Source organism: Clarias gariepinus, chromosome 14, assembly GCF_024256425.1.
Source record: "Clarias gariepinus isolate MV-2021 ecotype Netherlands chromosome 14, CGAR_prim_01v2, whole genome shotgun sequence".
NCBI lineage: Eukaryota > Metazoa > Chordata > Actinopteri > Siluriformes > Clariidae > Clarias > Clarias gariepinus.
The window spans coordinates 30,635,046-30,707,134 of record NC_071113.1 but is presented as its reverse complement, the minus strand read 5'-3'; the positions used below and the strand labels follow the sequence as shown (position 1 = coordinate 30,707,134).

The 72,089-nt window shown below is 40.1% G+C and overlaps 4 protein-coding genes across 4 annotated transcripts in view; 3 read left to right on the top strand and 1 right to left on the bottom strand.

The window, feature by feature from the left end:
• Positions 1 to 1,682, bottom strand: part of lrit1b (leucine-rich repeat, immunoglobulin-like and transmembrane domains 1b) — a 4,993-nt gene extending 3,311 nt beyond the window's left edge. Inside the window, exon 1 of the mRNA XM_053511740.1 lies at positions 1,320 to 1,682. Coding sequence (XP_053367715.1) covers positions 1,320 to 1,444 — 125 coding nt within the window. The 5' untranslated portion in view covers positions 1,445 to 1,682. The remainder of the gene's footprint in view (positions 1 to 1,319) is intronic.
• A 10,638-nt stretch (positions 1,683 to 12,320) lies between these two features.
• On the top strand, positions 12,321 to 16,755 carry rgrb (retinal G protein coupled receptor b). The gene is made up of 7 exons (XM_053511741.1): positions 12,321 to 12,472; positions 12,684 to 12,840; positions 13,519 to 13,640; positions 13,795 to 13,954; positions 15,015 to 15,132; positions 15,437 to 15,550; positions 16,443 to 16,755. Exons 1-7 carry the CDS (start codon positions 12,397 to 12,399, stop codon positions 16,569 to 16,571), a joined length of 876 nt encoding a protein of 291 aa, XP_053367716.1. The 5' UTR covers positions 12,321 to 12,396; the 3' UTR covers positions 16,572 to 16,755.
• A 7,939-nt stretch (positions 16,756 to 24,694) lies between these two features.
• Positions 24,695 to 27,274, top strand: LOC128541545 (probable vesicular acetylcholine transporter-B). The gene has a single exon (XM_053512017.1). The coding sequence runs from the start codon at positions 24,740 to 24,742 to the stop codon at positions 26,270 to 26,272; it is 1,533 nt and encodes a 510-aa protein (XP_053367992.1). The 5' UTR covers positions 24,695 to 24,739; the 3' UTR covers positions 26,273 to 27,274.
• A 725-nt stretch (positions 27,275 to 27,999) lies between these two features.
• Positions 28,000 to 47,780, top strand: LOC128540867 (choline O-acetyltransferase-like). The gene is made up of 15 exons (XM_053510852.1): positions 28,000 to 28,072; positions 29,144 to 29,216; positions 36,072 to 36,263; positions 39,848 to 39,966; positions 41,205 to 41,258; positions 41,570 to 41,759; positions 43,220 to 43,397; positions 44,767 to 44,936; positions 45,114 to 45,214; positions 45,648 to 45,776; positions 45,891 to 46,013; positions 46,153 to 46,294; positions 46,797 to 46,859; positions 47,208 to 47,345; positions 47,529 to 47,780. The coding sequence occupies exons 2-15, from the start codon at positions 29,178 to 29,180 to the stop codon at positions 47,778 to 47,780; spliced, it is 1,890 nt and encodes a 629-aa protein (XP_053366827.1). The 5' UTR covers positions 28,000 to 28,072; positions 29,144 to 29,177.
• The last annotated feature ends 24,309 nt before the right edge of the window (positions 47,781 to 72,089 follow it).

The window sequence follows — 72,089 nt, the reverse complement described above, 5'->3', positions numbered from 1 at the left end:
ACAATTATTAGAGTATGATCAAGACCCATATAGCACACATCCATTTCACCATGATTGGCCTCAGAGTGGCACTAGTCTGGTCTAGTTACTTATAATGTTTTCCATTATTTTCCAGCTTATCAAATGTCTCAGCTAAGTCAGCTTTGGGTTGGGCCACTACTGCAAGCAGCTACTGCCGTATCTGTTCAGGTGGCGGCCAGTTAATTTCTTGCAACATGAGGAAGAAGACGGGAAAAGTAAATGAGCTTGGCTTGAATAAATTACAGTAGTGATTTTATGCCAAGATGGCACCCTGGTGGTGCAGCGGTTATCACTGTGGCCTCGCACCTCCAGGGTCAAGGGTTCGATGGAGATGCAGGGCATCCTCCGTGCCAGTCCCAAAGTCCTGTGGAATGGTTGGGTTGGGACATCCTCTGTAGAACCTGAACCAATCACTTGCGGATTGAATGTTCTAATATCTGTTAAACAGTCACAAGTTTTTATTTTTTTTATTTTATGCCACTTAGTCTGACTTTAATTTTGGATATCAATGTTGTTTTTCATGTTGAATAGTAAAGTATTTGCAGTCTGAAAGGTCTAACGTAACTAACTAACGTTGATAGTTAACAAAGCCGATCTACAGAAGAACCAAGCGCTACCACTTTGATTCATCACCCAAACATGATCAGGAGGGAATTTTGGGTTAAAGCCTGACGTCTTTGTAATATATTCCCAATTAGCAAACATTGTCCATGCTAGTACATATTTCTGACTTTATATATTTGGGAGACAGCAGCCAGACATATGTGTGCTGTTGCGCATTTAAAAAAAATTATTAAACAATTTATTATAACAATAATTTACAAATGAGGTTAGGTTTTGTACCTCAGAGACGTTTAGTTTGAGCAAGATTTCTGGAAGGAGTCTCCAGTGTCAGTTCTCTGTATTGTTTAGCAGTACGACATTGGTCTTTAAAAAATGAAAAAAAAAAAAAAAACAACAACAACTTGTTGGCAATTCGAAGTCGTAAAAAAAGAAATAAACATTTCAGGGACTCAAACACTTAGGTTTTTCTCTGCTTCATTACACCACCCCACTTTTAGGACATTTGGACCAAAAATTCCAGCTGTTTATCATTCTGTCCATATTTTAGCTTTACATGATTGTTTTTTCTACCATTATACTTAGTGCACTGTTTAAATGTTCAGGAATTAGACTAGCCTGCACTGTGATGTCCAACGTACAGAAAAGATTAAAGAGCACTCGAGGTACTCTTGTACTTATTTTAGACAAGATTAAAAACCTGCACCGTTGATGTACATTCGAATTGGGTTTCTTACCGGGCCTTGGATCCGTCACTGAGTTTGTGGTAGAAACAGTTACACTGTGCTGGACAGGCGCTGTTCAGGACAGGAAGTCCACTAAAAAAGGCCAGACCAAAACACAAACACAGAGAGATGACCATTTTGGCACTGTCCTAATGACCAGCTCAAGTTAAGAAAGAAGAACAAAAACGTAGGAGAGATGTCTGGTCATGTCCATGTGAGAGGAGCAGCAACATTGTGGTGTCTCTGTCTCAGTCGTCCATGTCCATGCTGCTGCTGCTGCTGCTGCTCTAAATCCCCAGATAACAGGGATAGAGGAGGATTAGGGAAAGGACGTGAGTATTTTCATTTACGTGATTAATTCCTTCCTGGAAGCTCATAGGCTGCATGTTGGTCTTTTGTTTATATACAGGATGAACACATACAGTAACGTCCTGATGATCTGATTGGATGGTTGAATATGAAGCTTGGTTTTTAATGATGATGGAAATATTATTAGTGCATGACTAATAAAACTGAACAAGATGGCGTATGAGGCTAGGGTTAGGGTTAGGGTTAGAGACAAACTTGGTAGTAATCAGTCTCAGGCTGAATTTGCTCCTCTGGTTGGAGAGAACACTGGTCGTGGGTGAGAAGGATTGTTCCAGAATAATTGTATTTTAGACAGAATCCGCTCTCTTCGCTACTACATCCACAGAGTCAAGCTCCATGCCTAGCACAAATCCGGCCCTTTTAATGCCTATTTCCAGTCTATTTCTCTCTGACACTTTCATGTTCATGCCAAGATAAGAAATTTATTGTCGCTAAACGACGCAGAAAAACTAGTTTATGCTTTTATCACCTCTAGGTTGGACTATTGTAATGCCTTACTTTCTGGTTGTTCAACTAGATGCAATAAATAAGCTTCAGCTAGTCCAGAATGCAGCAGCGAGAGTCCTCACTAGAACCAGAAGATATGAGCACATCACCCCTATCTTATCTGCACTCCATTGGCTCCCTGTGAAATTTCGCATTGATTTTAAAATACTACTCTTGACATATAAAGCATTAAATGGTCTCGCGCCGCAGTACCTGAGCAAACTGCTAGTGTCTTACGAACCGCCACGCCTACTTCGATCAAAGGATGCAGGCCGCTTGTCAGTACCGCATACAGTACTATGGAAACTACAACAGGGGCGGAGCTTTTTCTTACAAATGCTTAAAGTTATGGGATAGTTTTACAATTAATGTTCAGGACTCAGACACAGTCTCAGTGTTTAAGTCTAGACTAAGAACCTATTTATTTAGCCAAGCAGTTTTGTAATTAGATTTGCCTTAGGTAAAGGAGCAGATCTGGGGGACTCATGGACGTAGAGTATTATGGTGAACTGGTATGTTTGGATGCTGTCTTCCTCACTCTCATTGATCACTCAGGTTTGCTGACGGTGAGGTGATTGTTTGCTTTACATCTCAGGAAGCCCTCATGTCTGTGTTTCCTTCTGGCTCTCCCTTTTAGTTATGCCGTCATAGTAAGTTCTGCTGGAGTCTCTGCTTGCACTTTACAGTTAATATACATTCACATTATACACTGTGTGACTGTGACCATACCAAACTGCCATCTCTCCTCTTCTTCTCTCCCCCCTCTTTCTCTTTCTTCTCTCCTCCTGTCTCCCCCTTTCACTCTTTCTCTCTCTCTGTCGAGCTACACATGTCGTTCCTGAGCTGCCAGTGATCCAGACTCCCTCTGCCCTCCGGACCTGTCTGACCCATCCTGGTGCCCCGCTTCTGGCTGAAGATCTCGTCACATGGATGCCCCGTGTGTCTCTCTGAGATGCGTCTGGTGTCTGGGAATGTTTCTCTCTACCTAGAAGACGGTTCTGGTCTTGACTGGTGTTGGCAACTGTTTCTCTGGGGACTTGACAGTTCGATAGTTCAGGACTGGAACTTCTTACAAGTCTACCTGGGTCTTCAATAACTACCTGGACTCCATATATCAGCTATTATAGCTGAACTGCCTCCCACCCTACACACTGTATAAATGCAGATCATTTACTGCTTTCTGTTTCACCCAAATGAGGATGGGTTCCCTGTTGAGTCTGGTTCCTCTCAAGGTTTCTTCCTATTACCATCTCAGGGGGTTTTTCCTTGCCACTGTCGCTCTCGGCTTGTTCATCAGGGACAAACTGATTATTTTGATTCATACAAATTCACATTTCATACAAACCTAAATAATTCTTATGATTGTGTAAAGCTGCTTTGCGGCAATGAAAATTGCTAAAAGCGCTATACAAATAAAATTGAATTGAATTGAATTGAATGTTGCAGCCCCAACAGACCACTGCATTAAAAATTACGCTCGCCACAACGGTTTCATAAAACATCCAAAGAATCGTGTTGCAGATGTTAAAAGACCTGAGCCTTCTCACAAAATACAACCAGCTCTGTCCATCCTTATAGAGTGCTGTTGTGCTGAGTGACCATTCGAGTTTACATTTAGGTAATTAAATAGCATAATGTATATTATCTCAGTCTTGCACCAGACACTTTTTGCACTGCTGTCCCTTTCAATTGCTGTATATCAGTTATACATCTCAATTTGCACTAGTCAATCCACCCTCATTTACCTATTTGCACATATTCATCTAATTTTTACATATTTTATATTTCATTTTATTCTATTTTATTTTTAATTTGAATTTTTATTATATTTATTTATTTTTTCCTTTTACAGTGGAAACTCTTATTATGAGTAACGCAGTTTACAAGTGTTCCGCAAGACGAGCAATTTTTTTTTATAAATTTTGACTTGAAAATGAGCATTGGTTTACGAGTATCATGTATTAATTCAATTCAATTCAATTTTATTTGTAAAGCGCTTTTAGCAATTTTCATTGCCGCAAAGCAGCTTTACATAGTCAAAAGAATTATTTAGGTTTGTATGAAATGTGAATTTGTATGAATCAAAATGGTCAGTTTGTCCCTGGTGAGCAAGCCGAGGGCGACAGTGGCAAGGAAAAACTCCCTGAGATGGTAATAGGAAGAAACCTTGAGAGGAACCAGACTCAACAGGGAACCCATCCTCATTTGGGTGAAACAGAAAGCAGTAAATGATCTGCATTTATACAGTGTGTAGGGTGGGAGGCAGTTCAGCTATAATAGGTGATATATGGAGTCCAGGTAGTTATTGAAGACCCAGGTAGACTTGTAAGAAGTTCCAGTCATGAACTATCGAACTGTCAAGTCCCCAGAGAAACAGTTGCCAACACCAGTCAAGGCCAGAACCATTTTCTAGGTAGAGAGAATCATTCCCAGACACCAGACGCATCCCAGAGAGACACACGGGGCATCCATGTGACGAGATCTTCAGCCAGAAGCGGGGCACCAGGATGGGTCAGACAGGTCCGGAGGGCAGAGGGAGTCTGGATCACTGGCAGCTCAGGAACGACATGTGTAGCTCGACAGAGAGAGAGAAAGAGTGAAAGGGGGAGACAGGAGGAGAGAGGAAAGAGAAAGAGGGGGGGAAAGAGAAGAAGAGGAGAGATGGCTGTTAGGTATGGTCACAGTCACACAATGTATAATGTGAATGTATATTAACTGTAGAGTGCAAGCAGAGACTCCGGCAGGACTAACTATGACAGCATAACTAAAAGGGAGAGCCAGAAGGAAACACAAACATGAGGGCTTCCTGACATGTAAAGCAAACAATCACCTCACCGTCAGCAAACCTGAGTGATCAATGAGAGTGAGGAAGACAGCATCCAAACATACCAGTTCACCATAATACTCTACGTCCATGAGTCCCCCAGATCTGCTCCTTTACCTATGGCAAATCTATTTATAAAAATGCTTGGCTAAATAAATAGGTTTTTAGCCTGGACTTAAACACTGAGACTGTGTCTGAGTCCCGAACATTATTTGAAAGACTATTCCATAACTTTGGGGCTTTGTAAGAAAAAGCTCTGCCCCCAGCTGTATTTTTCATAATACGCGGTACTGACAAGCAGCCTGCATCCTTTGATCGAAGTAGGCGTGGCGGATCGTAAGACACTAGCAGTTCGCTCAGGTACTGCGGCGCGAGACCATTTAATGCTTTATATGTCAAGAGTAGTATTTTAAAATCAATGCGAAATTTCACAGGGAGCCAATGGAGTGAAGATAAGATAGGGGTGATGTGCTCATATCTTCTGGTTCTGGTGAGGACTCTCGCTGCTGCATTCTGGACTAGCTGAAGCTTATTTATGCATCTAGCTGAACAACCAGACAGTAAGGCATTACAATAGTCCAACCTAGAGGTGATAAAAGCATGAACTAGTTTTTCTGCGTCGTTTAGCGACAATAAATTTCTTATTCTGGCAATATTTCTGAGGTGAAAGAATGCTATCCTGGTAATATTATCTACATGTGCTTCAAATGAAAGGCTGGAATCAATAATCACACCAAGGTCTTTCACTGTTGCATTTGATGGAACAGAAAGGCCATCTAAAGTTACGGTGTGATCTAAAATTTTACTCCTAGCTGTATGCGGTCCTATGACTAGAACTTCTGTCTTATCCGGATTTAGCAGAAGGAAGTTAATTAGCATCCAATTTCTTATGTCCTGCACACATTGCTCAATTTTAGTAAGCTGTTTTTTCTCATCAGGTTTTGCTGAGACATATAACTGTGTATCGTCAGCATAACAATGAAAACTAATACCATGCTTACGGATTATGTTGCCCAGAGGAAGCATGTAAAGGGAAAAAAGCAGTGGACCTAAAACTGAACCCTGCGGAACGCCGAACTCCACTAGAGAACATGCAGAATAATCACCATTTAAGTCTACATACTGATAACGATGGGTCAGATAGGATCTGAGCCAGGAGAGGGCTGTACCCTTAATTCCCACTACATTTTCTAATCTGTGAAGAAGAATAGCGTGATCAACAGTGTCAAAAGCTGCACTGAGGTCAAGTAATACAAGCATAGTTACACAACCCTGATCAGAGGCCAATAGAATGTCATTTACTACTTTAACGAGCGCTGTCTCTGTACTGTGATGAGGCCTAAATCCTGACTGATACAGTTCATGTATGCCATTTCTATGTATATATGAGCATAGCTGCTCCGCTACTATCTTTTCCAGGATCTTAGAGATAAAGGGGATGTTTGATATTGGTCTGTAACTGGACAGCTGACAGGGGTCGAGGTCAGGTTTCTTAATTATTGGTTTGATAACTGCTAATTTAAAAGATTTTGGAACATATCCAATGCTGAGTGAAGAATTAATTATTCTCAACAGGGGTTCTATTATTGCTGGTACTATCTGTTTAAAAAAATGTGTCGGTACAGGATCTAATATACAGGTTGATGAATTTGAAGAAGAGATGAGTGAAATTAGTTCATTCTCTTCAAGGGGAGTAAAGTATTCTAGGTTCTGATCTGACATGGCTAGATTAACATCTGCATCAATTACATTGTTCGGTTTCAAACCTCAATTTTATGCCTAATATTTACAATTTTATTATTAAAAAAGTTCATGAAGTCCTCACTATTGCATGATGTTGTTGTGGAGATTTCTGCAGTGGTCTTATTTCTGGTTAATTTGGCTACAGCATTAAATAAGAATCTAGGATTATTTTTGTTATTTTCTATAAGAGTGGCGAGATATGTTGATCTAGCTACACTAAGAGCTTTTCTATAGTTCAGGATGCTCTCCTTCCATGCTATTTGAAATACTAGTAATTTAGTTTGACGCCATTTACGTTCTAATTTCCGAGCGGTCTGTTTTAAAGTGCGCGTGTGATCGTTATACCAGGGAGCAAGTTTTTTATCTCTAATAATTTTTCTTTTGACTGGAGCTACATTATCTAGGGTATAGCGAAATGTCGACTCTAAATATTCAGTCGCCTGATCGAGTTCTGTGGGGTCAGACGGTGATCTAATCGAAGTTGGGAACTCTGGGAGATTACTGATAAAACTCTGTTTGGTAGTTGATGTGAATGTACGTTTTATACGGTAGCGCGGCGCTGTGTGTACATTATTACTGTGACACACTTGAATTGAGACAAGATAGTGATCTGAGATAACTTCAGATAGTGGTATTGTGAATAAATTTCTTATACTTAATCCAAATAATATTATTAAATCTAAAGTGTGACCTGCTTTATGAGTGGGTCCTACTACACACTGATTTACTCCTACCGAGTCCAGTATAGACATAAATGCTGTTCTCAGAGGGTCTTCTGGGTTTTCAAAATGAATATTAAAATCTCCAGCAATTAACACTTTGTCTACAGAAACGACTAGGTTTGAGAGGAAATCTGCAAATTCACTATTACGCATGCGCTTCTTGTTTTGACGCCGAGCATCACGTTTTCACACCTGAGCCAACGTTTTTTTTCTCTCTTGCGCTGCGGAATTGTGGGTAATCGTCTCCCCTGCTGGGTCTTAGTGCTTGTCTCTTACTGGTATAATCAACATCCATACAGGCGTGTCTATCTATCTATCTATCTATCTATCTATCTATCTATCTAATAATCACTAAAACTAGAAGCTTTGTTTCTTTGTTTACACTTCAACTTTTTTCCACATACCAGAACACTGTATCATATTTTTGTATATAAAAACAATCAAAACATTTAGAAAAGACATGTAAATGAAGTAAAATATAAAATAAATAGAGATTACACCTCACTTACAGTAATCTTAATTAATGATCCCCCCTGGCACAGGTTGCTTTAAAAACCAAACTGAAAGTGGCTCCCTTTTTCTTCTTGCACCATCTTCAATAAAATTCGAACTGATACTGTGTCTTTACTAAATAAAAATAAAAAAAGCACACAAAACAATATGTAAACTTGCTTTGCTTGGCTTTTCTACTGATACATTTTGAACAGCTCCCAGACATACACACAACATTTAGCCAGTGTTTGGCTCAGTTTGTTCGTATGCTGAAAATGCCGAGGGAAAATTTCAGTTTTTTAGATGAAGATTCTTGAGAGAGACATTTGTACTCAGAGGCTCTTTACGGTACTAAGTGGCTTAGCTCAAAAAGTTATAATTTCTCCCATATATTCATAGTTTCCTTTTATACTGATAAAATAAATTAGTCTCTGTGCTCTCTTACTGTAGGTTATAAACCCACAGAGAAGTAAAAAAAACATTAAGTTACAGCTTTACCTTTGACTGGTACAAAGCACTGACACTGGAGACTCCTTCCTTACATGTTACATAATTAAAGATCTCGCTTTTGCAAGGCGTCCATTGTACACAGCCCTGTGAATCAGTGGTTGCTATAGAAACAATAACAAGTGCAATGATATAAACCTATATTTTGCAGCTGCACTGTCAGTGATTTTTAAATGATAAAGTGTTTACAGTAGGATGGTAAGTAATCCCAGATGTACTTTTAGCCCTTTCCAAGCTCCACTAAGACATCTGCCATTCCCATGACCAGCATTTGTTGTTACCCAAAATCCTCGGTGCTAATCACCACTCTGTAAGTAGCACTGAATCGGGATTACTGCGGCCCCGAGTCGAGTTCTGCTGAAAATGTGCAACATGTACACATGCCAGGCTTAACCTTTATCACCTAAACAGTTTCAGGATTTAAAAATAGCCAGGATTTATCTTTGCTTTAATGGATGTGTATAAATTCTTCCCAAAAGTAAAAATCATATGTTCAGAACACAAAATAATGGCATTGGAATAAAATTATTTTTCCTTAGTTGCATGCCACATACAGTATTTAACAACATGTTCATATTGCTAATGTATATATTATGCAGATGTAATGTCAATGCAAGACTATTTTATAAATAAACAAGAGATTGTTTTAATCAAAGTGTTAACTTATAAGAGGAGAAAAAGAACACACCTTTCTGGCAAATAATTTTTCTCTGGCACACATGCATCACTAAAACTATATTTAAATATTCTTCTTTTGGAATATTTAAACACATCCATAAAGAGCTAAATGCATAATCAAAGAACTAACCTTAGGGACAATAGCAGCTGTTGTGAGTAAACTGATTACATTTTGTGGATTTTTTGTAGAATGTTGAAGCCATGAAAAAGGAGGTTTACTCATTACTTAGCCCATTACTGTTGTTGCACAGTGTAATCATCTCTGAGAATCATTATTCTGTGATGATTTGTACTGTAATTCTTTTTTTTCTCCCTAAAAACCTGAATCACAAAACTACTATTTGTTTTTGCAGTCAAAACCAGTGGCGGCTGGTCAATAAGGGGCGCCGCCCCCTTAAAGTTAGGCAGAGAAGAATGCTACTTTAACATGTAATTATTTAACATAATAATGATTTATTTTAATAAGGAAATGAAGTCATTTAGTCACAATAGTCCGACAATAGTTAAAAATCTGAACTGTATTACGTTCAAGGGAAAAAGGAAACTTTTCGTGTACACGGGGCACTGGACAAACAAGTGTCTATATGTAGGCCCCTATATTTTTAAAAATCAGGTGATTAGAGGCTGAGCTCTAATTGTATTTTTTTTTTTAATCATCCTTGGGGTGCAGCAATGTGCGCCCTAAAACCTCCCACTTTTGTTCTTAGCAAATCAATATTGTTTTTAAATATTTGGGCTCATGTGATTGAACCATTCTCAACAAGTCTTATTAACGGTCAGCGGATTGTTAGTTAATGTAGTGAATAATGATCGATGTGGAAGCAGCTAAATATGAGAGGAGATTCTGTAATTTATTTGCTGAAATACCCTTTCGCAAGGCGATCGGACAAAGAAAAAAAAAGAGTTAAAGAGCTCGGACCAGATCGACTGCTGCTCACTTAGCAGCCAAAGTTTAATTTTAATTTTGTTTGCGCAAAAAAATACAAAACTTGCACCGGCCACCACTGGTCAAAACATTTCATGTATAGCTTACCTATGACCGAAGAGAGCCTTGCCAGCCCAGATGTCAATCAGATTAACAAGGTCTATGCCAGATGTTGGGGAATTAGGACAATCTGATAATAAATGGGCTACTGGAACAAATGATTTACGGGCAAGAGATGGGACTCATCTCACACATTTTATGTGATGCTACTACAATAATAGACTTAATAAGATGGGGGGTATATAAAATTTATATGGAAATATAGTAAAAAGGAAACTGAGATTGACCATTACAAATCACAACCCAGACCCACACAACTAAATATGAAAGCAAGAACTAAAGGTTGACTCTCATTAGCCAATATGAGGCAGAAAACAAACACTAAGCTGGCTTCACTCAACTCTCAAGTCTGATTACCAAGATCTAGTGGGGATGCTCTCTCACATGGTATGCTTGCAGGTGCCAATGAAGCCTTATAAATAAGCTATACTACACAATTTATTGTAGTAGCATTCTTGAAAGAACTGTTTACAACCAAATGTTTCTCCATCTCTCACAAAATAACCTCAATGATCGAAACTAATCTGGATTCAAAGCAGCTCATTCCACAGAGACCGCCCTTTTGTCGTTCACCAAGAGGCTTCATGCTGCTAGATCAGCTGGGTTGTCATTTGTCCTCATCCTCCTGGACCTCTCAGCTGCCTATGACACAGTGAACAGTGGGATTCTCCTGTCTGTTCTTGCAAGCTTTGGAGTCTGTGGCATGGCATGGCAATGGTTTGCTTCAGTTTCAGATTGAAGATAGGTTGTATGAGATGAGACAGAGGAGATTTACTTCTGCCCCATGCAGACTCTCTACTGGTGTCCCACAGGGTTCAGTACTTGGTCCTCTTCTGTTCTTCTACTATACCTGATCTCTTGGTAAGACACAGTATGAATGCAGATCAATCCCTGCTTTCCGTTCTCACCCAGATGAGGATGGGTTCCCTGTTGAGTCTGGTTCCTCTCAAGATTTCTTCCTATTGCCATCTCAGGGAGTTTTTTCTTGCCACTGTCGCCCTCTGCTTGCTTATCAGGGACAATCTGACCATTTTAATTCATACACATTCACATTACATACAAACTTAAATAATTATTTTGATTGTGTAAAGCTGCTTTACGACAATGACAATTTGTAAAAGTGCTATACAAATAAAATTGAATTGATTTAAATTAAATTGGCAGGGTCATATCCTCACACTGCTTTTCATACCATTGTTATGCAGATGACACCCAACTTATTCTCTCCTTTCCTCCTTCAGACACTCAGGTTTCCACCCAGAGGCTATTCATCCGCGATGATTCATCCCCAGGTCAAGACCTTATAATCTCCCTGGACAACAATCAGATCACTCCCTCGGCCACCGCCCGCAATCTTTGGGTAAAACTGGACAATCATCTGACATTTTCCTCACATCTTACCAACCTTACTTGCTCTCGTTGATTTTTTCTTTACAACATCAGAAGAATCCACCCATTTCTTTTAACAGAGGCTACTTATGTCCTTGTTTAGACCCTCCTTATTTTAAGACTTGACTACTGCAACTCACTTCTGGCAGGTCTGCCTCTGTCATTCTCCTACACCACCCCATTCTCCGCTTCCTGCACTGGCTTCCTGTAGCTGCCCATCAAATTCAAAATCCTGATACTTGCCTATAAAGCTTAAAATGTCCCAGCACCCACTTACCTTTCAGCTCTAATCACACAATGTACAGCACCACGTTCCCTCCAATCCTCCAGCACTGCTCAGCTGGTCCCACCATCTCCCAGAGATTAAGGAAGACATGCATCTAGACTCTTTTCTGGCATCTGCAAACATTAACTTAAGACATATCAGTTCCTTCAGTACTCAGATTACCCCCCCCACACACACACACACACAAACACACACACACACAATAAAAATAAATAAATAAAAAACCTTGTGGCAGGGAGGGTGGATGAACAAAGAAATCCAATGGATAGATAGATAGATAGGATGGATGAATGAAGATACAGACAAGTAGTGCAGAGTGTGTTGAGTGTGTTTTTCAGCTATTGTGTATTGTGAAACTTGTAAACTCTCTCTCCCCCTCTTCAGCAGTGTATTAAGACATTCCTTCAGGCATTATTCACTCTAACACCTCTCACACTCTCATGGTCTTTCACGTGAATTGGGATATAAAATCACACTGTTTTTTAAAAACCTACTCATTTCCGACTCGACTGAAGGAGGTGAGCTGTTATTGATAAGTTACCCTCAAAATGACGTCTCTCATGTTACCTGAGGGCTTCAGTGATTTTGACATGTTTGTGTTTGGCTCGGTGCTGCTGGTCGGTGGTAGGTGCCAATATTTATTTCGTTTTTGACACTAACACTAACTCTTATTCTATTTGATAGTTTGTTTAAACAAGAAATAAATGTAAAAAGAGTGAAAACTTAAAGGTACTTCTTTAGACTTTTGAGTGTCAACACATGTCACATGAACAATAATGTAATCGATAGTAGTCATAGTGTATGTGTGCATGTGTGTGTGTGTGTGTGTGTTCAGGTCTGCTTGGTTTCTTCTTGAACTTCATATCCACACTGGCGTTCCTGAATGTAAAACAGCTCAGGACTCCCAGTAATTTCTTTGTCTTCAGTCTGGCGCTTGCTGATCTCGGACTGAGCTGTAACGGTCTGACATCAGCGTACGCCAGCTACCTCAGGTACACGTGACACTCAGGAACACGTCACACTCAGGTACCCGTCAAACTCAGGTACCCGTCAAACTCAGGGACCCGTCACACTCAGGGACACGTCACACTCAGAGACACGTCACACTCAGGGACACGTCACACTCAGGGACACATCACACTCAGGGACACGTCACACTCAGGTACCCGTCACACTCAGGGACACGTCACACTCAGGGACACGTCACACTCAGAGACACGTCACACTCAGGGACACGTCACACTCAGGGACACATCACACTCAGGTACACGTCACACTCAGGGACAAGATCGAGGGTGTCGATCTGATTCGGCTCTGATCCATCTGTGTTGTGTTTCAATCTTTCATTACTGCGTTAACGTGAGTGTGAGATTCCACCAACACACTGCAGCTGGATGATATTCAGTGCTCTGTGGTTTTGACAGGCAGACAATTGTTGCTCTGGAGTCTCTTCAAACAACTGCACATACACACTCTACTTCACTTCCAAAGGACAATCAACTAATACCACACAGATACTAAACTTCACAATATTTTAGACATTTATTTATGTGTTTAATTTGTAATGTATTGTTAATCGAATCGGTATTTGATTAATATTGCATGTGTTTGATCAAAGCATAACCTTTATCTGAAATTGCTTGAAATAATCCTAATCTCTTTTGTTGTAGGTACTGGCCATTTGGTCCCGAGGGTTGCCAGATCCATGGTTTTCAGGGAATGGTGTCCATCTTGGCTGGAATTAGTTTTCTTGGTGCTGTAGCGTGGGACCGATATCACATGTACTGCACCAGTGAGTTAACAGAAAGCACATGTTTTTTTTTAAATTATCAATTTTAACATGACATGACCTGGAATCATGAAATATGATAAGATTGAAACGAGTGTGAAGGTTGAGTTCTCCGTGTCTGTGTGTGTGTGTGTGTACGTGCGTGTGTATGTTTCAGAGCAGAAGATGTTCTGGAGCACGTCTCTGACCATGACCTCCATCATGTGGGGTTTGGCGGTGCTGTGGGCTGCTTTGCCGCTACCCTTCATAGGATGGGGCGTGTTCGACTTTGAGCCCATGCATGTAGGCTGCACTGTCGACTACACCCGAGGAGACAGGTACACACAGTACCATCAGTGACCTCACTAATGTTGTGCTTGTTTGGAGGAACAGAAATATCTCCGGAAAATACCAGAGTGCCACTTTGAGGATGTGATGTCATTATAGGTTCTCAACAACATGGTAGACAGTGACGAGTAGGAGTTCAAGTTTAATGGACACGTTTGATTCAGAAACCGATAGTTACTCAAGAGACAGTGATGTGGAAACGGTCCATATCGGTACGAGCCAACTGTGAGGCGTGTTTAGAAGGTCTACTGAACAGTAACAACTGTTAGACGTGTGTTAGACATCAGCTTGCATCTCCAGTGTCCGGGTTCGAGTCCCATCTCAGGTGTGAGCGGAGTTTGCATGTTCTTTCCATGCTTGGTGAGTTTCCTCCCACAGTCCAAAGACATGCGGGTTAAGCTAATTGGCGTTTCCAACTTGGCCGTGGTGTGTAAATGTTGACTGGAGGTTCCACCACAGTTGTAAAACTGGGAATAAATACAATGATTACCATTGACATCCATAATCCCTAGTTGGACTACAGAGGTTCCTAGATTGATGGATGGGTGGAAGGTTGGACATGTATTATACTAAAGATAAACAATGTCAGGATTATAGCCCATGGCCCCCTTTTCATCGAGTGTATACTCGATAGTGTATAACCATAATGAGCAATATGGTAAAACAAGTAATTTTATCACACATTATCCACACAAATTACAATAGTTTCATCTGCAACATAAGCACAGAATGAGCCAGCAGCAGTGAGTTCTTACCTTCAAAGACCTCCACAAAGACATCATCCAATCTATGAGGTTTTGATTACAAGCTAAGAGTCAAGATGATAAAAATATCCAGGTTGTTTAATCCATGCACTGGGTTTGGTAATTTATGCTGCTGGTTTAGTAACTTAATAAAAAAAAAAACATGTTTACTCTGATGCAGGATTTCCATTCAGAATGTTTTGCTTTTCAAATAATTTTGTAAAACTCTTATAACATCTGTTCTATCCCTTTGAGTTCATTGGTAGCTGTAACAGTGATGTTTGTAACCTTTTTATATGGTATTTAGAGGCTACATCACCTACACACTCTCCCTCATCATGCTGTACCTGGCCTTACCTCTTCTCATCATATACTCCTCCTACTCCTCCATCTACACTTACTTCAAAAAGATCCACAACTTCAAAGTAAGAACATTTCAAACATTTACTGAGATGCTGCACATTAACATAAATCAATCATTTTAAGATAATCTCATCCTCATACATGTTTCAAAATTAATATGTAATTAAATAAAGGTAATGCTGAATTTAGGCTTTAATTTTATGTATACACCAATCAGTCATAACCTGTCAATCAACACTGATTATCAGTTATACATCAGTGAACTGGTGACAAGATAGTCGGCACCGCAGGCTCATCCTTGAGTGTGTGTGTGTGTGTGTGTGTGTGTGTGTGTGTGTGTGTGTGTGTGTGTGTGTGTGTGTGTAGTTTAATACAGGTTTGCCTGTAAAGATGCTGCTTTTCTGCTGGGGTCCATACGTGATCATGTGTTTGTACGCCTGCTTCGAAGACACCAAGGGCGTGTCACCTAAACTCAGAATGGTACAGGAACCTTTAACACACACAAACAACAACAACAACAACAACAGCAGCAGTTGTATAATGCAAACATAATAATGGAAAATTGAAGGTTGCAAAATATGTGTAGTTCTTCAGAGAGACTGAGACACTGCTTCTACGATGCAATGGGTAAAGTGGAATTTAGCAAATGAGGGAACCTTAAACCCCAGTGTAGTGAAGCAGCAGGTAGAAGGACTTTATTTAAAATAACTTAAATGCACAATGTTTTGAGTCAAAAGCAAGCACAATTTTTATTTTTTTTTTCGCTTTTGATAGTAATGCAAGTATCTCAATGGTATGAGCCTGAAGTGAAGCCAAGCTGCAACCAGACTACAACACACAAACGTTTATTTAACAATGAGTTTAGTTTAACATTATTATGAACCAAAGGTCATAAAGTGGAGTGGAGCTCTCTAGAATCTTTGGTATAAATTATATTTGAATATTTTTATCACTATATTGCCAAAACTCCCTTCACGTGCATATGAACTTGGGGCTTTTGAAAGACCTCGACCTGATAGGATAGCTCTGGGATGAATTAGGGCGGAGACTGCGAGCCACGCCTTCTCGTCCAATATCAGTGTCTGACCTTAGAAATGCGGAAGGAAGAAGGAAGAATGGTGAAAAATTCCCATAAACACACTCCGTAACTTTGTGGAAAGCCTTCTAAGAAGAGTTGAAGCTCTTATACCTGCCAAGGGGGCGAACATACAGTAAAGCTGCAACATCATATTAAACTGTGTGAATGAAAAATTGAAAAAGTTCTTATGCATGTAAGGGCAGGGGAGTGAATACTTTTGGCAATATGATTTATAGTCTTAAACAGGTAAAAATATATATTTTTTTTAATACCTATGTTTTTCCTGTACTGTAGGTCCTCCCTGTTCTCGCTAAACTGTCTCCAATCTTCAACGCTTTGCTGTACGCGTACGGTAACGAGTTTTACAGAGGGGGAATCTGGGAGTTCCTGACTGGACAGAGACAGCAGGAGAAGAAGAAGTAAAAGTTCACTTGTGTGTTTGGGTTCTCAGTCAGGAGGAGAGTGGAATCATCAGGCTACGTTTAGAAAAATTAACATAAATATTAGGGGAAAAAATACAGAGATGCGTGAAATTCCTTCTGTTTTACTCCCGTTTTACTGTCTGTTGCTTTAAACGCATATGAGATACTGCCCCCCTCTAAGTCCCCCCCCCCCCCCATACCGCGGAAGTACATTTTTCTAGCCAATAAGAAAGCAGGAGAGAACACTTCTCTGAAAATGGTGCCCAGGTGTAGAGCAAGAGGAGGGGTCATGCAAACTGATCCAAACACACACGCCCTTTTTTCCTCTTCCTTCTTGAAATGACATCATAACGAGCAGAAAGGTTAAAGCTGTGTTCAAGTACATTTTTAGACAAAAATGTAAAAAAAATAAAAAATAAAAAAGATATAGAAGGTGCCCTTTAATTTTATATTTGAATTCAATGCCTTTCTTATATTTATCTTCTGCATGTGTGTGTGTGTGTGTGTGTGTGTGTGTGTGTAAGTAAACCAGGAAGTGATAATATCAGGGGCGTGAGCCGGGTAGAGATATCGAACATGATGCAGAGACAGAAGAATAATAAGAGCTGTTTTTATATTTACACGCTGCCCTTAACTCATTTAATTGCCTTCTGATTGATCTTTCTGTTTTTTATTCGTGCATGACCTGATATTAAATTGTTTTTAACTTTTGCATTGGGTGAGATTCTCTACCTGCATAAGAGCGGTATGCCTATTAGTCAGGTGTATATTTGGGTCAGATCTACAGTGTGTGCATCTGGTGAAGAAATGATCATAGAAATATATTAGTGTTTGTTTTAGAGGTTAATGAGATTAAATAAAAAGAAAAAACATTGCAATCCATCCAAAGTTGGAACACCACCCCTCTCTTCTCCGCTCCTCTGCTGCTGGTTAAAGGAAACGGATCAGGGGAACTGCACCATATAGTCACAGCTCACATTGGCCAGGTTTTACGATTGACTCAGTGTGTGTGTGTGTGTGTGTGTGTGTGTGTGTGTGTGTGTGTGTGTCACTCGGCCCATCGGCCATAGCACGTTTAAAAAACAACCATGGTTGACCAAAGTGCTTCACCATGCCAAAAGAAAAGATCACACACAATCAATACATTAAAAATAAATAAATTAATAAATTAAAAAAATGTAAAAGTGTTGTGTGCAGTAAGTGACTTGCGTCTTCAAAAGCGGCCTCATCATCCTGAAACAAACAGAACATTTAAAAGCACAAGCCGAGGTCATACTGCAGCAGATTAATCAGATTAATTATAATCCACGTTAATCCAAAATCTGATTGAATTAATCTAAAATACTTTTACCAGTCACATCTAACATCTCTTACAGTCAGTGTTAGAGTTGGACATCTTTACACAGCTGTAACAAAATAATAAATTATAGTGTGTTTCAGTGGTCATGTGACTGTGTGTTTTACACATCACACACTGTGATCTTACATCCTCAAGCACACACACACACACACACACAAAGTTTGTGTGTCTAAGTGTGTGTTATACATTATACAGATTATTCAAGGACAAAAGCTTTTTCAGCCATCAATCAGTCTTTCGAACACATACACATGCGCGCGCACACACACACACGCACACACACACACACACAGTGTTTTAAGACTCTGTTATAGCGCTGCACATTTCCACAATGGGTTTTGTACAGAAATTATTTTAAAGGATTACAGAGAACACGTAATCTGGATTAGTTCATATTTACGTAATAGCTCACTGCTTTAATGCATTACAGACAACAAGAAGTTTTAAACTGAGGATTTATCCAGAAAAACACACACAGACAGGTACACACCTTAAAGATACAAACCTTACTCCTAATGTAACCCTAATATAACAGCGCAAACCTAATGTGCCTACAGTACCAGTCAAAAGTCTGGACACACCTTCTCATTCAATGTTTTTTTATTGGTATAACAATATATGGTACTGTATATCGTATATTAATAGTATATGACATTAATATGACAACAATTATGGAATCATGTAGTCAACAAAAACTTGTTCAATAACCCAAAATATGTTTTATACAGTATTTTTGATTCTTTGAAGTAAGCCACCTTTTGCTTGGATGACAACAGGAAAAGAAAAAGCTGTCAGAATTAGATCAGGTGAGTGTTAAGGCCAGGTCATCAGTGTTCCATCGCTCTCCTTCTTGGACAAATAGCACATCACTTTGAGGTGTGTTTGAGGTCACTTTCCTGTTGGAAAACAAATGATGATTTCAATATGTGCAGACCAGACATGTCTCTGCTAAATGCTGTGGTAGCCGTGCTGGTTAAATGTCTCCTCAATTTTGACTAAGTCACCAACAGTGTCACCAGCAGAGCACTGCACACCATCACACCTCCTCCTCCTCCATGCTTTACAGTGGGAACCACACATTCAGGAATAATCTGTTCACTCAAAGACACGGCAGTCCACCAAAAAATCCAAAGAACCAAAAATCTTACATTTAGACTTCTCAGACCAAAGGACAGTTTTCTATTGATCTAATGTCCATTCCTCGTGTCCATCCTCCTCTGAACAGTGGATGTCCGCCATTTAAACTCAGAGAAGTATTTATTTGGGGCACTAACCTGAGATGCTGTAAATCAGCAGGTGGTTCCTGACGATGGTTATTTTAATGAACTTATCCTCTGCAGCAGAGGTAGCCCTTGGTCTTTTTTTTCCTGTGGTAGTCCTCATGAGAGCCTGTTTTATCACAGCACCCTTACCTAACACACCGATCTTCATTTCTTTAGTAATGATGGAGTGTCTTTTCTCTTTACATAACTGAGTGTGTTTAATAATATGGATTTGTACAGTAGTTGAAGCACTAACAACAGCGACTCTGTACGCACACTTCCTCCGCACAAGACAACTGATGGTCCAAAGCACATCAAGAAGGCAAGAAATCTCAGAGATTAACTCTTGACAAGACGTTCCTGTGAACTGAATTCCAACTATTCTATTACCTGGAATCTGATAAGAGAATGCCATGTGTGTGCCAAGCTAGCATCAAAGCTAAATGTAGCTACTTTGGACAATCTACAATATAAAACATATTCTAACGCTTTTCTGTTTTCTACATCATTCCATACTGTATGTGTTCTTTCACATGTACAGTAGCATGATGATTCAGGTCCAAAGGGGAGATTTGATCAGGTAGGATTATATAACTAATCGTTAGGTTCTACTGTTGTCCTGTAATGATCTTCTCATCTTGGAAAAATGCCCTGACTACAGCTGTCTAGTTTTAGTGAATTAGTGCGGATGATAGCCTCGGATTTCTGTTCTTGAGATGGAACCTAATGTGGTTTTCTACTGCTTAGTTCATCTCACTCAAAAACTGATAAGCTTTGCCTGCTGAAATGCTTTTCTGTGTATCATGATTGTAAAGAGTGATTATTTGAGTTGCCATAGTCATGGGTCAGCTTTAACCCGTATGACCATTCTCGTGTTTCCACCTACAGAAATGGATGATTGTCCTTTTTTCACTATTCTATATAAACAACAAGCCAACAATTGTGCTACCAGAAAAGTCAGAGGTGCAACATTTAGCTTGTTTTGATGTTTGGTGTGAACATTAAGCTCCTGACCTGTACAGTATGAAACGGACATATGGAATTATGTAATTATGTAATTAAGTAAAAACATCAACAGTCGGTTGTTATTTTAAGACACAGAGGTCAGTCTTTCTAGAACAGGTCTCACAAAAACAGTTCTGTGTCGAGTGCATTTGCGAAACCCATCGAGCTCCATGATGATGAAACTGTCTCTCATGAAGACCTTCCCAGGAAAACAAGACCAAACCTGAGCTCTGCTGCAGAGGAGGAGTTCATTTAGAGTCACCAGCCTCAGAAATCACCAGCACCTCAGATTAGAGCCGTTATGAAGCTTTACAGAGCAGAAGCAGCAGATATACATCTCAATATCAACATTTCAAAGGAGATTATTGTGTGTTTTGGATAATAAACGCCTTCAGTATTGTTTTATAATGTAAAAAAACTATAAATCAGAAAAGACCATGCAGAAGTGGTCAAACCTTTGACTGGTATTGTAGGTTGGGGGTGATGCTGATTAACTAGCTGGAAACTTCCAAAAAAAAAAAAAAACCTTGGGGAAGATAATGAATCCATTTTGTCCATATGACTAAGCGTGTTTTTTTTTTTTTTCCAGTTGTTTTTAGGTCTTTGGTGTCCTCTAGTGGAGACCTTAAAGAGTCACACACCACGAGTGAACAATCAACACCTATTAATCAGGGCCCGGTTTCTCGAAAGCGTCTTATCGATAAGTAGTTCTTAAGTTGCACCTTAACCTCTCTCTTGACGTTATGGCGCTTTTCCCGAAATTTTCTTACGCTAAGTATCTCTTAGGTAAGTCACACGTTCGTAAGGTTGGTCTGGACCAACCTTAACTCACTCTTAGCGTAGTTTCAGCTCCAGACACTAGTCGGCGCTACTGAGCAGCAGTCTTTATAAATCAGCGGCGTATGGAAGCACATTATGGCACGTTATCAAAGTCATATTAATGATGGTATATACTGTACGCCTTTTTAAGAATTTTATTTTATTTTATATCAGAACTAATAGAGTGACTTTTAATTAGCCTATTTCATAATGTGACTAATGCATTAAAATTGGCAATCACTTTTAAATATTGAACAGGTGGCAAACAATTTGTAGCGATACAGCGTGTTGTTGTGCTAAACTGAAGACGGCGCCGTCCGCGGTTCATGTACATCTTTTCTTTAGGGAAAACTTCATCCCTTTTTATATTTTGCCTAAGGTGGATATAAAAAAAAAAAAAGTTTCGCCTTCCAAGGCAACAGATTATGGAGCTTCTTGATCTGCTCAGACCGCACTTGCCAGGCCAACGCGTCGTACTTACGCTCCACGTCCCGATGTCCAGCTGCTCGCTGCTTTGTGTTTAAAATATGTTTCATTGACATTAGCCATTATCCATAACTGGATGAACTTTTCTTTTGACACATTTTATTTTATGATGAAATTTGATTGAGTTAAATGAGAAAATAAACATGGGAGTTTTAAACCCCGCATCTTTTCATTTTTCTGAGTGATTGTAATGCTGTATACCCCTATCTCACCTGCGCGGTCTCGCGCTGTGGCCGTAAGTAGGGTTGATCATGATTCAGAGCGGGCAATCGCGGCAGCTCACGGTGCATCTCACTGTGAGTCAAAGCACATACTGTAGGTGAGATAGGGGTATTAGACACCGTGAGCTGCCTCGAGTGCCCGTCCGACGTTCCGCGAAGATCTGCAAGGTCCGCAAGCTTTCGCATGTTAAACATGTTTATTTTTTTTTTGCGTGGTAAAATGGAAACGTAATCACGGCACCAAAACTCGCACTGAATCATGATGAACTGTACTTACAGCGACCGCGGAAAGCCGTGTAGATGAGATACTGTAGGGGTATTAAACCTCCACTCTGTCATCTCATCGTATTCATTCCATAAGTGCGCTATACAACCCCAACCACTGACATGCTTCACATTGTTTCTAAAGCTGGTGAAGAGTGTTGTCAGCTGTTTGTCAATCAACTATGATTGTATACTCGGTTAGTTTCACCGCCACAGGTTACATGAAAATATTAGCAACAGTTTGGTGATTTAATTTATATATTTGTCTATTATCCCATGCTATTGATAAGTTAACCCGTGTCGAAATGAACGCTATTAAAATAATTTAGTGCAATGTTTAATTTGCATAGAAAGTGCCGTCTTTCTTAACGCTGTCATGCAAAAGGAGTCAAAAATCAATTCCTGAGCAACTGATGTCAGATAATTCAGGACCTTCACTGTAGACAGCACCTTGTAACGTCGGACGTAAGAGGCAGCGACTTAAGAAGACTCCTAAAGGACAGTTCGAGAAATACACTTAGGAAAGTTATCACTTAACGTAAGATAAATCTTAAGAGTCTTCTTAGCGCGCGAATAGTGTGCGTTATCGAGAAACCAGGCCCTGGTACAAATAAAAAAATCAATCAACTACAGATATACTTTATATTTTTAAATAAGATTATATCTAAGATACATTTTTAATGAAAAGAAAATCAACATTTTAAGATGGAGCACAGATGAGGAACCAGGTGTGTTTGTATTGATTTAAGTTTTTGTTTCAATTACCTTCATGAAACTGCACTGCACCACAACATAGAACTCATACATTTAAATAAATAAAAACAAGACAAATTATTTATATTACATGTAAATTTAATTAGAAAGTTATGTCCATATTTTGTTTTTGTTTATTTATTTATTTTATAATATTTATTTATTATTATTGGCCATCAAGTTTACATTTATATTCATTTATTTTATTAGCAAAAATAATAGTCAGATGTAAACAACACGTTTTTATTGCACAGATCAGCACAAAGAAAAAATAATGTTTTTGTTAATATTAAAAACAAATTAAGTCTTAAATTTGAATCCTTTCATCACTCACACACTCATCTTCTACACCACTTTATACTGTATTCAGGGTCGCGGGGGCCTGGAGCCTATCCCAGGAGGCTTAGGGCACAAGGCAGGGCGCCAATCCATCGCAGGGCACACACATTTACACACTACGAGAAAATTTGGGAATGCCAATTAGCCTAACCTACATATCTTTGGACTGTTGGAGGAAAGCGAGTACCCGGAGGAAACCCACTAAGCACAGGGAGAACATGCAAACTCCATGCACACAGAGACGGGAATCGAGCCAGGCCGGGAATCGAACCCAGACCCTGAAGGTGTAAGGTGACAGTGCTAACCACTACACCACCGTGCCAATTTGAGTCCTATAATGAGATTTATTACTTTGTAATTATAACAAAAATAATACACATCTGTAAATGAACATCTGTAATTAATAGTCCGATCATCAGTAAGGATCCAGTTGTCTGCACTCAGCCTGATGTTGCTGATGTTGTGCACAGTAATAAAGTGAACACTAGATGGCAGTGTCTCCACACTGTGTAACATCGCATCATCACGCTGTAATGTGGAGCAGTTAATTTTCGGCTTATTTGTTGTACTTTAACAACTTCATTATATTAAACGTTTAATGCAGAATTAATAAGCAAATTATCCAGTTCCATAAGAGAATGTGGGGAAATATAATATTTTCAGTGCAGTTTGTTATTTAATGTTTTTAATGTGTTAAGCCTTCACTGATACAGATATACAGTCTGCTTATTAACTATTGACTAAGTTAATATTTTGTGAACGTGAATTTTAATTTATTAATAATTTATTTAGCCTTTTTATCTTTTACCCCAACACTGTCCATCACTGTGATGCGCTCAATTATTTTCTTTTCAGTTATTTAATTAATTTTTCTTTAGTACACCTGCATTTATTTGGCTGTATAACGTTTTTATTTGTTTTTATAAATGTGAAATGAACACATCAGCTATGTTATATTTATGAATCTTATATTTGAATGTTTTTTCAATAATAATAATAATAATAATAATAATATCAACAACATCGGTTATTTATCTTTAATTTAATGTTATATTTTTTTTTTACACATTATTGATCCAGACCCTACATTATTATTATTATTATTTTTTTTTTTTTTTGCATTATGCGGCTTAATATGAAAACGTTCTAAATACAAGTAAATAAGGTTTTTTATGACTGTCTTTTATTGTAAGTCTCTCTCTCTCTCTCTCTCCACACACACACACACACACACACACACACGCACCCATTGTGAAGGACGTGGGTGTGATACTCGGTACTTCTTTTTCCACTTCTGATTGGTCAATGTGAATCCATTTATAGATCTTAGAGAGAGAGAGAGAGAGTCCATGTGAACACTCGGAGCTCGCGCACTGATGGCAGGACGGGAGGAGGAGAAGAGACCGACGGAAATCAAAGGGAGTGAAAAGACCAACAAGAATAAATAAAGAGAGAGAGAAGAGGAGGAAGAAGAAAAAGACAACGCCCGAAGGAGGCAACTAGTCCGGATGAAAGTGAGAGGAGATGGAAAATAAGCGCTGGATGAGCTGAGAGCTGCGCGTGAAGAGAGAGAGAGAGAGGGAGAGAGAGAGAGAGATAAATAAATACACCCCAGCGCAGGAGAGAGGAGCGATATTTTCCCCGCCCTAGACTCTCAGGCATGGAGGACTCCGGAGGTTCTCTCGGTCTGGCCCGATCCGCTGCGCAGAAACTTTCCGAACGCACGAGGCAGCTGGGCGGCGCGGTGCACGAGCCCGAGCGCCAGCGCAGGATCATCCTCGTGATCGTGTGTCTCGCTCTGCTCTTAGACAACATGCTCTACATGGTGATCGTCCCCATCATCCCAGACTACCTGGCCGACCTGGAGAAAGCCAATGAGGCGGAGACACACAGTGAGAGCTCCACCAAGGAGAACCTGGACGTGAAGATAGGAGTCCTGTTTGCCTCCAAGGCCATCGTCCAGCTTTTTGTCAACCCTTTATCGGGGACGTTTATCGACCGGGTGGGTTACGATATCCCTCTGCTGATTGGGCTGACGGTCATGTTTTTGTCCACCACCGTATTCGCGTTCGCTGAGAACTATGTCACGTTGTTTGTGGCACGCAGCTTACAGGGTCTTGGTTCGGCGTTCGCAGACACATCAGGCATCGCCATGATTGCTGACAAGTACACGGAGGAGGGGGAACGCAGTCGTGCACTCGGTGTCGCCCTGGCGTTCATATCGTTCGGTAGCCTCGTGGCGCCACCGTTCGGTGGAGTGATGTATGAGTTTTTCGGTAAGCGTGTACCATTTGTCGTGTTGGCATGTGTGTGCCTGATCGATGGGTTCCTGCTGCTTACTGTGATCAAACCCTTTTCAAACCGGACACGGGAGAACATGCCCATTGGCACTCCCATCCACCGGCTCATGGTGGACCCATATATCGCCGTGGTGGCGGGAGCACTTACGGTCTGCAATGTGCCTTTGGCCTTCCTCGAGCCCACAGTGGCCAACTGGATGGAGACCACGATGCACTCCACCAAATGGGAGATGGGTCTGACATGGCTGCCATCCTTCTTCCCGCACGTTCTTGGCGTGTTTGTGACAGTCAAACTGGCGGCCAAGTACCCACAACTGCAGTGGTTCTACGGTGCTTTAGGCATGGTGATCATCGGCGCTAGCTCATGCACCGTGCCTGCCTGCAAGACCTTTGGACAGCTCATGGTGCCGCTGTGTGGTATCTGCTTCGGGATCGCGCTCGTCGACACAGCACTGTTACCCACACTAGCCTTCCTGGTTGACGTACGTCACGTGTCTGTTTACGGCAGTGTGTATGCCATTGCAGACATCTCCTACTGCGTGGCATATGCCATGGGACCCATCGTGGCTGGACAGATCGTCCATAATCTGGGGTTTGTCCAGCTTAATTTGGGCATGGGACTCATCAACATGCTTTACGCTCCCGCTCTGCTCGTGCTGCGAAACGTCTGCCAGATGAAGCCGTCCTACTCCGAGAGGAATGTGCTGCTGGAGGAGGGTCCCACAGGACTCTACGACACCATCAAAATGGAGGAGCGCAAGCTGAAAAGGAAAGGACTGAGCACTGCCACAAACACAGACATCAACACTTCAACCAGTGCTCTGCCCATAGAGGATGGGTTCGGCTCGAGATCATTCTCTGAGGAGGAGTCGTCAGGACCAGAATACACTTAACATCTCTTAGATATAAAGGTGCTAGAGCAGGTTATTTCCCATACACATTAAAATATATTACCATATATTTAATTCACTTTTGTTTTAGTTCTTGGAGGTATTTAAAGAGGCCACACTGAAACGTTTAGTAGAAAGTAAGAACTAATTGAGATTTTTTTATTATTTAATTATCAATGTAGTATTAGGCTCTTTAAGGCTCTATGTTGTTCTTACATTGCTTAAAGGACACTACTATTAAAGATGGCTCTAGACAAGAGCTTCCCCAGAGGGACAAACTGCAGAACACTTTAGAGTTACACATTCGGCATGTTATGGCAGCTCTTTATAGAACCAAGAAAATATATGTATTTAATGATCATGGGATTTTAAGGCATTTCTGGCACATTTATTATCCCAAAAAGGTAACTGGTTAATTATAATTAAACATCGTTCTAATGCTAACATTTCAGTGAGGCTTCTTTGGAATAGACAGAGCCAAAATTCCCCACAGTGTGTAATTAAGTCATGGAAAATGGAAGTATTTCTTTTTGGATGACACAGGATTTTATATCCACACTGCTGCTTGTACTGTGAAGTTTTCATGAAAATGTGTAATAACTGTATTAAATCATACAATGAGTCGTAATTCATTAATATTACTAAGCTGCTTTCTTTTAAATGTATAGAAATTATATGTATAAAAAAACACAACATATATTTCACATATGTTTCAATATTAAAAATAGTAGCTTATTTTTATGTAAAAACAAACCCCAGAAGTGATTGTATTTGTTGTATATAATACACTGGAGCTTTAACAATATGTAAGCCTATTTTAGTCTAATTAAATCAAAAGAACATGTTTTAAATACTAAACTATAATATGACACATGTACATATATGTAAATCGATGTAAATTGGTGGCGTGTGAATATGTCAATATGATCAAATACATGAAACTGAAATGTTGAAAAAAATGTGTAAAGGTAAGAATGTAAGCTGTTAAACAGAATGAATGAACTATTCTCATTTATGATGATAATTTTGATAATAAACATCTTTAAAGATCACACTGTTTGGATTGTTGTATTGGGTTTAACAAGGAAAGTACAGAACAAACAAAAACACTCTTCTTTAATAAGTTAATAAATAAATGAATAAATAAAATTAAATTATGATTACATGAACTAACATTAATCATATGATCATAAAAGTGAAATGGATTACAGAATAAACCAGATGAACTGGTTAGACTCATTTATTGTTTTTGTACTTAATGTATTATTCTTTAACTTAAATAAAGACTCTTAAGAATTAAGTTAAAACATAATTTACATTTCAAACCTATGAGGATGTAAATGATTAGATACATTCATTCACTTTAATTAAGTAAATCTATACAATATTTAATTAATAAATTAGTTTTTAGTCAAAGACATTCGCTGCTTACTGAAACAAATTAATAAAGTTTATGCAAATTATGTAAATGGTTTATAAATAATAATACATTATAAATAATTACTTTATGTAAATGATTAATAAAATGTTTGTGTGTCCTTTTTGCTAAAGGATGCTTTCAGTCTCTCAGCTTGTCAGTCAGAACGCAGTCACACTGACCAATCAGAGCGCGTCAGAACTCGTTCAGTGGAATAACTGACCAATGACTGCGCGTCCTATTAGCCGAGGGGGCGTGGTTTCGGACGAGAGCCTGAGGGGCGATCAGAAGAGAGAAAAAAAGTCACGGCGCGCGCGGAAAGAGCAGCGCGAGGATGCTCGGCTGCGAGGAGCGCGCGCACGGGAACTTCTGATCTCACTCCACAGGTAATTAATGCAAGAAAATATATCATCAATTAATGCAGAATAAATGCTTATCGAGTAAATATCGTGCTATTATATTAAATAGCGTGTCCGAAAAATATTATAGAAGTGATGTATTGTGAAATACAGGAGTAAGTAAAAGAATAAAGATGTTTTTTTTTCTAATATCATGCATGCATATCTGGTGCATTTCTTGGACATACTGTACTGTATATTATTATTATTATTATTATTATTATTAAATAACTTGCATATATATATATATATATATATATATATATATATATATATATATATATAACCATTAAATTACATGCTCTATAATTCAATATATATATTATTCATATAATTGCTGGTTTTAAAGTCATTGCATGGCACTAATGTACGATGATATAAATCCTCCGTTTATGCACAACCCATCACTTTCTGCACTAACTCATCCTCCCTAATGCACATCTTATCTCAAGTTTCACTTCGCATTATGAAGCAAATTATCTTTAATAACTAAACATAAACTGCAAAAAAATTGGAATATTATATTACAGCATACTACAGCATGAGATTAAACATTACAGATATTATATAAATAGTATTAATGATTAGACAATTAAAAATAATTGTGTAAGAAAAAAAGAGCGAAAAGCCAGAACCCTGTAAAATATAGGCAGTATACATGTATCTTCACAGCCGTGTGCAAAAGTTTGAACACCCCAGTTCAAATCTGTAATTGTATATATATATATTTATGTGTTTATCACGATTTTTCCAAAGATGTTTTATGCTGTAGCGTTACTCATAAACATTTATGCCTAGCCTGCCTGCAACGTACTTAACTATCTCCATCATTAACTTATATTTATTTCTTTAGACCTGTCTTTATAGTGTGTATTTATCTACCTTATTATTATTTTGGTATTTTTTTGAGATGCTTCAGCACTACTGGATGTGTTGAAAAGAAGTGCATCATGATATTATAGAATGTATGAGATTAAAAGTATGATAAATACTTATGATATTTTCCCTCTCTCTCTCTCTCTCTCTCTCTCTCTCTCTCTCTTTCCATGTGTCATGAAGATCATTTGTTCAGCATCTGGATTAGAGAGAGAGGATGCCTGTGCTGGAGAGAGAACCATCCAGGGACAGCAATGTAAGCATAATATAATCATCATCATCATCATCATCATCATCATCACCATCATCATCATCATCAACAACAACATTTCAGACACCATCTGTTCAGTAAACCCTATAAACTGTCTGTTTTTTTTTTTTTCTCATCTTAATTTTGTCCTGTTATGGTTACAGTATTCAGTTGGGTTAGACTGATGATTCTCAGAGACGTGTACAGCTCATGTTCAGCTGACAATAAACCGTTTACAAAACACATGTAATTGTTGATAAATGAGGAGACATTTTATGTCAGGTCAAGTCACATGGGCTTTATACAGTTCAGTACACAGTGAAATCAAACAATGTTTCTCCTGGACCAAGGTGCGAAATGCAACATAAATTAACAAAGCTAGCTAAGGACTATACAACAAGGCAGCGGCGAGCGATACACAGTGCGGAATTGAGGTAGTGCAAATGAATTCTCTGTGAGATGGCAACATGTATGGAAGGAGTCACCAGTGTTAGTGTCTTGTAACAGTCAGAAAGTCTCCCTATTCAGGAGAGAGGGTTTTACGCTTCTTCACCGTATTACCTTCAAGAGAGAAAATAAAGAGAGGCTGATGAGTGAACATCAGTGATGTTTCTAGTGATGACACGAACTACTGTACTAGCTGGTTTCCCAGTCAATTCTATAAATAGAACGTGTTCTTTTACAAAGAAAAAGTTGTTAATGTAGAAATAGTGCTGTGGTGGAAACACTTCTTTATGTGCTGTTATGATAAATAAAATGCAACTCTGATTATATTAATGCTGCTTTGTTTTATTTGTTAAGTATTTCATTGCTCTGGTTTTGGCTCGGAATAAGATTTCATCGATTTCAGTCCTCGCTCTTGCATTAATGACGGCTCTATCTCTCAGTCCTCTAACAAACCTCATTTGAGCTAACAGAGTAACGGAACGGCTCGTAACGGAACGGCTCGTAACGCGGCATCGGGGTTTCTCCCATGGGGCGAGGGCAAGTGCAAATGTAATCCTGTATCAAAAAAAAGATATTAATCCAGTGGAGGGATTCAGGAGCCCTGGAGTCTATCACAGGGAAATCATAGCACACGATAATGTACACTCTGCGTGGCGTGCAAACACTCACACACACACACACACACACACACACACACACACACACACACACACACACACACAAAGTGAACAATTTGGAAACATAAGTAAGTGCATGACTGCGTGTGCTGCGAGAACGAACCGGAGCACTGAAAGCACACGGAGCAGGGACGAGATCCAATCCCCCCTGGAGGTCTGAGGAACCAGTGCTTCCTTCTAAGCCATCAAGCCTTTTTACCATATACATAATAAATTATTAGCATTGCAGATGTTGTATAAAACAGTCGCTCATACAGATGTTTATGACATTTTCATATGTTAGTGTGATTCCCAGTAATACACACTTAGCAGCGGGTATATTATATATCACATCCAACTCCTAGATTTCTAAACACACCCAGTACAGAGAGTCACTGGTTTCCTCTTTTGCACTATAATGCATTTATTTATAAATATAATGTACCTGTCTAATTATACACATTATACAGATTTTTAAGAGACAACTTTTCGTGAGAGAATTCTTCCTCATGGCAAACAAAGCGTACAGTGATATGAACTTCATGATACTGAGAGTTATTTCTAATTCATACATCGTCTAATTTAAGTATTAGAGAGATTCATATAATTACCTTAACACTTGCATTGAATACAGTATTTATAGTTAACTAAAAAATGAAGTGATAATGTGCCATCAGGCAGCTCCATGACTTTCTGCTCGTGAATAAACACACATCTATATTTTACATTTTACTCTACTTTGTCTTCTTTTACACCTTAAAGCCTTTTTGCTATTTTGTTTAGGTATAAACGTTATGTATGCGTCAAATGACCTTAAGTGTTGGAAAGGCGCTACATACTTAAATAGAACACATAATATTTATCTCACTCACCCATCGTTTACACCGCTTTATCCTGTATTCAGGGTCGCTTGGGACCTGGAGCCTATCCCAGGGGGCTTAGGGCACACGGCGGGGTACACCCTGGACAAGGTGCCAATTCATCCCTGGGCACACACATACACACACACAATAGGCAATTTGGGAACTACAGTAGCCTAATCTTGCAGGTCTTAAGACTGTGTAAGAAAACCGGAGTACCTGCAGGAAAAACACAAGGAGAACATGCAAACTCCATGCACACAGAGACGGAAATCGAACCCGGACCCTGGAGGTGCAAGGCAACAGTGCTAACCACTACACCACTGTGCCACCCTGTCTCTCTATATAAATGTTATAAATGTAATCTAATTGACTAAGTAGATGAATAGATAGATTATTTTGACATAAAATTTTATCAGATATTTTCAAATATTTTGCACGCTGGGCTTAACCAAATGAACAAACAAACAAACAAACAAACCTGGCCCTTAATACAGATTATTATATAATTTTAAATAAAAAATGACAAATGATTACATTTTTTATTTATTTGTTTATTTTTTTATTTTTCCCTTGCATGACTATATGTACATAAATATGTCAGCAAACAATAGTTAGTTAATAATAATAATAATAATAATAAATATTATTATTATTATATCAAGAAGAAGAAGATTTAGATATGAATTCAGTGTATATACACTCACCAGGCAAGTAGATACACCTGTTCACCTGCTCGTTACCACAAATGTCTAATCAGCCAATCACATGGCAGCATCTAGGCATTTAGTCACGGTCAAGGCAATCTCCTGAAGTTCCATGAGAGCATCAGATGGGAAAGGAAGGTGATTTAAGTGACTTTAAGTGTGGCATGGTTGTTGGTGCCAGACAGGCTTTTTGAGTTTTTCCCAAACTGCTGATCTACTGGGATTTTTACACACATCCATCTCTAGGGTTTATACCTGTTCTAGGGAAAATCCCCAGTGAGGGTAGTTCTCTGCATGAAAATGCCAACAACAGTGACTCGTAACATCTCATTACAACCGAGGTATGCTGAAGAGCACAACACATTGAACCTTCAAGACCACACAGGGTGATGATCCTGTTAGCAACAAGCAGGAAACTGAGGCTACAGTTCACATGGGCTCACCAAAATCAGAATTTGGCTTAAACTGGTACAGTAGTGATAATGTAATGGTGTGGGGGAGATACTGTTACTTGGCACACTTTGGGCCCATTAGTACCAACTGAGCATGGTTTAAACACCACAGCCTGCCTGAGTATTGTTGCTGACTGTATCCATCCTCTTTATGAGCACAGGATAACGCACCATGTCACAAAGCTAAAATCATCTCACACTGGTTTCTTGAACATGACAATGAGGTCACTATACTCACACGGCCTCCACCGTCTCCTCATCTCCCTTCAATAACACACCTTTAGGTTGTGGTGGAACTGGAGATTCGCATCATGGATGTGCAGCCGACAAATCTGCAGTGACTGCATAATGACATCATGCCAGTTTGGAGCAAAATCAATCCTCAAACTTTTCATTCCCCAGCCACCTTAGATACCTCTGACTGGGTCATCCCGAGGCCTTTCCAGGCCACTGTGAGGATATTATTATCTCTCCATCTTGTCCTTGGTCTGCCCTGTGGCCTTCTTCCAGCTGGCCGTGTCAAGAATACCCTCCTAGGGATGCTGGTGAGATCCTTACTAGATGCCCGAACCACCTAAACTGACTCCTTTCCACACAAAAGAGCAGCGGTTCTACTCTAAGTGTCTCACAGATGACTGAGTTTTTCAACCTATCTCTAAGAGAAAAGCCAGCTACCCTTCTGACAAAAGTAATTTTGGCTGCTTGTATTCGCAATCTTGTACTTTCTCTCATGACCCAACACTCATGACTATAGGTGAAGATCGGCTAGATGGTAGATTGAGAGCTTTGCCTTTTGGCTCAACTCTCTTTTCTCACAACAGTGTGTTAAATTGACTGCAATATTGCCCTCGCTGCTCCGGTTCTTAAACCAACCTCATGTTCCAATGGTACATTACTCGTAAACAAGACCCCAAGATACCTAAACTCCTTCACTTGGTATGACGACTCACTCTCTACCTGGAGTAGACAATCCATCAGTTTTCTGCTAAGAACCATGGCCACAGATTTTGAGGTGCTGATCCTCATCCTTGTTGTTTCACACTCAGCTGCAAACCGATCCAGCAAGCACTGCAGGCCACAAACTGATGATGACATCAGGACCACATCATCTGCAAAAAGCAGATCCTTAGCCCACCAAACTGAATACCCTCTTCTCCAAGGCTGTGCCTTTATATCCTGTCCATGAAAATTACAAACAGGATTGGTAACAGAGCACAGCCCTGGTGGAGGCCAACACCCACTGGAAACAAGTCTGACTTACTGCCAAAAACCCAAACATAGCTCTCACTTTGGGTGTAAAGGGATTGGATGGCTCTGAGAAGTGACCTTCTCACCTCAGACTCCTGCAGTACCTTTCACAGAAAATCCTGGAGGACCTGATCATATGCCTTCTCCACAAAACACATGTAGTCTGGGTGGGCATATTCCCAAGTCTCCTCCAGGATTCCTGCAAAAGTAAAAATCTGGTCTGTTGTTCCACAACCAGAATGGAATCCACATTGTTCCTCGACAATCGACCGAACCCTCCTTTCCAGCACCTTAGAGTACACTTTTCCAGGGAGGCTGAGTAGTGTGATGCACCTGTAGTTGGCACACACATCTGCTGAGTTGTTCCACTACCTCAATGACCCTGTTCAGGGAGATTGATGTCAACTCCCCCATTATCTAATATGTCTCTGCAACAGGGGATGGATTAGTTGGATTCAGGAATTTCTCAAAGTGCTTTTTCCACTCTATTTTCCCCTCCTAAATTGCTTGGTGGTTTTTCAAAAGCACTGCTGAGGCTAACATCAAGGTACTGACATCGCCAGTCAATACCTTGCAACTGCCTCAACAGTTCCCCAGGATAACTTATCCCTGATGGCCTTCTTTTTCAGTTGTACAGGTTCCCTAACCACAGGTCTTCACCATGCTGTTTGGGGTTACCACCCCTTGAAGCACCCAGAACTTTAAGACCACAGCTCACAGGTGCAGCTTTAGCGAAAGAAGCTTTAAGAATTGACCAGACTGATTCTATTTCTCCAGCTTCCACAGTGATGCTGAAAAAGCTCTGCTGGAGGTGCGAGTTAAAAGTCCATTGGACAGGGGCTAACCCTAGACATTCCTAATTCACCAGCACTATTTGTTTGGACTTACCACGTCTGTCCAGGTGCTTCCCCTGCCACCTGATCCAACTCAGAACCAGATGGTGCTCTGCCCCTCCCACCCCTCTCGAGTGTCCAAGACATACGGCCACAGGTCAGATGATACTATCACAGAATGAATAAATGATTCTTGGCCTTAGGTGCTCTGGTACCAAGTACACTTATGAGCATCCTTATGCTCGAACATGAAATTTGTTATTGACAATCCATGACTATCACAGAAATCCACTGCTTGGGTTTAGACAGAGGAGGCCGTTCCTCCCAATCATGCCCCTTCAAGTATCTCCATCATTGGCTACATGGGCATTGAAGTCCCCCAGCAGGACTATGGAATCCCCGGTACCCAACAAGAACTCCATTCAGAGTCTCCAAGAAAGCAGAATACTCTGAACTGCTGTTTGGTGCATAAGCACAGACAACAGTAAGAGTCCTCCCCTGTAATGGCCCTCAGGAACAGGAAGGCGACCCTCTTGTCCAGTAGAGTAAACTCCAATATCGTGGCACTCAGCCAGGGACTCGTGAGTATTTCCATTCCTGTCTGGCACCTCACATCCTGGTTCCCTGGGCAAGAAGAACAAAGTCCAACCCCTATCTAGTAGTACAGATCCAGAGCCGTGGCTGTGCATGGAGATAGGCCCGACCAGATCTAACTGATAGCACTCCACCTCCCGCACAAGCTCCGGTTCTTTCTGAATAACATGGTCATGAACTCTCTCAATGAAAATAAACTAACTCTCAATAAAAAAATAAGTGCTAAAGAGAAGTCACAGAAAAGTGACGTTCCACGTCACCAGAGTCAGCTTCCTCTGCTTGGGTCTGGTCTGTGAAGGCCAAGGGCCAACCAAATGCCAGCACACCCGACACCATCAGTTCCTCTCGCAGGTGGTGGGTCATTATTTACGGACATATTTATTTTATCGCTTCACTCTTCCACTGATATTTTTCTGTACATCATTCATTCTGCTGTCCAACCAAATGTCCTTGACCTGTTTTGTCTGAACGTTCCATGGTGCACTTTAACAGAATGATTAAATTCCCATTGTCTCTCACTCCTATTGTCAGAACGCCTAAAGAAAAGGTCATAGCTTATTATGCCCTTGTTTTTTGGTCCCAATGAGATGTTTTTTTTAACCTCCAGAGCCAAGCCTTGACTATAGTGTGTGTTTATACCACACCCACTTCTCATCAATACAGTAAAGGAGGAAACACAACAGCATTCCCTGACCACATTTTGCCATCTAATCCTTCTGAACAGACTGAAGAACACTCAGTGGAGCCTTTCTTTACCTAGCTCATGTCCTTTTGGGAATAATTGACAAATTAACAAACTGAATTAGGACTGAGGAACATTTAGTGACATTTTAACATTTTATTAAAGACTTTGACCATGAAAGCTTGGAGATCTCGGGTTGTTTTTATACTTTGGATGATTTTAACTTGTGAAGGAGAAAAATAAAATGCTGATCAATTCATCATCCTATGAATTTTGTTAAATTAACATAATCTTATGAATTAACAGTTTAGGCTGTATTATTTGTATATTATTTGTATATTTGTATATTTGTATATTATTTGTATAATTGAATTTCCCCTAGGTCCTCCCTAAATTACCCGTACCGGACCTTCAGCAAACCCTGTCTGCATACCTGAAGTGTGTAAAACACCTCGTTCCTGAGGCCCAGTTCCAAAAAACCAAAGCCATAGTGGAGAAGTTCGGCAAACCAGGAGGAACAGGAGAGATCCTCCAGAAGAAACTGATGGAGAGGAGAGAGAAGACCGAGAACTGGGTATAAAATATAAAATAACACACACACACACACACACACACACACACACACACACAGATCCTGTACAGAACAAAACATTTACACTGATGTATATCAAATATATATGTGGATAAATGCAGAGTTTGAAAGCAAAATGAGATAAACACCATTTTGGCAAATTATTGTCTACAGGCGTACAAGGTTGAAAGTCCCTAAATATGTTTTGTACATCTTGTTATATCTGTTATATGTTCTGTTCTTTTTTATTAAAACTCAACCAACACTTATTGCATGCTTCTATAACCACAAATTCATCTGCACCATGAATTCTCCTGTGAGAGGTGGAGTTATAGCGTTTTGCAAAACCCCACATCATTCAGACTGATATAAGCAAAACACACTGGAGGGATAAACTGTGGCATTTGTGCTGTTTAACATCCCTGTGAATCAAAAAAACGATGAACAAAATATTCTATAACAGCTTGTAATACTTTTTTTGAGAAAAAAAATTCTCATTCTGGTGTAAGAAGACAAAAGTTCTTTCTTCTGGAAGCCTTAAAAATACTTATCAGAAAAAGTCCTGAGAAGCCCTTAATCCATGTTCACTGTGGTGGAAATGCTATTTAGTAAAAAGATCAGTCATCAGAGCGCTCTCTGAGTGAGAACAACAGTTTTACTTAAAGCAAAAAAAATTGTTGCAACAGGTTTCCCCAAAGGAGCATCGTCTGTTTATTACAGGCACTTTTACAGTATATGGCAGGGCATAACAAATTCCCTATGTCTCGCAAGAACACACACACACACACACACACACACACACACACACACACATACACACACACAATGTATGATGTGTCATGTAGCAAAAAGGACAATCCTAGACTGAAACTCCTCCTTTATCACACACATAAGGCACATTTAGAATTTTTCATCACATCACACTAGCAACTGACAAGTCAATTGAGTCGCGTATAATTGGTCTTTTGTGGAAATATAAAACTGGTACTGTTGTTGTTTGTGGGCGTGGCCTGTCCACCATTTTATTTTACTGCTGGCGAGAAGCAGTTTATTAATTAGTTCCAGCGATCAGCCATAACATTAAAACCACCTAGGTTTAGCGTTTCCCTTGTACCACCTGGGCAGCTCTAGCCTCTCGGTATGTGCCTCGGCAGGGCCTCTGGGGGCGTGCTGTGGTGTCTGGAAACAGGACGTTGGCATCGTGTCCCTTGGGGGCTGTGGGTTGTCGGGTGAGGCCTCCATTGATTGGAATGATTTTGTCCAGTGCATCCTATGGAAAATTGATTAGATTGAGATCTGGGGAGTTTGAAGGCCGGGTTGGTGGCCTTGTGCACTTTGCCTGGTGGGTCCGAGGCATGGTGAGTTGTGGTGCACTGGGTGTTCTGTTGCCTTTCTATTGTGGTCACAATTTACTATTTTTTGTGATTTATTCTGTATTATATTTTCTGTGGGATCAAACCGGACAGGCTGGTCCTTTGATCCCCGCAGGCATGGGTGAGACTTGGGTGCCCCTGAGCCTGTTAGCAGTTCACTGGGGTGTAACTTGGGATCAGTGTTGGGTGTAACGCGTTACAAAGCACTTAAATGGTGGACGTAACGCGTTAAAGTACTTAGATTACCTTTTTGATGCAACGAGTAAAGTAATGCGTTAGTAACGCGCTAGGTTAACTCAGTTATTTTTTTTTTTTTATGTAATCCGTTATTCAGACAATTTATGTAATCCGTGAGCCAGACAGCAGTCATTCCCAATCTGTTATTGTGTGTGTGTGTGTGTGTGTAAAAGTTGTCCTATAAGCCCCGCCCCTATAACCCCCCCCCCCCCCACCCCCCCCGCCCTACTGTTATACCCCTATCTCACCTATGTGGTTTGACAATACGAGGACCAACGCGCGGAAAGATGGAAATCTAATCACAATGTTATCTAATCTCATAATAGGGGTATTAGTAGGTGAGATGGGGTATTGGTAGGTGAGATGGGGTATTGGTAGGTGAGAGAGGGGTATTAGTAGGTGAGATGGGGGTATCAGTAGGTGAGATTGGGGTATTAGTAGGTGAGATAGGGGTATCAGTAGGTGAGATAGGGGTATCAGTAGGTGAGATTGGGGTATTAGTAGGTGAGATGGGGTATCGGTAGGTGAGAGAGGGGTATTAGTAGGTGAGATGGGGGTATCAGTAGGTGAGATTGGGGTATTAGTAGGTGAGATGGGGGTATTAGTAGGTGAGATGGGGGTATCAGTAGGTGAGATTGGGGTATTAGTAGGTGAGATGGGGGTATTAGTAGGTGAGATGGGGGTATCAGTAGGTGAGATTGGGGTATTAGTAGGTGAGATGGGGGTATTAGTAGGTGAGATGGGGGTATCAGTAGGTGAGATTGGGGGATTAGTAGGTGAGATGGGGGTATCAGTAGGTGAGATGGGGTATTAGTAGGTGAGATAGGGGTATTAGTAGGTGAGATGGGGGTATTAGTAGGTGAGATGGGGTATTAGTAGGTGAGAGAGGAGTATTAGTAGGTGAGATGGGGTATTAGTAGGTGAGATGGGGGTATTAGTAGGTGAGATAGGGGTATTAGTAGGTGAGATAGGGGTATTAGTAGGTGAGATGGGGGTATTAGTAGGTGAGAGAGGAGTATTAGTAGGTGAGATGGGGGTATTAGTAGGTGAGAGAGGAGTATTAGTAGGTAAGATAGGGGTATTAGTAGGTGAGAGAGGGGTATTAGTAGGTGAGATGGGGGTATTAGTAGGTGAGATAGGGGTATCAGTAGGTGAGATGGGGTATTAGTAGGTGAGGTAGGGGTATTAGTAGGTGAGATAGGGGTATTAGTAGGTGAGAGAGGGGTATTAGTAGGTGAGATAGGGGTATTAGTAGGTGAGATGGGGGTATTAGTAGGTGAGAGAGGAGTATTAGTAGGTGAGATGGGGGTATTAGTAGGTGAGAGAGGAGTATTAGTAGGTGAGATGGGGGTATTAGTAGGTGAGAGAGGGGTATTAGTAGGTGAGATGGGGGTATTAGTAGGTGAGATAGGGGTATCAGTAGGTGAGATGGGGTATTAGTAGGTGAGATAGGGGTATTAGTAGGTGAGATAGGGGTATTAGTAGGTGAGAGAGGGGTATTAGTAGGTGAGATGGGGGTATTAGTAGTTAACAGAATATGAGTTGAACTTCACTGAGTGATGATGGTAGAATAATTATAAACGTTGTGACTAAAACAACATGCATGAGGAATCACAAAGGAGTTTTCATTTTCTGCAAAGGAAAAGTACTGAACTAGTTACTTTTATCAGAAAGTAACGCTGTAATGTAACTGAATTAACTAATGAACTTTTTAAAGACAGTAATTTTGTAATGAAATAAGTTATTTTAAACAGTAACGTCCACCAACACTGCTTTAACATTGTCTTATGTTTATTCTTTACCTAAATGAAATACGTCTTAATCCTGCATTCAGCTGGAGGGAACTGACTGGTTACTGACTTTTCCTCCTGTTTAATCACTTTAAGACTAAGTTCTTCACTTGATGATGGGAACTCACTCATCTTTCTGCTTTCTATATAATGTTCATGGCTATAAACCGGTGTGTGTACGTTGCAGGTTTATGATTACTGGCTGGAGGACATGTACCTGAACAACAGACTCGCACTCCCTGTCAACTCCAGTCCCGTCCTGGTGTTTCCCAAGCAGGACTTCAGGGACCGAGACGACTCCCTCAGGTATGCTGCTACGAGACAATTATGAAATTATAATAATTGTGTGAAAATGTAATTATACGGTTAATAAACATGATGTTACAGTAGTAATTAAATCGTGTGCACATGCTTGTGAATGAGCTGAGAATTAATCAACAGCTTCTGACTAATCAGAAATCTGGAACACTGGATCTGGAACGGGATCCTGACAGAGACCAGGTTTTAGATTAAAAAAAAAGTTATAAATAATGAATAAAATAATAAAAATAATAAACTTTGCTCATTTTATTCTCTGCTGATGAACGATAAACCTCTTTTTTTTAACCTTTATTCATTTATTATTTATTTAATCTCAGTGAGGCAGAAGAATTTGATGTTGTTAACACACAGTGCCTCAGGGTGTGTGTGTGTGTGTGTGTGTGTGTGTGTGTGTGAGAGTGTGTGTGTGTGTGAGAGAGAGACAGTAAAGTTTTTTCTTTTTTTATCCTTATTTCTCCCATTTATAAGGTGCTGACACTACGATGAGAGTTTGCAAATAAAAAATAAAAGTAGAAAATTGAAACTTTAATTCAAACACTAAACCTCATTCATAACAGCACACACTGATCTCTGTAACACATTTATTTAATAAAAAATAAAACGGAATAAAATAAAACTTTCTATAAAACTCGGCACAGCGGGCACAACATACAGCACTGTCTCCGTCTGCAAGCACAATGGAGGTGTGTGTGTGATCTGGACACGGAGTGTGTGAGCCAACCTCATCCTCAGACATAGTGCATTTACGGGGGATCTGGACGAGAGAGTTCACACACACACACACACACACACACACACACACACACACACACATACACACATATATAGAAAGAGGGAAAAGATCTGCATGGACTGTTTGCGAATGTAAAAAGCGTGTGTGTGTGTGTGTGTGTGTGTGTGTGTGTGTGTGTGTAAAAAATTTCTCAGAAAGCAGCAGTGAGGAACAAAACATCTCTCCAATCCATACATCTTCAGTGTGTAATTATATTACTGTCTCATTTCTGAGCCACAATAGACAGTGTGTTTTTCTGTGTGTGTGTGTGTGTGTGTGTGTGTGTAAGAGAGAGAGAGACTCATGATCAGCTTATGTGCTTGTGATTATTCCTAGTGTACATGAGGCCTCACCCCGCCGTACACACACCATTAATATAATATTTTGCCATCTCTCTTCCTTATACTACAGTATTGAGGTCAGTGTGTCTGATTTTCTCTTCTTCCTACAGATTTGCTGCTCATATCGTCTCAGGAGTGATGGAGTACAAAGCCATGCTGGACAGGTACTGTATGCTGTTCCTCCCCCGTGCAAATCAGAGCTACTGAAATGAGTTAAAAGATCAACGTTTGCATGGCTGGAGTTTGTAAAGTAAAACCTAAAAGCTGAAAAAATCTTTACAGACGCCACCACGGAAAAAATGTTCGCAGGTGAATCATGATGAGCCGTACTTACGGCCACCGCGCAAGATTTAGCTTGCTCTAAATGCTCTAACATTTCCTCTCAAAGGGAATGTTTGGGGCGGATTGGTGGAAATGTGTTAGATAAAGTGTGAGTGTAATTTTTAAACTGTGTATGTGTTTGGTGTGTGTTCAGGAGGGCTCTACCCCTGGATTATGCTCGAGGTCAGCAGGCTGGCAGTGAGCTGTGTATGGAGCAGTATTACCATCTCTTTACATCGTATAGACGACCTGGACTGAAAAAAGACTCACTGATTACACCGAGAAGCTCCGGAGCCGAGAAAACACCCAACCCCGGGCACGTTATAGTGGCCTGCAACAACCAGGTTATTATGATGATGATGATGATGATGATGATTAAACTGGTTAGACCACACTAACAGCATCACTGTGGGCCTGCCTCAATTTACACCAAGATTCATTACACACACAAAAAAAATTTTCCCAAACCACACCTTCTTCACTATATGCCACAGAAACAACATTAAATAAGTGTGGGCGTGTCCCAAACCATACCTTATTTAAAAAATCTAGATAAGGGAGTCTGCCAAATGCTGTAAATGTAGAAACGCCACTCTGTCGGTGTGGGTGTGTCTTAAACCACACCCTATTTACTATGGGCCAAAGAAACACCATTAAATCAGCGTGGCTCTGTCCCAAACCACACCATATTCACTATGGGCCAAAGAAACACCATTAAATCAGCGTGGCTCTGTCCCAAACCACACCATATTCACTATATGCCCTACAAACCATATCCTAAACCATACAGTGCTGCCTATAAAGTCCACATTAATAAAATAACAACCCCATCAAACACACCTTTTACACCCCAGCTCACCATCATCTATGCTGAAACGTGTTAACACACATAAACACTGCTACTGGTCAGAAATGCTCTTTTGGTTAGCATTTATTTCCCACCCATGGCTCATGGTGTGTGAGAGTTACTCTGGCGGGTTTTTGCGCAGTCATTTGGTGTACCAGTGGTACTCTTGGGGGTGGAGGGGTGGAGGGGTGTTACTGAGAGAATCCTGTACCTGGAACAGTTGTTATGCTGCTAATGAGCTCTTGGCGATGGAGCTGCAGCTGGCTAACTTGATTAGTCCTGATTGGATCTGCCACTTTGTCTGGCTTGAACCGTCAGCACTGGCGAGAGTGTAACCCCAACACACACACACTAACCAGTCCCAGTGGACTTTACCTGACGAATCCATGCCATCTTGCCTTTAATCCTTTACAGGACATTAGACAGAGTAACTGTGCGTTTCTAAACAGACTTATTTCATTTAATAGTAAAAGAGAGAGAGAGAGAGAGATAGAGAGAGAGATGATTTGGTGAAGGAGCATCATTATGATCAGTTTCTGACGCAAAAGGAAATAATCATAATCACAACATCTTTACTTAAGTTGTTTTCTGAAACGGACTTCTGCGTCATTCAGTCAAACCAGACTTCATTTGCTGCTTATGGAAAAATTGAAGAATTGACCAAGAGTAATGTGTGTCGGGTTTAGAATGAACTTTTTTCACATCATTAAATGTACAGTACCTATAAACAGATAAGAGTATGATGTGTCATGTATTAATAACTGTATGGTATAAGGGGAATAAAAACCTTCGCAATATGCTGTTAGACAAAAATAATTAATTTGGGTTCTAAGAGTGATTAGTACATTTATAGTTTCTGTTAGATTTGTGCAAATGGTGCTGCAGTATTTCTTCTTCTTATTATTATTATTATTTATAATCAAGGATAATGTTATGAGTCTCCGCTTCTCTCTTCAGTTCTTTGTGTTAAATCTGATGGAGAAATCCGGGAGGCTGAACGAGAGCGATGTTCTTACCCAGCTGGTCAGGATCAGTAAAATGGCGGAGAAGGTGGAGGAGAAACATCCCCCCATCGGCCTCTTCACCTCTGATGGCCGGACCGAGTGGGCTAAAGCTAGAGACATGCTGCTTAAAGGTCAGAGGTCACACTAATCAGGCTTTGGTGTGGAAATTTACTGACTTTGCGGTCTTGTTTAGGTTAAAAAAAACAGAAATTAAATCTGAGTTGTATTCAGTTGTTTTATTTTACATGACAAGGAAGAATTAGTCATTTTAAAAAGCGGCGTGTAGGAGAAACATAACGATGTTAGCTAAGTATGATCGCTCAAGCAGGGAAATCGATTCGAGAGAAGAACACATGCTGAAGTATGTCTTATGTGAGATGGGGAAGGGGCGGGGCTTAGAGGGGGTATCGAAGGACTGTCAATCATAACTCACTCAGCCAGTGTGTTGACCGGCTCATTAGCTCTTTTTATTGGGATTGAAGATGATGTTTTGGTGCCCTTTGAATGAAGGCTCAAGCAACGTATTCCGCCGATAAAATGCAGAACTGCTTCATGAAATTTAAACCATAAAAGCTGTGAAAAAGCAATGACTGCCTGATTTGGCGTCCCTCGTTTTGGAAAGCGCAGTTTTTAGTAAAACAAGTATTAACTATACAGTGTATTTTAAGACTACAGTATGTGTGATTGCACTCTGCATTGTAGATCTATTAGGACGTTTTCAAACTCGTAATTTGAAGTTATTTTTCTCAACAAAAAAAACAAACAAAATAAAAACAAAACCTGCAGAGAAGGCTGCATTTTGGATTTATTCCCCAGCTGACATGATGAATAAGCTGCCCAGAACACAATGTTGCACAAACAACTTTAAAATAGTATTAATACACCAAACCCACGGCTTGAGCAAGACTTGGACTCCAGGCACTGCGGTGAAAGCACTGTGTGGCCACTAGGGGGCATATTGTTGAAGCTAGTGCAAACCCCATATTACAGTGGAGCTAAGACACACCTCATGGAAATATTTCTGAAATAAAATAAAACAGGGAGGTAACATCACAACAGTAAGAGATGTGTGACATGAGCTACACACACTGCGTGTGGGAAGCTGTTGTGTCCGTACCAATCTCCCAGTGGAATTCTAAACCTTACTGGAAACTGCGGAACTAACCACTAGGGACGGTGGACGTGCTCGGACGTCATGGGAACAGATGATGTTTTGAGATTGTATTTGCAATATTGTGTTAGGGTTATCCATTCAAAAATTGTTGTTTTAATTTCAAAAAATGACTATTTAAAAATGGTTTTAAACATAATTGGCCAGAGTCGGCTGTTTAGTTTTTAATGTTAGCTTAGTCAGACACACTGATAGATTTTACATTAAGATAAAATAGCATAAGATAATCCTTTATTGATCCCAAGAGGAAATTAGAGATTCAGTCTATTAATATACACTCACACACACTCACACACACACTTTCTCACATATCAGTGTGTGATTAACAGACCCAGTGAACCGGGAGTCTCTGGAGCTGATGGAGCGGTGTGTGTGTGTGCTGTGTCTGGATGAGCCGACTGGGGTTCAGCCCACCGACTCCAACCGAGCGTTACTCATGCTGCACGGCGGCGGCCATGACAAGAACGGCGCCAACCGCTGGTACGACAAGTCCATGCAGGTAGGCCCAATAAATCTGACTACAAACTTTAAATGTGTTAATTTAAAGTGTATAGATCGTGACAAACATGAGTAATCCTGAGTGCGTCACCTGATATGAAAGCTGCTTATACTGTTGTTGCATTAACGTGAGTGAGAACAGGAACGGACTTTTTTCATGGATCTCCATCTCTTGCAGTTTGTCGTTGGTGCTGATGGTGTGTGTGGAGTGGTGTGTGAACACTCACCATTTGAGGGGATCGTCATGGTCCAGTGTACTGAATTCCTCCTGAATTACATGTAAGCAGAACAACCCAAACAGTCTTAGTAACATATATCAAGGTGCAGGAGGCACGTAAGGTACACCCTGGATGCGGACGATCGCACGTCCCGAGTACGCACTCGATTTGGAAACACCAGTCAATCTACTGTGCATGTCTTTGGACAAGATTTTAACCTCAACCTGGGAGGTGTGGGGTGACGGTGCTAACACTAAATCACCACTTATTTTATCATTGTTTCTATAAATACATATTAATGCTCTTAATTCACTAACAGTGTCATATTGATGTATTTAATATTCCTCGCAACCTCTTATTGTACTCCATAGTGTTCTTACACCTAGATCATTTTTTAAACCTGATTCTTTAGTAACATTAAGCATAGTTAAGTGTGTGCAGTGTGAGAGAGTCCCATAAAACACACCACTCTAGGCTTCATTTTTGTCCATCAGGAGCAGGAGCCCCAGTAAGCTGATGAAAAGGTCGAGTGCGAGTGATCTCCCAGCTCCTCAAAGACTCTCCTGGAATTGTTCTTCTCAGACCCTGAGCATGCTGTCGTCCTCCGCTAGCAACCTTCAGAGGTGAGATCAGTACAGAACAACACACACCAATACACACTATATAACACAATATAATGCAGCCCTAAACACTAAACGAACACTGGATATCTCTGGACTGAGCTCTTGTCTGTGTAGGCTTGTGAGAAACCTGGACATGGAGGTTTTCACCTTCAGAGGTTATGGCAAGGAGTTCATCAAGAAGCAGAAAATGAGTCCTGACGCTTACATCCAGGTGGCGCTACAGCTGGCCTTCTATAGGTACAAGATCATAAACTATTATCTTACTGTACAGTTCTTTCTAAAACCCTTCGCAAACATTTTTATTCATGCTCGTCTTTGTTATTTAAGAATAATCTAATTATATTTATGCTCCTGTATGTTTTTTTTTTTTTCTCAGATGCACCAAGAGGCCGGTCTCCACCTACGAAAGCGCCTCCACTCGCTGCTTCCGTCATGGCCGCGTCGACAACATCCGCTCGTCTAGCGCAGAGGCGCTGCACTTCTCCGAAGCCATGACAGATGAGGGAGTGTGTGTGCAGGTGCCTCGTTTTTCTTCCTTATCCCCCCATTACTGCTTCTCGCTTCTAATTCCGTCCATCACGGCGCTCTGGTAAACGAGTCCCACCGGCCGCGTCTCCTCTGGTAAGACCAGCCACTAATCACGTTAGAGATTAGACAGCAGCACGGTGCGTAACACACACTAAGGCCTTTCAGTGTGTATGGATGGTGACTGGGCATCATGCTGGAATCAAACCCGTAATGCTGCAGTCTGACGCAGAACAGAACCAGAATCACTGTTAACTGAAAAACCCTCTTTAGGTAGAGCTTCGTCTCGGACTATCTGACACTGGAGACTCCTTCCGTTAGCGCCCCTGTAAATGAGCTGTTACTATAGAACTGATAATGTTTTATGACAAGCACAAGAGTTATAAATATAAAAAATTCCTTAATAACTGTCATAAGTGATTAAAAGCCACCAAAAAGGTTTATAATGGGGGGAAAAAATCATGAGATGTGTGTTGATGTTTTTTTTTCTTTCAGGACTCAGAGAAGATGGAGAGGCTGAGGAAGGCTGTAGACACTCAGACCCAGTACACGAAGAAGGTACGCAGTCACGGTCCTGTACAAACCAGCACATGGAACTGTTCTCCTCTTCTCTTCACTACTAGTGTGAACAGGCTCATTACACTAGTGCGATTTCACACACTTCACTGTTAAAATAGCATTTTATTTACCAGCCTAATCCTTTAACTAGTATTATAGTAAACTGGTTAGTCCTTAAACTAGTATTATAGTGCACATGATGATCCCTAAAGTAGCGTTATATCAATCAGGCTAACCTTTAATCTACCACTTTATTTAATAGACTCATCCTTTAATTCTCATAAATAAACAGCACAGTGTGTTTCAGTAGCTACTCCTACACTAAGTCCTCTCCCTGATCCCATTAAGGCCATTACTGGACTGGGAATAGATAATCACCTGCTCGGCCTTCGGGAAATGGCCAAGGAGCTGAAGATGGAAACTCCGGAGATTTTCACAGACGAGACGTACCTCCTCAGCAACCAGTTCATCCTCTCCACCAGTCAGGTAAGAGCGAGTCTCAATTATCATCTGGTTCACTTATGATGTATATTTTTTTTACTCCTTATTCCTTTTATTCCAACTGTTTTTTTTTTTAAAAAAAAAAAAGAATAAATGGCTATAGAGTTAGAGAGCCTCAGGACTCTGTATGACTGACTGTGCACCAACACCCTCTCTCCTCCCCCGTAGGTTCCTACAACAGTAGACATGTTCTGCTGTTACGGCCCGGTGGTTGCTAATGGTTACGGGGCGTGTTACAATCCTCAGGCTGAACACATCCTGTTCTGCGTGTCCAGTTTCCGTGAGTGTGTGTCCACGTCATCTCTGGTGCTGGTGAAGGCTCTGGAGCAAGCCCTTACAGATGTGAGGGAGCTGTGCAACAGATGCAATGCTGTCAGTCAGAAAGTGGGTGGGGCAAAGCCAGCCACGCCCAGGATGTGATCCATGACAAGCTGATAAGATATGTAAAGATATACGCTAACGTCTTTAAAATTATTTTATTTAAAAGCTTAAAATATGATGATTCTCCAAGCTGGCTTGTAATCTGTTCTCTATAGCGGGCTAGCGCAGGCTTCAGTGCTAATATAAAAATCAACTATTACGAGGAACGCAAACTCACGGGATAGTTACGAACACGGTAGCGGCTACAGCAAGCTGATTTTCTGCACGGCTCACTTCTGCATCATGCTGCTGTTTAGGGTGAAAATGCCGACAATTACAGCAAAACATAGCTTATATATTCCTAAAGTGATATTAAATGTAAAGTGAACCTAAATGTTTCATCATCAGAGCAATTTGTGAAAATCATGAAAAAGATATGGGCACGTGTCTGGGTACTAATAATCCAGACAGAGCCTGTATATGTGTTTAGTTTTTTACGGCATGAGATAGATTTGTGTGCGTGTGTGTGTGTGTGTGTGTGTGTTTAATGTGTATGCTCACTTCATTGTGAAAAAAAATACTAAAAATGATTTGCGTGAGAGTTTTATAAGCCGTGGTTAGTTCTCATAAACTTTTATTGCCAATTTATTCCCTTAACAAATATCCACAGCCCTGCGCTGTAGTGTGATAGAATTCTCCGTTTAACAACTGGAAACAGTGTGTAGATATCGTGATTGACTGAACACTGTGATACTCAGTCGTGCCGCATCTTAAATCTGTCCCTGTTTTACACTGTAGAAGAAACAGAACAAGTCTTTATTCGTCACATGGACATTACAGCAAAATGGCAGTAAAATCCCCAGCCTGTTATGGAGTCTGGGTCAGAGCACAGGGTCAGCTATGATACAGCGCCCCCTGGAGCAGATAGAGTTAAAGGCAGGTTGGCGGCGCTGGAGGTTGAACTGACGACCTTCTGTTGAGTAACCGAGAAACTTAACTATATTATAAACGTAAGCAAAAGAAAGTCATTTAGAGCCTGTATAAAGTGTGCGAAACCTCCAGTTAGTTAACAAAACCAAAGTGTAAGTGCTTGCTGTTTATATCGTACAAATACTCTTTGATTTGCAATGTGGTCACTGGGATCTATAGCTTACTGTTGCCACCTAGCATCATGAGAGAGTATCATACAACCTATCACAAGCCAGGGCAAAGATTGTAAAATCAGGAGAATAAAAACATTACAAGTCAAACCATCTTCAGTCAGGGATGGACGTGTGTACGTCGGTCGACCCTACGCCCTTATGTTCTCAGGACCTTATGTTTTCAGGGAGTCGAAACTTTTCTTAGTAAATTAGGTCGCCAGGCGTATAAATTATATTGCCAAGATATTGTTCTAAGTTGCCATCGTAATATGTTTCCAGTGATCTATGATTTTAGGTTCACACATGACAGAATCTTCACAGAATTCTTTTTTTATCGATTAGGTGCTCAGTGCTAATGGGTGAGGGGTCTGGAAACGGTGTTCTCTTGCTTTTATGGGTTTGGCGTTTCCAGCTTCCAGTTTCCAGGCCCCAGTTCTCAGTATTCCGCGTTGCATGATCCAGTTGTTTATGGGAAACTGATATTCCTAAGGTTCTAAGTGACCCATCATTCCATGGTTTTGTGTTACCAGGGCTCTGATTCATGGCTTCCATGTTTCTCATGTAACTGGGTTCTATGTTTCTGCTGTTTTCAGGGTACCGTGCTTCGCATGGTCTTTGGTCATAAGGTTCTGGGTTTCCAAGATCCTGTTTTTCCAAGCCTATGTTTCAAAACCTAATATTCTATCCTCCAAGGGTGGTGTATTAAGGGGACCATGTTTAAATAGTCCTCCATATTCAACTTTAGGTGTTTTTAGGGTCCTATGTTTCCAGTGTCCTATTTGTCCAAAGTCTTGTGTTTCCAAGGTTCTTTATTTTAAGGGTTATATGTTTACGGTCTTGTGCCTTCAAGGTCCTGTGTTTTCAGGATCCTATGTTTCTAAAGTCTTTTGTTGTTAGGCTCATCAAGCATGTTCTCAAGAGCCTTTGTTTCCAAGGTGCTGTGTTTCTAGAGGCCCACATTTTTAATGTCTGATCATTCTAGCTTCATATATTTCCAAGGTCTTGTGATTCCAGGGTCTGCTACACTGTACATACAGTTAAACGTATATGAACATGTTTGTGTTCACAAAAATTCTCACATTGTGTTTATTTGTAGTTCTTCATGTTCATTTGTAGTTTCTTAGGTCTTTAAAAGGCAGACTTTGTTGGTGATTTTCACAAATCCTGCAGAAGACATTATGGAACTCTTTGAAGTTAACTCATATGCTAAAGATAACTTTGCCAAACATGTAAAAGGTCACTAGTTATGTGCCACAATCCATGAACAAAATGTGAACTTTTATTTTAAAATGTATCTTTTTTTTTTCAGTGTGAATAAAGTTTGCAAAGTCATGTCAGAATATCAAGTAAATATGGCAATGACAAAATAACACTTTTGCTGGATAATGAAAACAGTGTTATGTTATTATCATGTACTTGAACCAAAATGAGAACAATCTGACAATTTGCATGGACGATTCTGTGAAGTTACACTGTGTATCATAAAGACTATAAACCCAGTGTGTTTAAACATACATCCAGCAGTTTATTGTAATATGTGCAATTATGAATCTATTTTTGTTTGTCGCCCATAAAATAAAACCAAAACAAAATACAAAGCAATAAATTAAGAGGTAAAACTATTTATAATGCCATATGTATGTGTGTTTCTGCAAAATGTTGTAACTGTTATGTACAGAAAAAACAATCATAATTTAGACAAAATGTATGTTTCTGCATATTATAGTTAGAAAAGATATCCATATATGGTATAATACAGTACTTATTTTTGTCCATTAAATATCAAAATCAAAACAGTAACTTAAATAGTTAAATAAAATATAGAAGAAAGTTTCTAAAATGTCTATTGGTAATATTCCATACCACATATATATATAGTTTTAAATTAACAAGTTATCATAACCTACAACAGAGCTTTATAAATTATTTTTATTACATTTCCCATCAAAGCCAAAATATAGTAAGAGTAAATGTGTATAAATTAAATCTAAAGTCATTAAAATGTCATTTATTTATTATCTTTCTTTCTTTATTATTTATGTATGTATTTATTTATTTATTTAAATTATAAATTACCCAAATATGTATTTGTATATGAACAATTAAAAGCAATATTTATTTATTATATATTTGTACTCATGCAGTTATTAAATAAATGTTAAGTTTTTTGTGTAATTATGCAATGCAAAATAAACATTACTTATTTCTTATTTATTAAAGCGTCTAAGCACTGAAGACACCCTACTGTTTTTGTTTTTAGGGGTCCAAGCAATTAGTCTTGCAATCAGATTTTCCCCCCTTTCATTTATTGAAAATAAGAAATGAAAAGAATTTGTGCCATAATTGAGAGATTTTTCTCATCTGCATGAAACAGGAAGTAGCCACGCTATTTGCAAGGAGCGATGGACCCCAAAAATTCAGCTTGTGGCAGTATTTACTTTTTTTAACCCCTCATATTATGCATTTAAAAATAAGATGTTTTTGTCCTTTCATTTGTTTGTTTAAACCCTTGCCTACTGTATTCATTCATTTATTTACTATACATGTTTTACAATGTTCCAAATAAATATATATGTATTTACTTCTAGCTTTCTTTATTTTTATGCTCTAATGTCTATGGCACATAGTAAATTACAGCATACAGTATCAATGTGTCCTGTTTTAGTTTTAAATATTGTGTGAAATATAATGTTAATGTCTATAAAATATCTGATTACATAATGTCACTAGTGTCTGTCTGATGTTTAATGTGTTAGTCTCAGTGTAGTAACAGTACTGTCAGAGTTTATATTTATTTACTGTATGCAAACACAATGGAAAGTCTGTTATTTTTGCACTTCCATAATTCTGTGTGCCATGTATTTTTATTAGAATACAGATTCTATTTAATCTTAAAACATTATAAAAACGATTCATCATAGATTCTTTATTAAAGAAACGTGTTTATGTCATATTGTACAATAAAGATGTTTATGAGAGATGGCAAATGGAGGCTTTTCCTTTATTTATTTTACAGTGAGGTTCACACCAATAAGATCACATCGCAACCAACTGGATCAGTCCCCTCACACCAATCACTGTGACCAGTCACATTTGAATAAAAAAAAAAATAGGTGCCTAAACATTTTCTTTAGTGTCGGTATTTGTAAAGCTTTATTGCTGTGTTCATTACACATTGCCCTCCAACTCCAGTACTTCTTCAAGATCAGTTTCTTATGCCAAAACTATTGTAACAAAGCAGATCAGCCACCTACCCCTATATCACTGTAACCAATCAGATTAGTCCCCCCACCTACTTGCCATAATCAATGTGGCCGGAATAATGTAGGAGGGACTGTGACCTATCAGGTCAGACCCCACAACCATTATAACCAGTCAGAGCAATTCAGTTCAATTCAGTTTTATTGGTATAGTACTGTTAATAGTTGACAAAGCAGCTTTACAGGAATAAAACCGGATACTGGATATAAATTACAATAATGTCTACCCTGAATGAGCAAATGAGAGGCAACAGGAGCAAGAAAAAACTCCATGAGATTAACATGAGGAAGAAGGATTGAGAGAAACCAGACTCAAAAGAGAACCCTTCCTCATTTGGGTGATGCCGTTAACAAGCTACCAACAGAGCTTTAAAAATAATTTTATAACATTTACCAAGGCAAAATATAATAAGTGTAATTGTGTTAAAATTAAATCTAAAATCTTATTTATTTTATTTATTTATTCATAACTATGTATTTATATATAATATAAACAGTTTATATATTATATGCTCTGAGATCGAAAAAGGGAATCAGATAACACAAATTGTTGTCCTCAAACAATTTAAGCAATTTCATAATCCATTATTGTGAATCTGTGCAATGCAATCCAAGCCATCTTTGTGGTTATTAAGTGGAAGCATTAGTCATGTGATGAGAACTTCTACACGAAGTGAGACACAAGGATGTGTCAGACAGGTCCAGAGGGCAGGAGGGGTCAGGATGACTGGGGCTCTGGCTGGACTAACTTTGACAGCATAGCTAAAAGGGAGAGCCATATGGAAAGACAGACATGAGGGGGAACTGGGATGGAACGCAAACAATCACCTGACTATCAACAAACCTGAGTGATCATAAGAGTGGGGAGGACAGCATCTAAATATACCAGTTCACCATAATACTCTACGTCCATGATCTGCTCCCCACTCTGAGTCCCCCAGATCTGCTCCTTTACCTAAGGCTAATCTGTTCACAAAAATGCTTGATTAAATAATTAACTTAGACTTTGCCCTTCTCTAGACTTTTCAGCCTAGAGTTACAGACTGAGACTGTGTCTAAGGCGTGTGTTGAAAGGCTATTCTATAACTGTACTTGTTTGCAAGAAAAAGCTCTGCCCTCTCATGTTTTTTTATTTTATTATACAAGGCACCAACAAATAGCCTGCAACTTCAGGGCAGATCATAAAATCCTAGCAGTTCACTTAGGTTTGATAGGGTGAGACGATTTAATTGACCATCAATAGATCATCTTTCCAGCTCGTCCCCCCCCCCCCCCCCCCCCAACCCCATACCACTCTTAACAATCAGATCTCACAAACTTCCACCTCCAACAGCACTGTAACCAGATGACAATCCCATGTATACAAAGCAAAACAAAAACACAAATAAACTTTTTTATTATTATTCCTGGTTTGTAAAGCTTCAAAAAATCTGGTGTGGTAATAAAACGATGATCTCAAACTCCCTGGTGAAAAGTTACAGCTTGATGTTGTTGTTTTCAAGAGATTTTTTTTACTGTTTTTCCAAATGATCCCTATACAGAACAGCATCGAGGAGGCTCTTTAGGTCGATAGAGCTGAAGCCCTCCTGAAGCCTAGAACATTTTTGCTGATCCGAATTCAACACGCAGGCACACAGAGGGGGCGACACACACCTGCTGCCTCTGATCGAACTTCCACACACACTCTCACAAACACACACTGACAGCCTGAAACACAAAGTTACAGCTTTCCTTTATCTCCACAGGCATAGTTTATTTTATGAGCTTTTACAACACACACAACAGGACAGAAACGTCACTTTGTGGACAACGTTTTCTGATTCCTGATTTAATCTCAGTAAGAACTTTTGGTTTGTTAATGTGGCAGCATTATGGATGTTGGTATTATTTTTTTGCTTCGAAAGTAATTATTTTGATAATGTTATGTTGGCCAACAGCATTCTAAGATGCTTCTGCGTCAAGTCTATGCGAAGCTTAGAGCCATTTACGCTTGTGTTCTGGTACTGTACGCCTGTGCCACTCTTTCTATGCCACTGTGCTGAGTCTCCTCGCCACGCCCTGATGAGTGTTTTGTTGGTGTACTTCAAGCAGTTGTGAATGAAATTGAAATTTTATCTTCTCGGAGCTAATAGATGTCCAACCACAGGTACTTTTAATGAAATTGTAAAATTGAGTAACAAGGAAAGAAAGGAAGAAAAAGGGAAAGTAAGAAGTGAAAGAAAGAAATGAAGAAAAAAAGAAAGAAAGAAATAGAGAAAAAGGAAGAAGTATATTATTATTATTATTATTATTATTATTATTATTAGAGTTATTATTATTAAAAAATATAATGCATTGTTTTTAATAAATAAAATAATATTGGTAAGTTGCCATAACATTAATAAAAGCCACTACGGATGTGGAGCTACAGGAATAAAATCAACTTTACTAACCATTTTTTATCACAACTTTTTTTTACCCCTAGTTTAAATTTATTTTAAAAGCTTCACCCTGACACTTGAGTCTTAGTAGTAAATGATGATGTAATTATTTAATCCCAGCAAGAAAGAAAGAAAGAAAGAATATCATAAACAATACAATGCATAGATTTATATATATATATATATATATATATATATATATATATATATATATGTATATATATATATATATATATAAGAGAGGGAAACTTAATACAAAACTACTGGAATACTGCAATTTACCAAATTGTTTAATTAGGAAACAGTTAAAAGAAGAAAAACTCTAATGTTTACAGCATGGCCACGTCATGGATGTACAGATCTGCCAGATTTTAGCCGTTATTTGTTTTGCTGATCTTTAATAACCATATACAGGGCTCAGGATTGCAGGGTAGAGTGACATGTCCTTTTTCAGCACTAAATTTTCAATATGATGAACTTTATTTTAGTTTTACTTTATTTTAACCGACTACACAAACATGACCTTTTCATGACCTACAAAATAATAATAATGAGCTCATTTTGAGAGTTCCAGATTTTTGCGACGTCATCCCAATTCACAAATTTACCTTTTATAAAAATAATGATAACTTTTGTTCCACCTGACATATCCAAAAACCCAAATACACAGTTTGAAGTCTGAAGCCTCCCCATTAACACACACCAAATAATTTTTTTATTTGTGTTGTGTTGCCGATACAGGTCTGTGCCACTTGAGTTATAGGGGTTTTAAACAGCAGCACAAATGGTTAATATTCTGTTGTTGTGTTGATGTCATTCACTAAACGTTATCTCAGCATCATCTCATCAATGTTGTTCTAACTTTCAGGGCGTTGTGTTTTGGGTGGATGACCCTGCAATCTAATTACAGCCACACGCCAAGGTCACACGGCGTCTGGGCTCCAGCCGGGTCGTCCCCGTGCGCAGAGCGCCGAGCTGAAGGTCATGGGGCGCTCGACCTGGCTGTACTCTGAGAGAACTCTCCATTAAGTGTGCTTAAAGAATCAGTTCCATCGTTGCAGTTAATCACAGCTGTGTGCTCCAGCGCTCAGAGCTCCCGTCCTGATTGGCTGACTGTCAGTGATTTCCCCAGCAGTCTGAGGAGATAATAGAAACCTGTGAAGTGAAGCTCACGTCCAGCCTGAAGAGAAGTTTAAGGCAGATTTCCACTTTCAAGCGTTTCAGTCTGTAATGTGTGCTGAGGGTCCTAAGAATAAACCCGCATCCTCATAATGGCCAATTATCACCAGGCGACTGACCCGCAACCAGCGCGCACCCAGAGATGGGTTATTTTTACTGCCTCTGCATTCCACACACTAATTACTGCTTATAATGCGCAAATATTCTGCTAATGAATGGTGGAGTGCTGGACACACTGACACGTCCCTCCCAAAAACCGCACCGTACTCCTTGTCCCAGCACGACGTCTGTAAAGCTGCGGACAATTACGAGACAGAGGGAGTAAGAGAGGAAGGAAAACAAGGAGAAAAAGGGAAACAAAAAGAAATAGACATTTTGAAGAAAGGATTTAGAGATGAACAAAAAAGTAACAGAACAAAAGAGAGAAGAGATGAGAATCCTAAATGAAGGAAATTAAGCTAAAAAAAGAAAGGAAGGAAGGAAAGAAGGAAGGAAAAGGATATATATTGTATATACACACACACACACACACACACACACATATATATACAAAAGCAAAATAAAAAAATACAAAATAAATAATCCTGGTGAAAAGAAATAATAATAAAAAACATGACAAAAAAAGGAAAAAAACTATAAAAGAAGACAATTTTTTTAATACATTTTGAAATGTAAATGATGAAAATAGAGAAAGGAAGGAATAAAGAAACTGAAAAGCATTAAATAATTAAAAGTAAACTTAAAAGCAAAGGTAAAAAGAAAAATGCAAAACAGGAGAAACGAAACAAAGAAAGAATAAATTATGGTGAGATAAAGGAAGGAATAACATCATTAAAAAAGAGAAAAGAGGGACTGAATGTAAGAAAGTGGAATCAAAAGAGGAAGAAAAAGAAAGAAAAAAAGAAAGAAAGAAAGAAAGAAAGAAAGAAAGAAAGATAAAAAGAAAGAAAGAAAAAGATTTCTGAGAAAAAAAAAATACTAATGAACATAAGCAGCAATAGACCAGAAGGTAGAAATGAAGAGGGATGAACAGAAAGATGAGAAAGAAAGAAATAAGAAGGAGAAGATGAGCGAGCCATGAAGAGTAAAGGGAAGAAAAAAGAAAAAGAAATCAAAGAACTAAATTAAGAGAGGTTGTAGGGAAAAAGAAAAGTGTGTGTGTGTATGTTAATGACCAACGTGACATTTGAGAGAGATGTTTTAGAGGACAGAGTGTCTCACACTCGCCTCTAATTGGCCGCTGAGACAGGAGCGTTAGCTAATAGCTGAGAGAGCTACAAGCGCTAGCGTCCGGCGTGGCTCATTGAGACAAACCGTCATGGCTGCTCTTTCCACAGACACGCCGAGACACTAAACTCATTTAAAAGTTCCAAAAGCAGCCTGTTTTCTCTTCACGCTTTCAGGGTTAAAGAGGTCGGGATGAGGAACGCGTAAACGATCCGCCTCGTCCTATCCTCCGTCTAGTCTCTGTTCATTATTTATTCTTTTGTATTTTTCTGTTTTATCTGCTTTTTTTTTTCCTAAAGACATGTATAAGTATGCTAGCAAGGTGTTTGACTGGAAACCAATCCAAAACAGAAGTGCTTGACTTACCCAAGATAGAAAAATAAGATACTGGATAGTAAATTACAAAATGAATAATTTTGCACCATTCTGTTAAAATGTCATGTTAAAATTTTACAACAGAAAAAAATGTTTACAGCCTGGGAAAAAAACTAATTTAAAACAAAATTAGTGGTGCCACAAATATGTGGATAGGAACGGTTCTGATAGGAACGGTTCTGAACTGACACAGTGCGGGTTCCTGCAAACTAATGCTTCTTCTACTGAGTCTAATCACTAGCATACAGAAGATTAGCAAAGAAATTGAAATAAGGAAGGAAAAAAGTAAGAAAGACATAAATAAATATATTTTTTTTATTTTAATAAAATAAAATATTAAAATATATTTAAAAAAATTGAGAAAGCACATGTACATAAGTATTCACAGCCTTTGACATGAAGCTCAAAATTTAGCTTAGATGCATCCTGTTTCCCCTGATCATCCTGTTTCCCTGATCATCCTTGAGATGTTTCTGCAGCTTAATTGGAGTCCACTCGTGGTAAATTCAGTTGATTGGACATGATTTGGAAAGGCACACACCTGTCTATATAAGGTCCCACAGTTGACAGTTCATGTCAGAGCACAAACCAAGCATGAAGTCAAAGGAATTATCTGTAGACCTTCGAGACAGGATTGTCTCCAGGCACAAACCTGGGGAAGGTTACAGAAAAATTTCTGCTGCTCTGAAGGTCCCAATGAGCACAGTGGCCTCCATCATCTGTAAGTAGAAGAAGTTCAAAACCACCCGGACTCCTTGAGCTGGCCGGCCATCTAAACTGAGCGATCAGAGGAGAAGGGCCTTAGTCAGGGAGGTGACCAAGAACCCGATGGTCACTGCTGTCAGAGCTCCAGAGCTCCAGATGGTAGAGTGGCCAGACGGAAGCCACTCCTTAGTAAAAGTCACATGGCAGTGAATTTTGGCCTGGAGTTTGCCAAAAAGCACCCAAGGGACTCCCAGACCATGAAAAACAAAATCTTCAGGTCTGATGAGACTCTCTGGCCACTCTACCATATACTGTAGGGCTGATTGGTGGATTGCTGCAGAGATGGTCTTCCTTCTGGAAGGTTCTCCTCTATCCAGGCTTTAAATACTTATGTACATGTGCTTTCTCAAAATTTATCGTAATTTTAATAAATTTGCAAGTAAACTTTTTTCATGTTGTCATTATAGGGTGTTGTGTGTAGAATTCTTAGGGAAAAATGAATTTAATTTATTTTAGAATAAGGCTGTGACATAACAAATTGTGGAAAAAGTGACGCGCTGTGAATACTTACCGGGTACACGATGAATGGATGGATGGATGGATGGATGGATGGATAATAAAAATGAATAAATATATGAAAAGATCTGAAATACATAATGAAAAGCATAGAAGCAAAAGCAGCAGTACACTGCAAAAATGTAGAAATAGGGAAGACAATAAGCAAAGCAAGAAGAGTAGGAATAAAGTGAAGGTAAAATTTTAAAGAAAAGCAATAGAATTAAAATGATCAAATTTAGAAAGAAAAGTACAAGTGTATAAGTACAAGTTAAAAAAAAAAGTGTGTGTGTGTGCATCAACCCTCAGAACTAGAAAGCCAGCATAAATAAAAAAAAAATAATAATAATTCACTGCGTGCACTCACTAGTGTTGAGGCGTTAGCAGGAATCAGCTGCTGTGTTAGCGAACCATGCTAAATGCTAACGCTGGTGTGTGTCAGTGTATCGGTCAGGGTGAGATTAATGTCCATGTGCGCTGGGGTCAGATTGAGAAAAGCTTCTCCTCTGGTCCACTTTATCAGATAAACACAGCGAGATGAAAGAGCATCAGTGATTTATACGATTACACGTGACATTTATCACGCTAAAACTCTGCTCCTGGAGATCAATGCGCCGCTCGTCTCCGCTCGAGGTCGAGGAGCGAAAGGTCAGCGTGTTTTCCGACTGACGCTCGGTCGCTGTCTCTGGTCTTCAGTCACGCTTAACATGATTGAGCTGTGGGACGGGTTTCCTCTGGAGCATGAGGAGACTCTCACTCACACGAACCTGAGTGTGTAACCACAAACACCTTCAACTGTAAATATGCCATCTGTGAAACTTTGATTGTACAGGTGTTCCTATTAGTCATTCCTGCAAGTATGTAGGTGAGGGCTCTGGGGTGGAAATGCTTCCTCGAATAACACTTTTTCATAGCCGTGGTGAGCAGAAAAGTATCCAGGCATGCACTCTGATGTGGATGAGCTAGAACAATCTGAGGCTATCATAGGCATGAGGTAGAGGCAGGATTATAGTGATTAGGGGTGGGGTTAAAGTGGGTAGAGGCAGATTATAGTGGTTAGGGGTGGGGTTAAAGTGGGTAGAGGCAGGATTATAGTGGTTAGGGGTCGGGTTAAAGTGGGTAGAGGCAGGATTATAGTGGTTAGAGGTGGGGTTAAAGTGGGTAGAGGCAGGATTATAGTGGTTAGGGGTGGGGTTAAAGTGGGTAGAGGCAGATTATAGTGGTTAGGGGTGGGGTTAAAGTGGGTAGAGGCAGATTATAGTGGTTAGGGGTGGGGTTAAAGTGGGTAGAGGCAGATTATAGTGGTTAGGGGTGGGGTTAAAGTGGGTTGAGGCAGATTATAGTGGTTAGGGGTGGGGTTAAAGTGGGTAGAGGCAGATTATAGTGGTTAGGGGTGGGGTTAAAGTGGGTAGAGGCAGATTATAGTGGTTAGGGGTGGGGTTAAAGTGGGTAGAGGCAGATTATAGTGGTTAGGGGTGGGGTTAAAGTGGGTAGAGGCAGATTATAGTGATTAGGTGTGGGGTTAAAGTGGGTAGAGGCAGATTATAGTGGTTAGGGGTGGGGTTAAAGTGGGTAGAGGCAGATTATAGTGGTTAGGGGTGGGGTTAAAGTGGGTTGAGGCAGGATTATAGTGGTTAGGGGTCGGGTTAAATTGGGTAGAGGCAGATTATAGTGGTTAGGGGTGGGGTTAAAGTGGGTAGAGGCAGGATTATAGTGGTTAGGGGTCGGGTTAAATTGGGTAGAGGCAGATTATAGTGGTTAGGGGTGGGGTTAAAGTGGGTAGAGGCAGATTATAGTGGTTAGGGGTGGGGTTAAAGTGGGTAGAGGCAGATTATAGTGGTTAGGGGTGGGGTTAAAGTGGGTAGAGGCAGATTATAGTGGTTAGGGGTGGGGTTAAAGTGGGTAGAGGCAGATTATAGTGATTAGGTGTGGGGTTAAAGTGGGTAGAGGCAGATTATAGTGGTTAGGGGTGGGGTTAAAGTGGGTAGAGGCAGATTATAGTGGTAAGGGGTCGGGTTAAAGTGGGTAGAGGCAGGATTATAGTGGTTAGGGGTCGGGTTAAATTGGGTAGAGGCAGGATTATAGTGGTTAGGGGTGGGGTTAAATTGGGTAGAGGCAGATTATAGTGGTTAGGGGTGGGGTTAAATTGGGTAGAGGCAGATTAAAGTGGTTAGGGGTGGGGTTAAAGTGGGTAGAGGCAGGATTATAGTGGTTAGGGGTCGGGTTAAAGTGGGTAGAGGCAGATTATAGTGGTTAGGGGTGGGGTTAAATTGGGTAGAGGCAGATTATAGTGGTTAGGGGTGGGGTTAAATTGGGTAGAGGCAGATTAAAGTGGTTAGGGGTGGGGTTAAAGTGGGTAGAGGCAGGATTATAGTGGTTAGGGGTCGGGTTAAAGCGGGTAGAGGCAGGATTATAGTGGTTAGAGGTGGGGTTAAAGTGGGTAGAGGCAGGATTATAGTGGTTAGGGGTGGGGTTAAAGTGGGTAGAGGCAGATTATAGTGGTTAGGGGTGGGGTTAAAGTGGGTAGAGGCAGATTATAGTGGTTAGGGGTGGGGTTAAAGTGGGTAGAGGCAGATTATAGTGGTTAGGGGTGGGGTTAAAGTGGGTTGAGGCAGATTATAGTGGTTAGGGGTGGGGTTAAAGTGGGTAGAGGCAGATTATAGTGGTTAGGGGTGGGGTTAAAGTGGGTAGAGGCAGATTATAGTGGTTAGGGGTGGGGTTAAAGTGGGTAGAGGCAGATTATAGTGGTTAGGGGTGGGGTTAAAGTGGGTTGAGGCAGATTATAGTGGTTAGGGGTGGGGTTAAAGTGGGTAGAGGCAGATTATAGTGGTTAGGGGTGGGGTTAAAGTGGGTAGAGGCAGATTATAGTGGTTAGGGGTGGGGTTAAAGTGGGTAGAGGCAGATTATAGTGGTTAGGGGTGGGGTTAAAGTGGGTAGAGGCAGATTATAGTGATTAGGTGTGGGGTTAAAGTGGGTAGAGGCAGATTATAGTGGTTAGGGGTGGGGTTAAAGTGGGTAGAGGCAGATTATAGTGGTTAGGGGTGGGGTTAAAGTGGGTTGAGGCAGGATTATAGTGGTTAGGGGTCGGGTTAAATTGGGTAGAGGCAGATTATAGTGGTTAGGGGTGGGGTTAAAGTGGGTAGAGGCAGGATTATAGTGGTTAGGGGTCGGGTTAAATTGGGTAGAGGCAGATTATAGTGGTTAGGGGTGGGGTTAAAGTGGGTAGAGGCAGATTATAGTGGTTAGGGGTGGGGTTAAAGTGGGTAGAGGCAGATTATAGTGGTTAGGGGTGGGGTTAAAGTGGGTAGAGGCAGATTATAGTGGTTAGGGGTGGGGTTAAAGTGGGTAGAGGCAGATTATAGTGATTAGGTGTGGGGTTAAAGTGGGTAGAGGCAGATTATAGTGGTTAGGGGTGGGGTTAAAGTGGGTAGAGGCAGATTATAGTGGTAAGGGGTCGGGTTAAAGTGGGTAGAGGCAGGATTATAGTGGTTAGGGGTCGGGTTAAATTGGGTAGAGGCAGGATTATAGTGGTTAGGGGTGGGGTTAAATTGGGTAGAGGCAGATTATAGTGGTTAGGGGTGGGGTTAAATTGGGTAGAGGCAGATTAAAATGGTTAGGGGTGGGGTTAAAGTGGGTAGAGGCAGGATTATAGTGGTTAGGGGTCGGGTTAAAGTGGGTAGAGGCAGATTATAGTGGTTAGGGGTGGGGTTAAATTGGGTAGAGGCAGATTATAGTGGTTAGGGGTGGGGTTAAATTGGGTAGAGGCAGATTAAAGTGGTTAGGGGTGGGGTTAAAGTGGGTAGAGGCAGGATTATAGTGGTTAGGGGTCGGGTTAAAGCGGGTAGAGGCAGGATTATAGTGGTTAGAGGTGGGGTTAAAGTGGGTAGAGGCAGGATTATAGTGGTTAGGGGTGGGGTTAAAGTGGGTAGAGGCAGATTATAGTGGTTAGGGGTGGGGTTAAAGTGGGTAGAGGCAGATTATAGTGGTTAGGGGTGGGGTTAAAGTGGGTAGAGGCAGATTATAGTGGTTAGGGGTGGGGTTAAAGTGGGTTGAGGCAGATTATAGTGGTTAGGGGTGGGGTTAAAGTGGGTAGAGGCAGATTATAGTGGTTAGGGGTGGGGTTAAAGTGGGTAGAGGCAGATTATAGTGGTTAGGGGTGGGGTTAAAGTGGGTAGAGGCAGATTATAGTGGTTAGGGGTGGGGTTAAAGTGGGTAGAGGCAGATTATAGTGATTAGGTGTGGGGTTAAAGTGGGTAGAGGCAGATTATAGTGGTTAGGGGTGGGGTTAAAGTGGGTAGAGGCAGATTATAGTGGTTAGGGGTGGGGTTAAAGTGGGTTGAGGCAGGATTATAGTGGTTAGGGGTCGGGTTAAATTGGGTAGAGGCAGATTATAGTGGTTAGGGGTGGGGTTAAAGTGGGTAGAGGCAGGATTATAGTGGTTAGGGGTCGGGTTAAATTGGGTAGAGGCAGATTATAGTGGTTAGGGGTGGGGTTAAAGTGGGTAGAGGCAGATTATAGTGGTTAGGGGTGGGGTTAAAGTGGGTAGAGGCAGATTATAGTGGTTAGGGGTGGGGTTAAAGTGGGTAGAGGCAGATTATAGTGGTTAGGGGTGGGGTTAAAGTGGGTAGAGGCAGATTATAGTGATTAGGTGTGGGGTTAAAGTGGGTAGAGGCAGATTATAGTGGTTAGGGGTGGGGTTAAAGTGGGTAGAGGCAGATTATAGTGGTAAGGGGTTGGGTTAAAGTGGGTAGAGGCAGGATTATAGTGGTTAGGGGTCGGGTTAAATTGGGTAGAGGCAGGATTATAGTGGTTAGGGGTGGGGTTAAATTGGGTAGAGGCAGATTATAGTGGTTAGGGGTGGGGTTAAATTGGGTAGAGGCAGATTAAAGTGGTTAGGGGTGGGGTTAAAGTGGGTAGAGGCAGGATTATAGTGGTTAGGGGTCGGGTTAAAGTGGGTAGAGGCAGATTATAGTGGTTAGGGGTGGGGTTAAATTGGGTAGAGGCAGATTATAGTGGTTAGGGGTGGGGTTAAATTGGGTAGAGGCAGATTAAAGTGGTTAGGGGTGGGGTTAAAGTGGGTAGAGGCAGGATTATAGTGGTTAGGGGTCGGGTTAAATTGGGTAGAGGCAGATTATAGTGGTTAGGGGTGGGGTTAAATTGGGTAGAGGCAGATTATAGTGGTTAGGGGTGGGGTTAAATTGGGTAGAGGCAGATTAAAGTGGTTAGGGGTGGGGTTAAAGTGGGTAGAGGCAGATTATAGTGGTTAGGGGTCGGGTTAAAGTGGGTAGAGGCAGATTATAGTGGTTAGGGGTGGGGTTAAAGTGGGGAGAGGCAGATTATAGTGGTTACGGGTTGGGGTTAAAGTGAGTAGAGGTGGGTATAGAATGGTATAGGTGGGGCTGAAGTAGCTATAGACAGGAGGTTGGATATTTAGGGGTTAAAATGGGTAGAGGCAGGATTATAGTGGTTAGGGGTGGAGTTAAAGCGGGTAGAGGCAGATTATAGTGGTTAGGGGTGGGTTAGGGTTAGGGTTAGGTGTAAAGTGGGTAGAGGTGTGTTTAAACTTGTTAGGGGTGGAGTTAATGTTAAAGCAATGAACAAAAAGGTTAAAAAAAAATCTGACAAAAAGACAAAAGATGATAGGACAGCCAAAAAAGTCAAATGAATAAATAAATAAATAAATATTTCTTTATGTTTACTGAAAAAAATATAATTTATCAACAGTTTAATAAATTAAATTTAATTAATGTCTAATAATAACGACTGGTGTTAGTTCTGGACCTGTGGTCTGCACGGTGCTCTTTACTGTCCAGTGGATGTGTGTTTGCTAGCTTGAATACCTGAGCACAAGAAGAAACATTTACATGAGAAAGCAAAGAGAGCTAATAGTGAAGCGTGTTCTTCACAGTGTGTGTGTGTGTGTGTGTGTGTGTTTGCACAGTAAAGGAGGAGGAGAAAGAGGAAGAGGAGTGTGATACGTTTAGTGATCGTCAGATCAATAAGCAATTTTGTGGATGGAGGTGACGTGGAGGATGCAGAGCCGTATATCAGAGTGATGGACGGACGGACGAGAAACGAGAGACGGAGGATAAAGGCACGAGTGAGAAATGTGAATCTGCTGTGATTTAACCACTGAGAAACAATGAAGAAGAAAAAACATATAAGAATGAAGGGACAAAAGAAGTTGGACAGAATGGAAAGAAGAGAAGAAGTTAGTAATCTAGTAACCAGTGTAGGGATCTATCCAGGGACGGAAACTTGCAAAGCACTTTTTTTAAGTTGCTCTAAATAAGGGCGTCTGCCAAATGCCTAAATGTAAGAGAAAAGAAAAATGTGTGAAATAAAAGTAAAAAACAATGAAAAAAAAAGAAAAATAAACTCAGTAAAAAAATAAAAAGAAAAATACAAACACAAGCTCATGTGGGACAAGTAAGAAGAAAAGAAAAAAAAGTAGGAAAGAAAGAAAATAATCAATGAAAAGAAAGAGCTAAGGAATGTAGAAGAAAAAAATATAAGAGAAGGAATAAGAAAAAAGGAAGAAAGTAGCCAAAAAAAAGGGAACATAGAGCATGAAAGGACAGACTGGAAAAATTAATTTTGGAAGATGAAAACGAAAGAAAATCAGAAACTAGAAAGAAAGCAAACAAAAGCAAAAAACACAAAAAGGCAAGAGAAAAAGATGGGGAAAAACATCCAAACAAAGGACAATAAAGAAATGATAGAAGAAAATAGCGGAAGAAGGAAAGTATGAGAGAGGGAACAAAAGATTTAAAAGGAAATAATATCAAAAGGCTGCATCTGGACATTTTCCCATTTTTTTAAAAATCTGATGAAAAGCAGGATGTAGAAATGAACAGTTTCCCTGCAGCGTAATTCACCATCAGTGTGACAGACAGAACGTCTCTCCCTCTCTCCCTCTCTCCCTCAGGTTTAAGTGCTGGAGTCTGTTCATGAGCTTTAGAAGAGACTGGAGCGAGTGAAGGCTGAAGCGCCCGAGGAGCAGCGCTTAAAACCCCTGATTACATCATCACCATCATCCAGTCTACATCTGGAGCAGTGACACACATGCATACACACACACGCAACACACACACACGCAACACACACACACCTCTGAAAGCAAAATCCTGTACATGTGTTTGTGTGTACGTGTGTCCGTGTGTGTGTGTGTGTGTGTGTTTTCTTCCTGCTCTTTTTGGATGCATGAATATTTTTTTTAAAGAAATAAAGGAATGAAAGGAAATTAGCTAAATGTCATAATAAAACAAAAAGAAGAAAGAATACACATGGCTGAAGAATAATAAAGGGAATAAACAAACAAAGAAAAAAATTTTGCAAGGTGATGAAATAACTGCATTAAAAAGGAAAAAAACTAAGTGTGGCTAAATGAAAAAAAAAAGAAAGAAAGAAAGAAAGAAAGAGAATTGAATGGCAGAATAAATGAATAAATAATAATAACTGAAAGAAAAAAAAAAGAAAGAAAGTAAGAAAGAAAGAAAAGAGGAAAATAAAAAATAAGTGCACAGAAAAGAATGAGAAAATGAAAGAATAAAGAGAAAGAACGGGCCTTATTCATGAAGCTAGATGCCGATAGATTTATTCATAAACTGTTTGTATAAGTGTTTAGACCAGACATGTGGGTCTCACGCTTCGTGCTTCTAATCTAAGAATAAAAAGAAAAATGAAAAGAAATGAAGGAATGTTAGCATGAGAAAGCTAACGCATCCACAGTGTTTCCCCTCGTTTCCTCTCGTGAACAGGTTAAATGAATCTGAAACTGTGATGAGCTGATGATCTTCATCCTCAGTGGCAGATAAGTAAAAGTCAGAGAATTGTTCTGATCTTTTTAGCTCAGGCTCGTGATCAGATCCAGTCTTGCGTTCCTGAGAGTGTTGATAATTTTTTTGCGGAGGAAAATAAAACCCCGCCGTCAGTGCGAGAGGCTGTGAGGAGAGACGGGTCTCAGGAGTGCCGTCAGGATGAGAGAGCGAGCGATGAGGAAACTCTTCATGCGTCACATCATTAAGGTGAGCTGTGAGTAAAGACACGGCGACTCATTAGCTGAGACAGCGGTGGCGTTTAGCGCCTCGCTAGAGCGTGTTAGCGCAGTGCTCCGGTGGGATCGGCAGCGGTTTCACCGGTGTGCTGTTTTTATTCACACTTCAGAGACGGAGAGAAACTCTCTCCACTTTACGGTTCACATTAAAGCCAGAGGTTGAGCTCTGACTGAGCGCCGAGCTCCAGCGTCTGTTGATAAAACTCCATCGAGCCCGTCGCACAGGCGGTAAATCTCTAGCTAACGGCTGGCGCTGACTTGCTCATGTCTCCCCCGGGGGTAAAACAGCAGGGCTTTTATAGCCTCAAGGGTAAATGAGGCGTAAGGTAAAGATGTTTTCTAGCTGAGGAAAAGCTCATAATTCACCTAAATTCCTCTGCTCACTTTACTGTCCTGCTCGATCCCATCAAGCCACGTCCTCCGTTTAGATTTTACAGCGATGCAATTTTGTAAAATGTGCAACACATCTCATTTCATCTCGAACATTCGAGATTCAAAATTCAAAAAACTTTATTAATCCCAGAGGGAACCTGCCTAAACCTGATCAGTAAAAACAATCCTGATGGAGACAGACACACACTGTAAACCTTCCATATGATCAGGATTCTTCTGATAATGGATAGACTCTTTTGTTGTTGTTGAAAATTAATAGTGTTATATATTATGCATTTGCATTTCTGATGTGTTTTACTTCTATATATATATAGAAATAAAATACTGTGTTTTATTTCTATATATAGTGTTTTATTTCTATAATCCATCAAGGCTCAGGCCTTGGCCCACTTCCATTTATTATTTTACATTTTTGATTTATGGACAAAATCAAAGCTACATTTCTTACAGTATAATTGACATTTATATAAAACCTACTGCACATCGACCTGATACTGAGTAATACCATCAAGACGGTGTGCTTTTTTGCAACAAACATAACTTAATGTTTATGTTTAGTGTATTTTGCTTGGAGAGCTGGAATTATTAAATCTTTTAGGATGGTCCGTGACTTGGGTGATTATGTTCTCGAATGTGGGAAAATAATAAGAAACGGCTTCTGTCTAGTCACCTCACCCTGTATCCCAGAAGTGAATAATATGAGTGATTGTTGCCCCATGCAGAGAGTAATCAGTACTTTCCAGATTCTCCTGCAGTTCCTTAAATGTTGGACTCTTTCTTGTCCTTTTGTAAATTGTGGAGGGGGGGTTTTGTTCTTGGAAAAGCCACTGTGGCTTATACTGTGCCTCATGGTACATCAAAGTTTTGGAAATTATTTTACACCTCTGATTTTAAATTTCATTGTACAGAGGGGAACATACAAAGACTTACATTTTTTTAAATCTCATTACACATCTGAGCAGTTGAGGGTTAAGGGCCTTGCTCAAGGGCCCAACAGTGGCAATTTGGTGGTTGTGGGGTTTGAACCTGGGATCTTCCGAACCGTAGTCCAATGCCTTCTCCACTAAGCTACCCCTGGCCCATGGCTTCATCAGGACTTAATGACTCTCCTGATCTACTGAACAAGAGATGTAAATCACAACCATGACCTACAGTGACTTCCGTCACTGACTTAAGCACAGAGATCCAAAGATTCAAATGACCCAAACAGTGGAATCAAACATAGTTAATAGTAAATTAAACATTCCCAACAAAGTTATTGAATTGTTTTCTGACTCAAACAGTTAGTAAACAACTCACTGGCTCACTGTTAGTAAATCATTTTGAAAATAAACAGTTATCTGTTAATAAGTCAGTTATACTGACTGGAACACAGTGACAAAAGTTTTCTTGCTTCAAACACTTGAACCATTCACAGACACAAAAACATTTTGACTTGAATACAGAGATCAAATGATTTACTGAATTCATGGTTATCGAAAGACAGAGACAGCACAATCATGAAATGTTCATGAAATCAGTCAAAAACATTTCGAGGCATTCCCATGCTGTTGTTGATTCTAAAGTAATTATAGCCACACCCACTTCTGTAATGATTGATTTCATTGTTTCCCCTAGCAATTAACGCATAATATTTTTGGACTTTTAGATACAGGACAGAATGAACATTCCTAAATCTACTTGGCTCTTTTTTCAGCTTACTGCTAAAGACTGCACTTGATCCATGTCAGGAAGAGCAGCACAATCTCTTATATGGGGTTAATTCATTTAAGATTTAAGGTTCAGTGATCTGCTGAGTAAAACACGTGGTCACACACAAACACACACTGAGGCTGAATGGGGAAAATAATGTTATTACGCATCTTCAATAAAAGCAAATGATGACTCGTCTCTGCTGCTATTCCACTTCTGGAATCTTATTATCGTTTACTTTATTTGCACATGTTTTTTTTCCACTGGGTTGCCAAAACAAGAACAAAGTGAAAAAATAAATGTACAAAATAATAATAAGTATGTTACTGTTAAATTTATCAAGGTGTGCCTCAGGGGTCAGTCCTCTGCCCTGTTCAGTTTTGTATTTTATGGCATTACACCAGAATTAAAAAATTTAAATATAATTATATTTTGGGCTGGGAATTGAATCAAGGTCTACAACATGTCTAAATAAACTTAGCCCTGAATCCTGTAGAATTGTAAGTAATCTTCTAATATTACTATCCTTGTAAAACTACAACCTACTATCCTAGCATGAGCTAAAAGGACTTCAAATACACTTCCTTTTCAGCATAAACATGTCCAACTGATTGACTCCTGAAAAAAAAAAAACACAGCCATGTCTTTAAAACAGAATAAGGCAACAGGATTCTGAGACAAGGCACAGACTTCACCAGTCTCGCCAAATTGTCGGAAGCCTCTCTCTATCTCTCTCTCTCTCTCTCTTTTATTAAAGAAGAAAGCACCCTGAGGCATCCCAGAAGGAGGAGATGATTAAATGCTGAAATCTGCTAAGGACCATTTATTATGATATATAAAATATATTATTAACAGAGAAAGACACTTCTTGTCACTTTAAAGTAGGTTTAAAAGAGTTTGCTTAAAACAATCCTTCTTAAACAGCAATACAAAAGTTCAGTATAAAACTCTTACTGGTCTGGAACTGAAACCAGGCTTAGAGGCATAAGTATAATTTTCTCTATGTATGCTGAGCTCAATACATAAGAAATTATTACCCTGTGTGTGTGTGGCTGTTATAGTAAACTCCTGAGTTCAAAATCGATACTGAATTATAACCACTTAACCCGGAATCATCCCAATTACCATTAATGACACAGCTCGAGCACTCAGATGGTTCATAGAAAAGTTAAACATATGCACATAAAATGAATGCAATTACGCTAATGCAGCATTGCTGCTTTTAGAACTGTGTTGTCCCTTTTAAATTACTTTTCTCCTGCACATATTAAAGAATCTTCAAGAAATAGAAATAGAAACAAATCCAATTTGCCCAACTAATTGGGACCATTAGGATGCTCAAGATAAGGAAGCAATCCCATATCTGGACTCTGATAAGATTAATGAAACAGTTCTTGAGGTCTTTGAAGGATTGAAGGTTGAACAGAGTGAGCCTTGTCACGCAGCTGCATCGTGGAGCTTAGTCACGGTTCTGACTGATGCAAATAATAAAAAATAAAGAAGGAATGAGTGCTAAATAATTCATTTATAATGCAGAAATAAACAATAAAAATTGTATATCTGCAGGGTCCAAGAACACCCCTAGTTGTTCAGGTTTTTTTTTTGTTTGGTTTGAAACATGGAATAACAGGAAATATGAGCTCAAATGCTACAGTGTAACAGCAGTAGGCACCGCCAGGTCAATAGGGCAAAGAAGAAGAATTGTGTCTTTATGCTCTGTTTGGCCTTTCTAGAAGTTAAACATATTACACTTTGGGCCCAAATCAATAATCCTGCTTTATTGCCCCACAGAAGGGGGTGATGGACGAGGCAAGCAGTGCTGGAGGATCGGAGGGAGCACCTGAGTAGCCTGTGAAGAAAGAAATGGGCAGATTCTTCTGATGTTGTAAAGAGGAAAATTGACAATAGTGAGTAAGTTTAACAATGTGTGGGGAAAATGACAGAATGATTGTTCAGAGTTATCCCAAGATTTCAGGCAGTGGCTAAAGGAGTGATCTGATTGTTGTCCAGGGAGATATCAAGATCTTGACTGTGAGATGAGTCACCAGGGATGAACAGCAGTTCGGTTTTACTTACACTGAGCTTCAGCTGATGAGCTGCCATCCAGGATGATATGTCTGCCAGACATGCTGAGATCCAAGTGGAAACCTAATGAAGAAAGGAGAGAATAAATTGCATGTCATCTGCATAATAATGTATGAAAAGACATGTGATGATATGACCTTACCAAGAGACCGGGTAATGTATAGAGGGAGAAGAGGACCAAGTACTGTAACCTGTGGGACACCTAACTTAACTGCTTAGATAATATGGTGAATCTCATCAGTTGACAGGTTGGAGAATTCTGCTAAGGGAGGGTAGGGAAGATCCTGAAATTCTGGTGTAGGGATTGGGTTGGGAGCAAAGGTCTGGCGGATTGCTGCAATTTTTCCATCATTTAATGTAGCAAAGTCATCAGCAGTCAGAGAGGATGGGGCAGGAGGAGCCAGTGGGTTGAATAGTGAGGAGAAGATATTGTGGAGTTTGCCAGGATCATGTGCAGAAGCTTTCAGCTTTTCTCTTTAGAAGGCAGTTTTGGCAGAAGTCATGTCACAAACAAACTTGGAGAGAAGGGTACGGTAAGAGACAAGATCTGCATCAAGCTGTGATTTCTTTCATCTTTTCTTTGAAGTTATTAATTCGTTTCTCTTGTTGTGTAATACACACAAATCCTCCTTGGTTTAGATGACAGAGGTCATAGGAGGTGCATGGATTAGGAGAGAGATGAGAGAAAAGTATTAGTTGGAGTCACTGGTGGCAGAGAGGGAAAGAACTCTGGGTCTGGGAGGGATGAGAGGGATGCATGAAGACACAGAGGAAGGGATAGAGTTAATGTTATTGTTTAGAGAGCTATGCAGTGAAACCTCTTAGATCATCTTATCAAATATAATAAAATTCCCAGAGGATCAACAACTACTAGACAGCTGTAGATAAAAAAAAATAAAAATCTCATAAGCTGGCTTTTTCTTGTAGATTTATGCTGTGAGACCCACAGGTTTCATTTGACGTTTTTGAGACAGACCAGAGCATGAACAAAAACAAGCAGCAAAGAAGTTAAAATGAACCTAAAGCTGACAACAGAGGGCCTGGGTAGAGCGCTGCGTGGTGAGGCCCACTGACCCCATCACTATTATGCAAAAACGAGGTGACGCATAAAGTTAAGCCTGAAACTGTGCACCAACACCCCATGCAGTGTCACTCCAGCTGCTGACAAGCCTGACACCTCTTTAGCCTCCAGCGTCACCGGGACTTCATCAGGCCATGACACAGCTGTCAATAAATCTTTCCCTGAATCGACAAGCACTAAACATGAATGTGCTGCTGCT

Excerpts from the sequence above, each read along its gene's own strand:
- rgrb (XM_053511741.1), top strand. The coding sequence starts at position 12,397 with ATGACGTCTCTCATGTTACCTGAGGGCTTCAGTGATTTTGACATGTTT. Across the intron at positions 13,641-13,794 it reads ATATCACATGTACTGCACCA|AGCAGAAGATGTTCTGGAGC; the intron begins GTGAGTTAACAG and ends TGTATGTTTCAG. Across the intron at positions 15,551-16,442 it reads TGTCACCTAAACTCAGAATG|GTCCTCCCTGTTCTCGCTAA; the intron begins GTACAGGAACCT and ends CCTGTACTGTAG.
- LOC128541545 (XM_053512017.1), top strand. The coding sequence starts at position 24,740 with ATGGAGGACTCCGGAGGTTCTCTCGGTCTGGCCCGATCCGCTGCGCAG.
- LOC128540867 (XM_053510852.1), top strand. The coding sequence starts at position 29,178 with ATGCCTGTGCTGGAGAGAGAACCATCCAGGGACAGCAAT. Across the intron at positions 46,295-46,796 it reads ATGAGGGAGTGTGTGTGCAG|GACTCAGAGAAGATGGAGAG; the intron begins GTGCCTCGTTTT and ends TTTTTCTTTCAG. Across the intron at positions 47,346-47,528 it reads TCATCCTCTCCACCAGTCAG|GTTCCTACAACAGTAGACAT; the intron begins GTAAGAGCGAGT and ends CCTCCCCCGTAG.